Here is a 72,089-nt window from a genome sequence, read left to right as displayed (position 1 = left end):
TTTCTCTCCCTGCTTCTGATCCCATTTCTTCTCTTCTTGCCCTCACATTGAAATGATATAAAAATGTTGATCAAGTCTACAGTCAAGATTGACATTATTGTGACTATGGAAAATGTTAATGACCAATCACATGTACACACACACACACACACACACACACACACACAGGACCAATGGTTTATTTTCAGAAAGAGTCAAATGGCAAAAGCTGAGGACATTAGTCAAAATCCAGGGAAAAGTCAGGTCAAGAGTTGAAAAAAGTTTAAGTAAAATTTGTACTTCTAGAAATAGGCCATAAATGTAGGAGATTTATAAATCTGCTTTCAAAAAACCCAAGATCCTTAGACCTTCCAGATACTGATATCAATCCCAGGATTTTGAAAATTCCTTATGAATATGTTCAATCCATACTTTCAGTGATTCAAACCTTCTAAGCTTTTAAATCATCACTATTGAATGTGAATGGACAATAAGACATTTGCAAGAAAGCATCCAACATGAAGAAACCAAAACACAGCCTATGGAAACAGATAAAAGAAGAGGAAGAGGAGAAGGAGGAGGAGAAGGAAGAAAAATGATCCACTATAGTCCTATAGTCAATAAGCTAGACTAAATAGAATTGGAGAGCTAAGAAAAAAACATGGCAGATATAAGAAAAAGAGGGGTTAGGAAAGGTAAAGGAGGAACAATTAGAAAAAAAACTAGAAAATTGTTTGTTAAATTACAAAAAGCAACACAAAGATTAGTAGATAAAAACTAAGAAACATTTTAGAAAGTAGGGCAAAGAAAACAGAAAGAGCTATGAGGAAATAGGTAAGAAACTTGGAGTATTGACACAGGAAGCCAAACAATAAATTAATAGACTATTTTAAAAAATGGAGAGTAAGTAATTTTCAAGCCCAGAGGACATTTCCCAGAGCCCCCTGATGGAAAGAACAGCCCACTGTGTCCAGCACAGTGAATGGCAAAAGGCAAACACACAGGCTCTTCATCATGAAATTTCAGATCAGGGAGTAAAAGAAAAAAAATCCTATAGATTTTCTTAGGGGTGGGAGAAGGTGTCACTGCCAGAGAACATGGAATGGAATTTTATCAGACTTCTTGACAACAAATTTGGAAAGCAATGGAAAAATGATTTCAAAATTGTGAAGCAAAAGGATTTTCAGACTGGCATTTTATACCCAGCAAAATTATCAGCTAAGTCCAAAGGTAGATTAAAGACACTTTTAAAAAAGCACATATAATTATTACTATGAAAAACTTATTGTGAATCTAGGAACATGCACCCCAGTGAATTGAGGGAGTAAACGAAGAAAGAGTTTCCTAGGACACAGTGGATTCAACACAAGAACACAAGGATTCTATGATGAGAACCACTCTGCAGGCCTGGAGGCAATGTCCAGAGGGAAACATTTGAAAAGAGGAGCCTAGGGAAAAAATAGTTTATAGGTTATTTTATTTATTTGACCATTTGGAAAATAATATGGATGGAAGTATTAGAAACATAATGAAGCATGAAGAAATTAAGTATAATTTCTTCCGCTCAATGCAGGATCTTTTTCCTGGGGCTCTCTCTCTTCTTGGCTCAGGATGGTAATACTCCTGGGGAGTATGTGTTGAATGCTCTCTGTAGTGGTGGTCCCTTTCCCCCCTCTCCCCAGCCAGCCAGCCCCAATCGTCCCAATGGGGACTTGGCCAAATGGTCCCGATTGGCCCAATCACTGGCCAGGCCGAGGGACCCCATCCGTGCACAAATTCGTGTACCGGGCCTCTAGTATTAAAATAAACATGAGTATTTTACAGAGTAGATAGGGAAAGGGAACATTTTTGAACCTTGACATCTATGATTGACAAAAAGAAAATATTTTCTACTGCTTTCCTTTCTGTATACAGATAAGGAAGCCCTGCCTAAAATGTTTGCTTTCTTGTTAGTTTGACTGTTTATGGCTGCCACTAATTTGATCATTATCTATCATTCTATCCATTCCTCCATCTCTCTCTCTCTCTCTCTCTCTCTCTCTCTCCTTCTCTCTAAAATCAAATTTTTAAATGAATTGGGAAGTTCTCTCATCTCTAAAATAATGTTAATAACCAAGAACTATAATACATCATAATTAAATTTTATTTTTGTAAATATTCTGGGGGAGGTTAGAGTTAACATTTTACCCTTTTTTTTTTCATTTGCTTACTTATTATGTGCTTATACTTAATTTCTTAGGCAGAATACATTGGCTGGTAGTGGGAGGTTGTCTGTGGGAGTGCACTCACCACCAGGGTGCAGCTCCTGCATTGAGCGTCTGCCCCCCTGGTGGTCAGTGCGCCAGCCAGTCATCTGGTCGTAACGGTTGCTTAGGCTTTTATATATATACTAGGGGCCCCATGCATGAAAATTCATGCAAGAGTAGGCCTTCCTTCCCCTGGCTGCCAGCACCGGCTTCCTTCTGGCACCTGGGCATCTTGCTTTGCTCTGGCCTGGCCGGCAGGCACCCAGGACCCCGGAAGCTTTGCTCCTGCCCTGCCAGCAGGCACTCGGGAATCAGGCAGCTTCCCTCTGGCCACAGCTTTGTCCAGAATGACATCTGAAAGGACTTCCAGTCTAATTAGCATATTACCGTTTTATTATTAATATATATATATATATATATATATATATATATATATATATATATATATATAATTTTTCCTGGGGCTCTCTCTCTCCTTGGCTCAGGATGGTAATACTCCTGGGGAGTATGTGTTGAATGCTCTCTGTAGTGGTAGTCTTACCCCCTCCCCAAGCTTTTCTTAGGCAGAATACATTGCAAGGGATTAGTTTTCTGATTGCTAAACTGCTATCAAATTTCAACCTCATCCCCTTGAGATGATTCCCATCCTCATTAGTGGGGGTCTGGGTGCCTGAAAATTCTTGAGTGACACATTCACACACTCTCTTTTGCTTTATGTTCATAAATGGCTAATTACAATCATACCATGTATTTTACCAGTTTAATTCTCAGAGGGTAAGCTCTTTTCCAGGATCTTGTTTTTCCTTGTATTGCCAATATCAAGAAAATGTTCTCTGATCAAAAGGAGATAGAGGAGACTTACCCCTAGGCTGCCCCAAAGACATGGCTCTAGAACTTCCTGAAAATCAGAACCTTGCTAGAGATGTTTCTGCCAGGTTCTCTATGGCTTTTCATTCTTATAATGAACTGGTAAGGGGGAGAAGTGAAAGGAAAACCGTGCTCACAGGATCCTGAGGTAAGACCAATAGCAGTTAGTAAAACCTTTGCCCCAACTGCCCATCAATTTTTCTCTTCATCATGATATAACCAGGGAAAGTTGTAAGATCAACTGCCACAAATGATGAATTAAGACACACTTATAAGCAGAGGATGCCTTATTGCTGTTATCAGATTTAAACCTCCGGAGGGAAAAGGGGGAAAATGGGAAAAAAAATTTTTCCCCTAGAAGGAACCTAGATCACTAGCGAAGAGTTTCCCACTGCCCCTCCTCCCATGTTAGACCAACCAGTACTCTTAGATAGAATACAGGGGTACCAACTGCCTCAGGAGAATTTGAAATAGGTAAGATTGTTTTCTAACTTAGATCAGTGTGGGAAATGCAATGTCATATTAGAAATAAAATGTTTCCTGGGTTAAGCAATTGATATAGGCAAAGAAATAATACTTATCAGAAAAGAAGTTGAAGAGAGGCCATGCCTAAGTTGCTTTTGCAGGAGAGAAATTCCACCGCCAGCTGCCTGCCCCAGAGACACCTGGGGCATCAGCCAGTAGCATCTTTATACACATATTCCCACTTTTACTCCATCCTTCTCAATTAAATGTTTCATAATCCTGCTCTCCATGTGCATTTGCCTACAGAGAGAGAATGGCTCGATCCTCCAACATCCCTATCATATCTGCCTAACAGTAATTTTCTCATTGGAAATGAACAAATTAACAACAAAGTGACTGTCAACTCAGTTGATTGGCATCTGAAACTTGGTGTGATAACAAATCAGTTGTCTGCCTTGTTAGACTAAGGAACCCCAGTGTGGGACCAGTTGGAATCCTATGGCACTTATAAATAGTCCTAAAATATATCTGAACTTGTTTCAGATAATGATATGCATTTGTTATTTTTATTGCTTAGAAACTTAATTTTAGGGAAGAAACGTTATTGAACTGTGACTATTAAGAGAGGTAGAACACTATGATGATTAAGAACATGGAATTTGCATTCAGGCAACATAGCTTTGAACCCTGGACCTCTTACCTTCCTTCACAACATCCAGGGTCTCTCTGGGTCTCTCTGTGTTCGAGTTGTTTCATCTGTGAGCATAACAAAAGTATTTATGTGATAGAGTAGTTGTGAGGCTTAAATGCCCATAAAATACTTTTCACAATGCCTGGTACTTCGTAAAGGCTTAATAAATCTTAGCTGTCATCATCATAATCATTATTATCAAATGTTTTTTTCCCTCTCTTTTCTAAAGATCAAAGCCATATGTCACTGCCAGGCAGAGTTTAGATCAGCCCAAGAGAATCAGTGTGAATAATTGAGTTGAAAGAATTTCAACTCAGGCATTGTTCTAGTATAAAGTAAAATAAACAAAAAGAAAAAAAATGCATATAAGTAGAAAGATCTAATTTGATTTTAGGTAATAATAAATAAAATGCAGATAATGCCTGGACTAGAGTGATGATGGTCAATGTTAAATAAGTGGCTCTATCAATTTTAGATAGATAGAGCATTATTAGATGGAGGGAAAGACTCAGAGAGAAAGTGACATCTGAGCTGAGACCCAACTGACATATCTGGAGGGAAAATTCAAGAAGAGGGTACAGCAAGGATAGCCTAGAGGGGGGAAAAACTGGCATTTTCTAAAACTGGAAAGAGGGCCAGTGAGGATTAAACAATAACGGAGAAGGTGGGGTTGGGAGGCAGGGCTTATAGGTGCCTATAGAGAGTAGGATTTCATGCCAAAGGCAAAGGAACTGTGGCAGGGTTTGAGGCAGTGTGGTCACAGGCTGGAGTGTGGGGAATGGGTTGTCATGGGGTAATACATTGCCAGGAAGCTGGGAGGCTGGAGGCTAATGACCTGGGCCAGGGAAGAGAGCACAGTGGCTCCGGCTGGTGCAGAAACAGTGGGAATGGAGAGAAACGGATGGATCTGGGATGCATTTAGAGGTAAAGCTTGATAGGACTTCCTGAAAAAATGGATGTGGGGATTAAGGACTGGAAAAAAATCAAAGGTGGTTGTCTTATTTTTCACATGAGCAACAACCTGAATTATTGTTTCATTGAGGGTGGGTGGACTGAAAGTGGATAAAATGAAGTTATTTTTAAATATGTGGAGACTATTAGATATCAATGGCCTTTGTTCAATTTTAGATATTTAGTGACCTTGGCAGGGAATGTTTGCACTTTCTATAAAGTTTTAAAAACTAAGAAGAGCATAGTTTGAAGAGTTCTATCATCCTAGAACCCTATGCTGAGAAATGCTATTCTTGTTCAATCTGGAGCCAGCCCTAGTTCGTTCCTTCCTTTCTTCCTCCCTCCCTCCCTCCCTCCCTCCCTCCCTCCCTCCCTCCCTCCCTCCCTCCCTCCCTCCTTCCCTCCCTCCCTCCCTCCCTCCCTCCCTCCCTTCCTTCCTTCCTTCCTTCCTTCCTTCCTTCCTTCCTTCCTTCCTTCCTTCCTTCCTTCCTTCCTTCCTTCCTTCCTTCAACTTAATTCCTCTCTCTCTCTATTTCTTGTGAGTTATAATTCTATTCTGAGCTTATCATCAGTCCCAAGATTGTTGCCATAATTAGAAGAGTCTTAGTAGAAAGCCCTAAACCTACAAATGCCTTTTAGATAAAACAAGAATCTTGTTTCCATAAAAATGTGGCCTCTTAAATAAAGCATAAGAGGAGGAAATGGATAAAGTGCCAGCTGGGAATAGACTTTCCTAAACACCATCTTCAGGGATCCTTTGCCCATATAGGTTTATGGGGACTACCATGGAGACAGACCAGGTGCTCTTGTCCAGCAAGTAAGTAGGCCTTGTCAGATATGAAATAATTATTTAAATTATATATTATTGGGACCCTGTCTGAATCCATGTTTTCCAGCCCGAGGGATTGGTAGTGGCCAGGGAAGCCTTTAGTGATTGCTGAGAAACCAATACCGGAAATCCAAACAAACCTGCACACAATGGCCCATAAAATTCTCATTAGTCTCCCGTGATCTCTCTGAATCAGCATTCTAGGCACTGTCAGAGATCCTGTGAATTACACAGGCATAAATTACTCATTTATAACATCTGTCGGAAGGCAGCTACAGAGACAGTTACGTTTTTTTTCCTCCAGCCCCTGATCTGCAGCAGCTTGCTTTCATATTTTGTTTTTATTTTTCTGAGCATCCCTGAAGACATCACACCTGTTGTTGACTAGCTCAGAAGTATCTCAGAGTATTTTCCAATTAATCTAGACTGCCTCTCTGACCCAGCTGTGGGGAAACTGGAAATCAACCTTTTGCCAGGAATTATGCTAGACCAGTGGTTGGCAAACTGCGGCCCCTTGAGTGTGGCTCTTCCACAAAATACCACGTGCAGGCGCGCACATACAGTGCGATTGAAACTTCGTGGCCACACTCAAGGGGCCACAAAGCCGCATATGGCTTGCGAGCCGCAGTTTGACGACCACTGTGCTAGACAATGGGAATGAAGGGGTGAAAGAGATGGTCTCTGTTCAAGATGCTCACAGAGAACTAGGGGAGTCAGTGGAGACAAAAGTGTCTTAGGGATCTGCACAGGGTGCTGATGGGAATGGAGGAAGCCTCTAACTCAGTGGATACCTATGGAAAGAAGAGGGGAGGGAGTGCTTCCAAGGTGACCCCTGAGAACACGCACACATTGCTGGTGGGGATGTAAATGATGCTGCCACTTTGGAAAACAGTCTGATAGCTCTTCAAAAGGTTAAATATAGTTACCCTATGACCCGACAATTCTATTTGTTAGCTATCTGCATAAGAGAAATGAAACATAGGTCCACACAAAAACTTGCACATGAATGTTTATAGCAGTGTTATTCATATAGCTCCAAAGTGGAAGCAACCCAAAGGTCCATCAAATGATGAACGGACAAGTCAATTGGGGTATCAGACAATGGAATACTACTTGACATTAAAAAGAAAGGAAGTATCGATGCATGCTACAGTGCAGATGAATCTTGAAAATATTATGCTAGCTGAAAGAAGCCGGCCACAAAGGATCAACTATTGTATGATCCTATTTATAGGAAATGTCCAGAATAGACAAATCTGTAGTGACAGAAAGTAGATTATTGTTTGCCTAGGGCTGGGGAAAATGGGAGGATGGAAGAGTTATGGCTAAGGAGTTCAGGATTTTTTTTGGGGGGAGGGGTGGTACTCTAAAATTGATTGTAATGATGCATGCCCAACTTTATAAATATACTAAAAGTCCTTGAATTACACCCTTAAATGGGCGAATTGTATGGCTTATTAAATAAATCTCAATGAAGTTGTTAAAGAAACTGACACCTGAGTGCCACTGAGGAAGACATATTTGGGGGAGAGGATATTTTAAGGAGTTACAATAATGAGCAAATACAGCCCATCAGCAAGTCCTCTTGACTTTACTTCCAAAATGTATTTTAGATCATTTTAGTCCTTTCTATGTAGCGCACTGCCACCACCCTCACCCCAAGTCTCCCTCATCTCCCATCTGGACTGTTGCAGTAGACTTCTAACTACTTCCACTCTGACCACTGTGCTGGAGAGTGTGATGGCAACATAAGACCATTCTCCGCCTCTGCAAGGGCTGTCAGTGTGGGAACCTCATTTTCCAGAATCCCTGCTGGCAGGGCTCCAGGTTGGATTTGCCTGGTAAGACATGGTATTCTTGCAGGCCTCAGGAGGTTGAGGGGAAGTGAAGCCACACCCGCTCCTGTGGCTTAGGTAGGTTCCCAGTTGTCCTGTGAATTGCCCATTCTGGTGTCATAGCAGTTCACTGAGATTCCTGGGGACAATCCCTTGGGCTTCCTGCACCTGCAATTTCCCAAATGCTGTTGGAGCTTAGCTGACCTCATTCCTTAGACCTTCCAACAATCCTTTCATGTCTCCTTCCCCATATTAAATGCATTCCTGCTTGAATTACATAGCATGGTTTCTGTTGGCTTTATTCAGGTCCTTATGCTCTATTCTGTACACAAGGACTAGTGTCACATTTAAAAAAGAAATCATTCCGAAACCTTTTACTTCCCTGCTCAAAATTCTCTAACAGTGACTCCCCATGAACATGGTCTCAAATCCAGATTCGGTATAAGACTCTTCGTGATCTCACTCTGCTTCCTCTCCCTACTCATCTGTTTGTTCCCTCTTTTTTGCTGATGCCCCTTCCACTTCGGCCCCTTTCCTGCTCCTCCAGGATGTCCAGCTCTTCTCACCAGAGAGGCTTTGCACATGCTGTTCCCTCTGCCGGGAACACTCCACCCCAGGTTTCTGCAGGGTTTATTCCTTCTCACCAGGTCTCAGCTCAGCTCTCCCTCAGATAACCTTTTCTGGACCACCATATGCAGTCCTCTTGCATCCTCCATCACACTCTATTCCAACCCCGAGTTTTAATGTCTTTGGAGCTCTTATCACCTGCGGAGGTTATCTTGTTCAAGTATGTCCTGTTTTGCTTAGTATCTGTCTCCTCCCCCAAATGCAAGCTCCATGCAAGCAGGGGCTTTGGTTCACTGTTTTAGGCACCTGACATGGCGGCGTGTTTGTTTCTAGCCTGATTCTGACATTGAGTAACTCAATTAGGGCAAGGACTTGGTCTTTGTCACCTCTTCTCTCCTGGTCACTGCTTGCCTGTGCTTGGCACAGAGTGGGCAATAATTGTTTATGGGATGGTGGTTTGATGGACTGTAGTGACGATGATGACTTAGACCCACCCATCCTTGACTCTGTGTGGGTCTAAGTAAGAAATTTAAGTAAACAGCCCTTTCTCCATCTCCCCAAACCAGCCAGGATGATGTAGCTTCCTCCAGGACTGTGGGGGAAAGAGGAGATGCTGTGTTTTATTGTCATACTTCCAGGTTCAAGGTTTCTCAAAACTTTGTTTCTCTGTCTTTATTGGATAGTTGAGGGTCTGAGTATGGTTGAGTGTTATCTCTGTATCCAATTCACCCCAGGATTGGACCAGAAGTTGTGTCTAAGAGAGAAGACAGCACTGATTGGGATGGGAGGAGAATGAGAGGGTGGATTTTGATTAGAAATAAAGAGAAAAAAAAAAACCTCAGGAAAATGCTTTCTTTAAAGATTTACAACATGTTCACTCAATAAACCTTTATTTATTACCCAAAGCTAGTTTTTTTTTTAAAGATTACTTTGGCATAGAGCCTTTTAGTAAAGCCAGCTGAACAGAATTAAAAACTTTTGGGCAAAGGGAAGCCTTAGAAATTAGTTGTCCTACTTGGTCCATGTGTGAATTAAAAAAAAATTGGGGTGGTGGTGAAGGGTGATACATGGAAGAATTGGCCACTTTTGTGATTGGCTGCCCTGGGCTTGTGACTGCTGACGGATGGACAGTCATCATTTGCATCATGGTGCCTGCTTCTGATCAGCTCTTCTTGGGAAATACTTTTTCCCCTCCTAACATCTGACTGCACATTTGTCAGAGGGTTGATCAAAGGCTCTTTTTTCTTTTAATAATTGTGATGCATCCATTCCAGAACATCTCTTCTATAATTAATCGCAGTAAGATCTGGTTACCTGTGGAGAGCTGAGACATTGAAAAAGAACTAGGAAAACCACAGGATGGTACAGCCATCCTAACAACAGTGCTTCCCACCCTCTCTGCCCCTCACCCGTCTGCACCTGCTATGCAGAGAGCCCGCCTGCATCTGGGTCCCTGTGCCCCTCAATACTCCTCTTGCTGCTTTATTTATTTAGGAGAAAAATATTGGATTGCAGGAAGCAGATGTATCCTTTTTATAGGAGGGGGAGGGGTATTTTGTTTAGGTTTCCCATGTCAAACCAAAAAGGATTGGGTGCGATTGGATGCAGATTGTTGTTGCTGTCGTCTTCACAGTTTGTGCGTTAACAACCCACTCCTCTCTGCTGCTGTGTCCAGAGGCTGGGACCCCTTCTCTCCAGATGTGCTCACAAGTGCCTGGCTCAGGACCTGGCAGATAGTCAGTGTTCAACAAAGAGATACTGAAACTTTCCGTCTTTGCCTGGAGGAGCCATCTCTCTGTGTTCATTGTGAAGGGTTTGTGATAAAGTTCTCTTTGGGAGATGGTGCCAGTAGCACCATCATTTAAAAGTGGAAAATTTGGGTGGTTTTCTTTGTCATCTCAAAGTCTTCTTCTTCAATGTCAACAGAAACATCATATGAGTTTTGCATCATGGATCGACGTATAGAAACTCTGATAATTGAATTCTGTTTCTGTAGACAATACTCTGGAAGGACACCTAAGAATTGGTAATAGTAGTTACTGCTGGGGAAATAAATTGGGAAAGTGAGAGTGGAGATGGGAAGTAGACCACGTGGCACTTTGTAGCCATCATGTATTGTTGGAATATTTTTCCATGTGAATGTAGTGCCCATCCTATATAAGAAAGAGCTAATATGCTAATTAGACTGGACGGCGAAACGACCTTCTGGACGACCTTCTGGAATGATCAGTGGGTGGTTCTGCAGGTCCATGAGGCAGCTGAGGCCATGAGGCAGCCGGGCTGCGAGGGCAGAGGCAGCAAGGGCTATGAGGGCCGAGCCCCTTGCACGAATTTAGTGCATCGGGCCTCTAGTGTGAAAAATAATTAAAATGTAAAAGAAAGACCCTAATGTTCATACATAGGTACCCATATCCACTCTTTCTTTCCCTTATCCTTTGGACCTATCCCCTCCTTCCCCCCACCCTCCTAATGTGGAGTTTAGGATGCTAGACTCAGTGGGTCTACCTAAAACCTTGAGATGTGAGAATGGCTCAGAGAGAGTAATTCAGGGAAACTGGCTTGCTTTTGGACAACCCTGCAAAATGAGAGAGAAATCCTGGAAGACATATATTTAGTCTTATTTGGGGATGTCCCCAAAAAGATGGAAAATTTGTTTTTTTAGACCTTAAATGAGTAAACTTATTACCTTTTTCTAGAGAGCGTTTAGCCTTCAAGAACCAAGACCTGTCTAACTCTTGGTGTAAGAATGGGAAATGTTTCTCTCATTCCTTTTAGAAAAATCCATGAATAGGAAGAACAACACTACTTTCTCAATGTTTACACAGTCATTGTCTTTTTCAGATAAAGAAGCCAAGGCCTTAGAGAAGTTAAGTAGCTTTGGCAAAGTAGGTCCTACAGGTTGTATCTGGGAAGATCAGGGCTTATATCTGGGTGGGCTGACTCCAAACCCATGGACTGTGCTCCTCAAGACGTTGCTGTGTGTTTATCTCACTGTGCAGAAATGGATTACCTGTGGGCTTCTGAGGCAGTTTTTGGGTGACAGGTCTGACTTTCTCACTTCCTGTGTGACTTTGGATAGATTGCATAGCCTCACCATCCCTGGCCCTTGGCCATACTTACTTTCTTTCTGCTCAGGCCCTTTGCATTTTGAAAAGCCTTTTCCACCACATTTTCATGGCTGACTTGTCATCATCAAACATGCTACTTAAATGCCACCTCTTCCCAGAGCACTCCAGTTGAAATAGCAGCCCCTCTCCTAACAAATCACTCTGGAACATTCCCATCATAGTGCTTATTTGCACCTAAAATCAGACTCTTTAAGTGCTTTATTTTTTTTAATTTTCCCTGCTAGAATGTCGGTTCCTTGTGGTGCACTGTCTTGTAGTCACCACTAACTTAGCATATAGACCAGTCAGTGCTTGGTCTATAATGGATGCCCAATAAACACCTATGAACTTCCTGGCTTGATGGCCCTGGTTTATTTTCATGTACAACATTGGGATGATGTTAACTTTCAATGACACCGTTACAAATCAAGGGAACATGCGGACCTAGTCATAATTGGTGCTCAATTACTACTAGCTGCACTGCTGACCACTGGCTGCTTCTCTTTTCACCTCCTAAGGCAGTGGTTCTCAACCTGTGGGTCGCGACCCCTTTGGCGGTTGAACGACCCTTTCACAGGGGCACCTAAGACCATCCTGCATATCAGATATTTACATTATGATTCATAACAGTAGCAACATTACAGTTATGAAGTAGCAATGAAAATAATTTTATGGTTGGGTCACAACATGAGGAACTGTATTTAAAGGGCCAGAAGGTTGAGAACCACTGTCCTAAGGGTTTAAAAACATGTTTCAACCAATGCAATGTGATCTCTAAAGCATTGCCTTGCCTGTCCTTAGCCTTGGAGAAAATGAATCGTATTTTATAGTTAAGCGTGTTGGAGCATTACCACAAAGGATACTTGATCCATCAAGTTTAGCCTTATCCATCGTTTTTGTCTTTCCACCTCTCCCTCCCTGGGAAGATGCTCACATTTACCATGTGGGTTCTAATTGCTGCTGTATTTCTATCTGCCTTTATGATAGATCTTTAGCTGATGAATCAGCTTGTATGGCAATGGGTTGTTGTCCCGCTTGGGTTCCGATCAAAGGTGTGGGTGCTCTGTAAATCATCACAGCTTTGGGAGAATTCTCTTTCCACAAAGCTGTGCTCTGTTGAGGGGACTCCAGACACCCTGCCCATGTTTTCTTCTCCAGGCGAAGTGGCCGCATTTTCAACTGCCATAGGATTAGGGCCAGAGTGGATTTGTGCTTTTGTGGCTGGTTCCTTTGCATCCTTGAACTGCCATAAATCAGAACACAGCCAATATAGCACAGAGGTTGGGAAGCCAGGGCTTCCTGGGGTCTAAGTTTGGCCTTTTTATGATGAATTATAATAATAAAAGAATTGAAAAAGGGTCTTTGAACAAATTTTAGCAATGAAAATAGTCACACTTTATTAGGTGCTCAGCCCTCCCTCCCTCATTCATGTCATAATGAGGAATCTGTGGGCCGAGGTCATTTGTACAATCTCTGGCAGTGCCACAGATAGAACCCAGCAACCTCCCATAATAATGATGATGATGGTGAATGCTAACATTCATGAGACTTACCAGTGCCCTGGGCTATTAATCACTTTACATACAGATGCATTTAATCTTCCAGGAATAATGAGCTAAGGAAGCAGGTCAAAGACCTATTTGGTGGGGATGCATGCAGACGGAAGAGACTGAATCCTGGTTTTATAATCCAGAAAGGTGTGTGGGGAAAGCATTTATCTAGTACTTACACCAGGTTCAGCCCTTTCATGTAAGGTATTGCTTCCACCAAACTTGCTACTTAAGGTGCCTCTTACCTACATGTTTATAGGTGAAAACTGAAGAATATTTAGTAGCATGTCCAAGATTAAACAAGGTTGCTACATGGCAGAACCAGAATTTAAACCAAATTTTTCTGACTTCAAACTCTGTTCCTGGGTAGATATGGTCTGAAAAGAATCTACCTGGCCTGTAGACAATAGGATAGGGGTGTCTTCTTTCCCACTGGATGCTGGGAGTGGGGGGTCCTTATAATATCTCGAGAAAAAGAATTTTCTGAGACTTGCATGGGGGAATGAGTGATTTTTATTTGCATGGGATTACATCCCTGGGTTTCCAAAGTCTCATTTCCCTTAGTCCACACATAGAAGAAGTATAGCTGGGGTTTCAGTAGAGCTAGAAGCAAAGCCAGTGTCCAGAGTTTCTGTTCCATGTTGCAGCCAGGTCCAGTTCAGCATCAGGCTAGCTGCGGTCCATTCGTCCATTGTGTGTGTCAGCGAACCAGTGGAGCACCCTCTGAGCTATAAGAATCCCAAGAGCAAACAAGAGCAGTAAGAGTGCAAGAGCAAAAGAGCAAGAGCATGTGTTTCTTTGTTTAGGGGATGAAATATTCCAGATCTTCATGCCCTTGCAGTGTAGCCATGCCCATTCTGGTCAATGATCTGTTTCCAGGTGTGACTGATGTACGGGTACCTGCTCAATGTCATCCTAACTTTACTGGGCATGCATCTATCCTCCTCCCTTCCACCCAGCCAGCTGCAGGGAATAGACTGATGGCTACCTGGGGAGTGTAAAAGCTTTAGTTTCCTGGTGAAGCTGCCCAAATGACATGTCTCTAATTCTTGGCCTTCCCTTTGCCCCTTTCCTGTTATTAATAACTATGTTAATTACAATGGTATCAGGATGAGAAGTCCACCTACTAGGAGACTTTTTCCTTTGAGCCTCGGAATTTTCTTCTATTACGAATACATCCTCAAACCAATCTCCACGCAGCCAAGTCTGAGTAGAACTAGACAACTTTTGCAAAGCACCATGAAAGCCGGAAAGATTGAACTGTTCAAAGCCTTTACTTTGTCATTATTTCAGTCCCTAAACTTATCATCTTTACAGTCTTTTGAATTAATGAGAGGCAAATACTCGCTGGCACTGACAGAGAGGTACACTGGCTATTATATAAACTGTTCTGTGCAGCCCCATCTGATTGTTAGAGAGGCTCAAATTCATACTTTTCATCATCGTAACCCACAATCGTAACCCAACATCCATTCAAGTTAAAGCCCTGTAACTCTTTTTTGAGGAGTAGAAAAAAAAACTTGCTGCTTTTTTACCATTGATTTATTGTTACATGACAATATTGGGTATATTAAATTTTAATATTGGCTCTGTCTTTTTCACCATAAGTCTTGTGCTGAGGAGCTCAGAAATTATTTCACTTTAAAAGGGACATTTATTGCACTATATAGGCAGGTAGGTAATTCCTTCCTCTGAGAAACTCATGGATTATTTCTCTTCTGCGGCATGGGAACTTTTGATTTGCACTTCTCCTGTTGTGTCTTTTGGGTGCACAGGAAGGGTGATTTACTGTCTCCATTGGCATAAATAATGTTCTGTTTGTTTCTGTATTATTTTCTAACACCCACTATGGATAGTGTCTCGCAGCTTACTAGGCAGAGAATTCAGCGTTTTACTGTAAATGTCAGGGAGAGAGAGAGTAAAAAAAAAAGCCTTGGATTTCAGCCTAATGTTCAAATGGGTCCTCAATCACGTTGGAAAGGGATAATCCAGTTATGGTGGGCTAAGCTACGGATACTCTGCCACTTATTATTCATTTCTTGGAACCATTAAAAGTCTTTAGGGAGCATGGCACAACTCTGATCCTTATAATGAGATAATTCTCAGGATAATTTATGCTTTTACCAAAGATGGTCTCATCTCTTCTGCTATGGCTACTTCTCACCCACCCATTTTTTTCCATCCTTTTCTGCTCTGACCTTTTACCACCAGTTTTTAAAAATATATGCCACTCTATGGAAATACCATGTGTGCATTCTGACATATTACTTTCTGGCCATTTATACAAAAACAGATAGGACAGAAACTATTTGTCACTGATCCACTGTTGGTTTGTTTTTCTTTCTTAATTATAAGAGCTGATTTTATTTGGTGTGGCAGTATGCTTGCCTGAGATATAAATATTCCAGCCTCCATTATAATTTGACTAGAGGCCCAATGCATGGAATTCCTGCATGGGTAGGATCCCCAGGCCTGGCCGGCGATCAGGGCCAATCTGTGGGGTGACCAGCAGGGTGATTGGGGGGGGGGGAGAGCCCTTCTGGCACCCACCTTGGCCGGCCTGGCACCGCCCACTCACCAGCCCCAGCCCCTGCCGCCACTGCTGGTTGCCTCCCTTAAGGGGAAGCAATCCGTGGGGCAATTGAGGGGCCCCCACTGGTACCTGCCTTGGTTTGCCTTGGGCAGCTCCTGCGTTGAGCATCTCCCCCTGGTGGTCAGTGCGTGTCATAGTGACTGGTCGTTCTCCTGGTTGTTCCGCAGTTTGGTCAATTTGCATATTAGGCTTTAATTATATAGAACTAGAGGCCCAGTGCACAAAAATTTGTGCACTCGTGGGGGAGGGGGGGTGTGCCTCAGCCCGGCCTGTGCCCTCTCGCAGTCTGGGACCCCTCGGGAGATAATGACCTGCTGGCTTAGGCCTGCTCCCAGGTAGCAGAGGGCAGGCCCAATCCCTAGGTGCAGCCCCTGGTCGGGCTCAGAGCAGGGCTGATTGGGGAGTTGAGGCACCGCCCCCTGTCATGCACAGAGCAGGGTGGATCGGGAGGTTGCGATGCCACCCTCAGTCATGCTCAGGGTAGGGCCAATTGGGGGGTTGGGGCACCGCCCCCTGTCACACTCAAGGCAGGGTCGATGGGGAGGTTGCGGCGCCACCCCCTGTCACGCACAGAGCAGGGCCCATCAGGGGGGTTGGGGCTCCGTACCCTGTCACACACAGAGCAGGGCCGATCAGGGGGTTGGGGAGCTCCCCCCTGTCACGCACAGAGTAGGGCCAATAGGGGAGTTGGGGCACTGCCCCCATCACACTCAGGGCAGGGCCGATGGGGAGGTTATGACTCTACCCCGTCACACACAGAGCAGGGCCTGTGGTGGGGGGGGGGGTTGGGGCCCCGCACCCTGTCACACACAGAGCCTCAGGGCAATCAGGGGGTTGGGGAGCTCCCCCCTATCAGGCACAGAGCAGGACTGATCAGGGGGTTGGGGAGCCTTCCCCTGTCATGAACAGAGCAGGGCGAATAGGGAGGTTGTGGCCCCGCCCCCTGTCACATACAGAGCCGCAGGGTCATCAGGGGGTTTGGGTGTGGCCCCCTGTCACGCTGATCCCAGTGCCGGGAGGCCTCGCGGCTCTGCTGATCCCGGTGCTGGGAGGCATATTACCCTTTTACTATATAGGATAGAGGCCTGGTGCACGTGTGGGGGCCGGCTGGTTTGCCCTGAAGGGTCCCTGGATCAGGGTGGGGGTCCCTGGCCAGCCTGGATGAGGGGATGATGTCTGTTTGCAGCTGGTTACAAACCCTTCAGGGTGGGGGTCCCCACTGGAGTGCCTTGCCAGTCTGGGTGAGGGGCTGAGGGCTGTTTTCAGGCTGGCGGGTGACTGAAGCTCCCAACAGCTCCTTTTTTTCTTTTCTTTTTTTTATTCTGGGCCAGCTTTAGCTCTGAGGCTTGCCTCCAGCTCTTAGGCCTCCACTGCTGAAAGCAGGTATCTGGTTTGTTTGGGTTCTATAATCGAAACACTGTTTCAACTCCAGCTCTGAGATCCCGGCTGGCTGAAAGCAGGTTTCTGGGGTTTTGTTTAGCTTCTATATTTGTAACAATGTTTCAAACTGCAAGCTCAGAGGCTGGCAGTGGCAGGCGGGAAACGTTGGAGTCCTCCATCACTGAAGCAAGCAAACCTCCTGTTCGCTTCAAGCTGCCTGGCTGCCGGCGCCATCTTGGCTGGCAGTTAATTTGCATATCGCCCTGATTAGCCAATGGGAAGGGTAACGGATGTACGGCTAATTACCATGTTTCTCTTTTATTAGATAGGATGTGGCCATTATGGCTAATGACATGGAAATCATAGTTCTTGGGTAGCTCCTTTGAGAATTAAAATTATGAAACATAGTTTTAGTGTGGACCCGTTTTTGCCTTTCCCTTCTAAATTCTATGTCCTGTTGAGTTGTGGACAGATGGCTGGCTTTCTAGTAGCCATGTTGATAAAGGAGGCAACCTCCAGTTCTTGTAGTGAGGATGGTGGATGGAATGATAAAAGAATCCTGGGTGTTTGATGACTTAGTTGAGCCACTATGACAAACATGCACGGCTGACCTTGGGACTTTTATAAATGAGAGAACACATTTCTACTTTAAACAAGTACAGTCATATTCTACTATGAACATCTGGGGAAGCCAGTCGCCATATTGTGAGGATACTCAAGTAGCCCTACAAGGAGGTCCACGTGATGAGAAACTGAGGCCTCCTACCAATAGCCGGCATTGACCTGTCAGCTGTGTGAGTGGATCATCTTGGACATGGATCCTACCAGCCCAGTCAATCAAACCTTCAGATGACTGAGACCTCGGCTGGCAGCTTGCTGATGACCTCATGAGATACTCAAGCCAACTAAGCTGCTCCTGAATTCCTGACTCTTAGAAATGGTGTGAGATAATACATATTTATTTATTTTTTTAAGCTGCCACGGCAATATATAAACAATGCAGACTTTAGTATTAGGTATGCATTTTTATATATATTTTTATTTTATTTTTTAATTTACATTTTTTATTATTGACACTATTGCAGATGGCCCCCCTTCCCATGTTTTGCTTTCCTCCACCAAACCCCTACTGCCCCCTTCCTTGGCCCTCACCACACTCTTGCCTATATCCATGGGCTATGCATATATGTTCTTTAGCTAATTCCTTCACCTTCCTTTATCCATATATGTATATATTTTAAAACAGATGTGTTGGGTGAGTAATGCAAAACCTTGATATTATGAAACTCTATAAATGAAAACATCCACAAAGGCATTTAAGTGCCTCTCCACTTTAAGGTATCATAGTTAAATGTGGTTGTAGACTTAATGGCCTTTTAGCCACTCTTATGAATACAGCAGATAATTACTTTTGTGAATTTCACATTCTACTAAACAAGCATTTTCTTGACTATATGTCAAGTCAGAATTAGACCGACGTGCCCATGTTCTCCTCTCCTTCTCCCTCACTATTATGACACCCCTTCCCAGCTCCAGAGGGCTGGAGTGATCCGTTGGACTCAAGATGGAAGAGAACGGAAGATTCCCAGAGCACGTCCTTCTCCTTCTTAATGTTTCACCAGGGAAAACCAGCCTTTGGAAAAAAGTGCATACCTTCCCAATTTCAACTTAACTTGGGGGAGTGAAACTGCCTTCCCAATTTAAAGTGGGGTTTGCTTGGTTACTGCCTGAGTTCTACAGTGATGGGCCCCCAGACCTTTTCCTAATTTTCATAAATACTTAAGGTTAAGTTCCAGATCCCTTGCTTAGCTTTGTAGTGGCCAGCACCTTCCTCAAAGGTCATAAACTCAACCTCAGCCCATGCTGAAACTTGTAATCTTCCTCTATCACACTCTTCACTGACCCCTGCATTGTAAGAGGCAGCCAGCAGAGCAGCAGACACAGGTGTGTATCTCTAGCTTCCTTGAGCCAGAGCACTTCTTAGTGGGGGTGTTAAATTTCAAGACTTGAAATTTGTTGGTTCTTTGATTATGAGGAACTACCGCTGTTTGCCCCGCCAAGGTGCCAGGTGCATAAAGCTGAGCTGCAGGAGAGGAACTGTATGTTTAGTCTTGACCAAACAGGAAAGCCATGCTGACTGCAGGGTGAAGGAGCCGCAGCACATTTCTGGGACAGGCCTGCACTTGTCATAACATCGGGAGTGAAGACTGCTGTATCCACAGGGCAATTCATTATCTCTCATTTCAAACCTGTCCTTTTAGACCAAGATTCCAATTCCTGACCACATTTGGTTGATAAATACCAGAGACTTCAGTAGAGTAATGGCAAATTGTCCAGCTGAATTTACTCATACTCCTATGATTAATCCATCTTTCTGCCTAAAGCTATCATTATCACTCACATGTTGCCTTTTAATGTGAAATTTTGTTGTAATCTTTCTTCTCTTCTGCTCCCTCCTCTTTCCTTTTTCTGTGCATATACTTGCAGATTAGAAGTTGAGGCTCCTCAATTCTTACCAATATTTGGTTAGAATATCCCTCCCTCCCTCCCTCCCTCCCTCCCTCCCTCCCTCCCTCCCTCCCTCCCTCCCATCTTTCCTTCCTTCTTGTTTTATTCTTTTTAAGGGCTGTTGAATTGTGTGGCATGCAAGCTTCAAAAGACGTAGAAGGAGTCATTTTTCATTTAATCTTATACCAGAAACATTTAGAGCAGCGGTTCTCAACCTGTGGGTTGAGACCCTTTGGGGATTGAATGACCCTTTCACAGGGGCCACCTAAGACCATTGAAAAACACATATGTAATTACATATTATTTTTGTGATTGATCACTATGCTTTAATTATGTTCAATTTGTAACAATGAAAGTACATCCTGCACATCAGATATTTACATTACAATTCATAACAGTAGCAACATTACAGTTATGAAGTAGCAACGAAAATAATTTTATGGTTGGGGTCACCATAACATGAGGAATTGTATTAAAGGGTCACGGCAGTAGGAAGGTTGAGAACCACTGGATCAATCAGAGACCCTCCTGCTGAAAGGAGGGAGGAGTGCACCCGTGGGCTTTGTTATCCTTGAAGTTCAGTAATCTGGTGGCAGGTCTGATTGGAAAGGCTTTTTCTTTGGTTGGGGGTAGGGTGGGTGGAGAACAAAGAGAAAAACTTTGTTAAGATACTCTCCTACTCTTGAAAGCAAACAACATTAAAGGGAATCGTTTACGAGATATTCCGTTCATTGCCACTAAAGGGTAACTGCTTATTTATTTCCTTTTGCAAACAGGAAGCACATTTCCTGTCTCATCCTATGCCCAAGGTAGCAATCTCCAAGCAGCATGAAGTAAATGGCAGGGAGCAATTCCGATGCAATTTACTCCCAAGCTCAGCTTGTGTATCTGTATCAACTTCACGGAAGCCACTATCAAGCAAATATATAAACACACATTTATGTATATAAATAAAGATATGCACATATATTTTCTAATCCCTCTATCTCACCTCACTTTCCAGTCATTGTCAGAGGAAATGAGCCTTAACACATTGATGTGTTTGACTGAGATGAAGGTATTCACTATGTTTGGAAAGCAAATGAGACACGTACTTTGAGTCATTGGGTTGCTCTGGGATCCATCTCTTCTGTCTCCATGAGAGTTGTAATAATAATAACAACTGCCTTTTGGGCAGTTCCAACTGTGTACCAGGCTCATGGGGGCTTGCATTTGTCAACTGACTTCCTCTTCTTATCGAACTCCTGAAGGGGGGTGGGTGTGGGGTGTGACTCTCCCAGCAGTCAGCTTGTGGGAGAGTTGAGGTGGTTGCACCGCTGCAGCTAAAAATACTGAGGATTAAGAGTGATTAATAGCTCTGTGTCCCTTTCCCCACTAATTTGCTCATTTTCTTCACACACATCCCTTCAGCCGCCATTTGGACATCTGGGTTTTCAAGCCTTTATCCAGGTGCACTGGCATATCAATGTTTGACTTGGGGAGAGAGACATTAGACCCACTCCTCCGCCCCCAGCCCTGCCTTGGAGAAGAGCTCCACCATCCAACCACCATCGAGCATCTGCCTGCAGCCCTCCCTTCACATCACACCCTGGATTCAGATGGTCATCAACTCCTGTAGGTTTTGACTCTTTATTTTTATAATCCTCATCTGAGGATATTTTTCCATTGATTTTTAGAGAGAGTGGAAGAGAGAGAGAAATATTGATGTGAGAGAAACACATTGATTGGTTGCCTCCTACACAAGCCCCGACCAGGGCCTGGGTGGGGGAGGAGCCTGCAACCAAGGTACATGCCCTTGATGGGAATCGAACCTTCAGTCAGCAGGCCAATGCTCTATCCACTGAGCCAAACCAGCGAGGGCGGTTTTGCCTCTTTATTACCTCGCCAATTCTGTTTGCTCCCTCGCCATCCCCACTGCTCTTGTCTCCTCTAGGCTTCCATCATCTCTCCTCCCTCAGTCCACTACTGGCTTAACTTGAAACTCTTGACTCCATTAGTTTTTAAAATGATAAGATCTTGAAGGTAAAAACAAACCAAGCCAGGCTACTTTCTCTTTTGCACACTCTGCACTAGTCATTCCTGAGTTACGGACCGAGCACTCTGTGGAGCAATGCTAAGGAAATATTGTAAGAGGTCCTTGGGCTGTAGCCTGTGGCCTGGGTAAGTAATAAGTGTCTTACGTAGGCTGTTTGGGCTGCCATAACACAGCGCCATAGATGGGGTGGCTTATGAACAACAGAAATGTGTTCTCAAGAGTTCTGGAGGCTGGAAGTCCAACATTACAGTGCCAGCGTGGTCAGGTCCTGGTGGGCTCCCTTTCTGGGTTGCAGTCTGCACACCTCTCTTGTGTCCTCACGTGGCAGAAAAGGCTAGGGAGCTATGTGGGGTCTCTTTATAAGACTACTAGAGGCCCAGTTCACGAATTCATGCACGGGTGGGGTCCCTCAGCCTGGCCAGCAATAGAGGCTGATCAGGGCCAATCAGAGCCAGCCAACTGCGGGGAGGGACCGCGGGAGGTTGGCTGGCCATGGGAGGTTGGCTGTGGGAGTGCACTGACCATCAGGGGGCAGTTCCTGCATTGAGCATATGCCCCCTGGTGGTCAGTGCGCATCATAGCTACTGGCAGGTCGTTTGGTTGCTTAGGCTTTTATAGATATAGATTAATGCCATTTATGAGGCTTCTACCCTCATGACCTAATTACCCCCAGAGGCCCCATCTTTTAATACCATCGCATTTGGGGATATGGTGAATTTTGAGAGACACAAGTTTGTTTTAAAGAGCTGCTGAATTCCTAATTGAATTTTTCATTGCATGCATTAAAAATAAAGACATGCTAAAAACAGATCTTTTATCCAATAGAGTCCATGATAGATTTTTCATCTCTAAATAGATCTTAAACTTGAGAAGGGGTCTTGGAGTAGCATCAGTAGAACTTTGGTGTGAGGTTCAGACTGATGATTCGACTGGCACCTGCTACAGCCCAGTGGTGTTCAATAAATGCACGTGCTGGTTTAGACCATGGCGTGTTCATGTGTTTGAAGAGGGCCAGGCAAATGCTGCCCTACCTAAACAGTAATCCGATCCCTGAAGTAGGTCAAGGGGTGTAGAAGCAAGCTACCTGGCTTCTGCTACCCTCAGGTGCAGAGACCTACTCTAACATGGCCCCATTCAGGCTCCGTTGTAGTCTTAGGTGTTCCAGGGTGTGAAGTGTGCTCAGTTAATAGAGCAAACACAGGGGATTTTTAAATGGCAGTTTTTGCCAATTTGTATTCGTGTGAAGGGCTGTATCAGTGCTGCTCCCATCTCAGCTTGTTCTGTTTATTCAGCATGAATGTCTGGAACATATAATTGTTCTGCCGGCTTTTATCAGATACGCTGTCCCAAGGTACCAGGGGGGATGTCTTCATTACTAACATAGTGAGAGGAAAGCAGGCTGCTTGTGGAAACTGTCTGCAGATTTCTAGACACTACCTTGGGTTTTGTAGCGGCTGCTAATTAGCACCCAGCTAACAGTGGCAGGTTATCAAAGCAGGAAATGATCCCCATGACCACGGTCGAGTGTATGCCAGCAGCTAGAGTGCCTGCCCAGCTCAGTTTGCCAGCTGAAGAGGAGAGATTTGGGGAGGGAATGTAATGTGGAGCTCCCTACCTGTGGGTTTCTGGTGGCCTGAGAACCCAGCAGGCTCGTGTTTACCTCTGGGGAGGGACCCCGTGTCTGTCTGTCCTTCCCCATACATTACACGGCAGGATAGGATGACACTTTTGTTCACTAACAAAACTGTGAAGGTGCACTGGACAGACCTTCTCAGAGGAGGGAGGGAAGAACGTTTTGTGCCTGGTTGGTCCTTAACATTTGGATTACTGAGGTTAAAAAATTATCCATAATGCAAAATATATTATTATAAATATTCAAATAATTCCCAAGTGCAGAAATAAGTAAAATTTCCCCTTCTTGTCCCTACTTGGTTCCAGTTTCCCTCCTATATACACAACAAACCACACATACCAGTTTGCTGTGTATCTAGAGCCCATCTGTTCACATATATAGTATTTTTTTGCTTAATGTAAGCAAATGAATGCCCCTATTTATAGAGCTTTTTCACTTACTGTGTCTGGAAAATCTTCTCATGTCATGGAATGTAATGTCAAAACTTGACCTAACATTCTTTGTAACTGCTGCATAGTATTTCAATTATGGAGGTACGCATTATAATTTATTTGGTAATTCTTTAATTCATAACATGTCTTAAGCCTTTGAGAAAAAGCCTTAGCAGGATGTTAGCTCTTTATGTTTCCCTTTTTTCTAGTGTCTGGTTTATCAACTTTCCCTTGATATGAGAAGCTGAATCATAGTTTCCTCAAATCTCTGGAATCTGTGAGTGTTGGTTACCTGATATAGCAAAAGGGCCTTTGTGACTAAGGACTTGAGATGGGGAGGTTGTGCTGATTGAGTTGGGTGAGCTTGTAATAATCACAATGGCCATTATAAGCATGAAGCTGGAGGACTCAGAGTGAGCAGTGTGAGCACTGTGATGAGGGAAGCCGAGATTATAATGATGCTGCCACAAGCCAGGGGATGCCAGCAGCCTCTGGGAGCTGGAAGTGACAGGGAACAGGTTCTCTCCTGGAGCCTCCAGAAGGAAGCAGCCATCTTGGTTTGAGCCCATGGGACTCACTTTGGACTTTTGCTTTTGTGGGCCACTGCGTTTGTGGTAATCCATCCCAGCAGCAGTAGGAAACGTAACTGGGCACACTTCCTACCCTTGCGACAAAATGCTTTCGGAAAACTAAAAATTCTCGACTGTCATACAGATTATAAAAGTAAACACAAGCTGGAGATGTTATTTAACTCATGAAAAAACCCGGGAGATATTTTAACTTGTTCAAAAAAAAAAAAAAAGTCAAGCAGCGCAAATGTATACAGAGTAAGGAATGTTGAAATGAACGTGCAAATGGGGCCCAGACTTTTCTTTTCTTTATTTTTTCACTGAGGGAGTAAGGAACGTGATTTGAACTCTAGGAGACAGGATGGAATTTGCATGTCTAACAGTCACCGGGTGCAGCAAGTGGTGGTGAAATCTGCCAGAGGACTCAGAGAAGAGCTGGTTTGGAGGGAGAGCTTCTAGAGGGTGTGGCTCTGTGGGAGCTGGTCCCCAGGCCAATAGCTTCCCTGGAGAGTGCTGGGGGGCTGAAGCTGGTCCACAGGAAGTGGCCCATCAAAAGCAGAGAAACTTCCTGGAGAATGAGTACCCTGGGCCTCCTACATGCTGGTCAGCAGTTGCACATTTACCCAAATATAAATAATGAAAGATGAAGTAAAATGATCAGGCAATTGCTTACACTTTGGGACACTTTATTTTTCTACAACTTGCTTTTCTCACTTAACGATAGATATACTGTGGGCATCTGTCATAGTTAGTGGGCATGGATCTCTCTTATCCTCTTAGTAGCTGCAAGGTATTCCACTGTACAGGTGCCCTATGGCAATTGACTAGTTGCTTACTTAAGCACATTTAGGTTGTTTCAGGGTTTTCACTATAATAAAAACAGTAATATGTCAATTGTACCTCAAAAAAGTTGCAATATCAAAAGAATTTTGATCTTATTTAAAAGCAATGTGTATGCATAGAGAAAATTCTGGAAGGATGTGCACCAAAATATTTACTCTGGTTGTTTTTTGGAGGGAGGGGGTTTTGGAGAATGTTCTCTTTGGCTTTATTCCTGGCTGCACCGTTTAAATTTTTCTTTTTACAAGTATGTCACATTTTTTATAATTGGGAAATATGCAAAAAAGATATTTTGATGTTGAAAACAAGTGCAACTTAATTAAAATTGTAAACTGCCTTGAGGTTCTATTTAAATACTTGTGTATTTATATGACAAATATGCTTTCGGCATTTTGGGAAGAAGGTTGTCACTGGAACCCCAGTGTTTTTTCCCTGAGTCTACCTGGTTGGCCCAAAGAAAAGCATGAACAGGAGTTTGCAGGATAGAAAGAAAAAAAGCTTAATATTGAATTGGCCAAAACAGAGATGGGGAGCTTATGTTGTAAAGATTTGACTCTCTGGTGGCATGTGGGTTACAGATTACTAGAATACAGGACAAAATCACAAGACACCATGGGTTAGGGAATTTGGGGTCCTGATGGGAGCTGATTGGTCAGAGGGGGGTAAGGGTAGTAAATCATTCCTTCAGGTCTTGAGGACGGTTCTGGGGTGTTTTCCTGTGTCCCTCTGTCTGGTCTCATGGGAAAGTAACCAGGCGGTTATCCAACTTAAGGGCTCAGGAAGCATTCCTTATGTTAAGATACTATTTTTAGCCTGACAGATGTCTCTCTGACGTCTTCAGGTCTAAGCTACTACTCTCTTCTGCTGCCTCTGGGGTTGCTGATTATCAAGGGGAAAGGCTAAGTCTTTGAGGGGTACAGAAGGAGAGAAAGGGATATTATTTCTAGAGCTAAGGTTTAAAGCTAAATTAAAAAAAGATTTTTATTGATTTTTTAGAGAAAGAGGAAGGGAGTGGGAGAGAGAGAGAGAGAAACATTGATGTGAGAGCAAAACATTAATCGGCGGCCTCCCCTTCTGCACCCCTCCCCACCAGGGATGGAGCCTGCAACCTGGGCATAGGCTCTGATCGGAGTGACACCTAACCAACTGAGCCACACCAGCCAGGGCTAAAGCTAAATTTAATCAAAGTCATAGGGGCCCTTGGTTTCCGAGCAATAGTTTATGTGTTGTTACAGGGTACAGGCAGAGCAGTGCAGGTGTGTTTTACGTGGCTTTTTGCCTCATCTTGTGTCCAGATGGCCGGGGAAGTCTCTATTTCTATTTAAGCACCTTTCTAGATATTTGGGAGGATGGGATCTGGGGGGTGGGGATGGGAGAGGGAAGGCTGAGATGACTCACAGGTTCTCAACTGCGAGGCACACAGATGGAGTGACCATGTTCATTTGCGTGCCCATCCCGACCTGAGGTTGCGGCCTCCACCTCTGCTTCCGAGCCCACAGCCTGTGGGAGACGGAGCCAGTGCTTCTCTGATCAGATGTCCAGGGCCTTCATGGGAAAGGGGGAGGCGGCCATTCGGTCTGAAATGAGTATTGGATTTGAAAGGATTTAATAATCGAACAAGAACTCTCTGAATCCTAGAGCTACAATCCTTCCCTGATAAGCTGCGATACAAATTCTGAATCAGGCAGAGTCTCCGCGACCAGTTTTGTCTTGATGAAGCGTTTGCACGTTCCGTTCTCCAATGTGGGCAGGTGTGTTTAGGTGCCCCGGCCTGGCCTGTGCCAGGGCCAATCGTCTTTGCTGGGAATGCGTGCCAGCTGCAGCCTCTCTGGGATTTGAAGGTTGCAGGCAAGGTAACAAGTTATTATTTCCTTTGACAGAGGATCTGTGACACGCAGGGGAGGGGTGAACGCCCTTTTCCCAGCCAGCAGGGAGAACGGACATTTGGAGGGAGGGCCCCGGTGGGAAGATATTAAATACTTACACAACAGGCATTTTCATGGATAAAAAAAATAACAGCTACAGCAAACAGAGGTGAATAATAACCATCATTTTCAAATAGCAAGAGTTGGCCTTCAGGCCTCTGCTGTCTCCAGGACGCTTGAAATTGTCCTGAAAGTGGGGCTTCAGAGATGGGGTCTTTGCCTCTTGTGGCTACAAATCGTGGATGAGCCTGCCCATGGAAGGGACCTTTATCTTGCCCACCACCTTCTTGTTTCTGTAAACATTACAAAAAAGAAAAAGGATGAAAAGCACTTGAAAAGAGAACCATTTCCCTTTCTGACATTCCTTTATTTTGCCCAGTCTTTCTTTCCAACGGGTCATAGTGAAAGCGGATTTCATCAGAAGCATGAAGAATGCATAGCAACTGATGTGAATGAAATGCTGATTTCAGAGCCCAGATTTGGGAAGTCAGACGATTTCCAAGATTTCCCCTTTCTTAACAGGGATATTGCCGAATGTCTTTGCAGAAGCATTGGGAATACAGCATAATTCATGTTTGTGCGTCAGACCAGATTTGGCCTTAGAAGCATGATTTAAGGGCCACCCTTCCATTACTCATGGCAGATAATGAGTTAACTCAGGATGGAGAGGTGCGGGGCTTTAATGAAACCATCCTGGGTGTTTATTTGGAAGTGAGCTGTTGGTGCCCCCTGGCTGCACAGCCTAATTCCCTCTGAGCAAAGCAGATTTCGAGCTGGCACGGGAGCCTTTGAAGGAGGCCAAGGGGAAGCAGGGCTTGGGATCCTGCTCTGCTCGCTCCTCCAAGAGTCCCTGAGAGTAGAGACAGCTTGGGGGCCACTTTCCAACCACAGAGAGGCAAACGCTCCACCCAGCCCTCCTGTCCCAAATCCTACAGGACCTGGGTTCCCGTCAGACCGCAGGTGGGAAAGTCACTTCTGCTCTCTCCGTATTTCCCATTTTCTCTGGCTGCATCGGCTTCGGCTCTCTGCTCCTCGTTCTTGTGCTGTGGGCTAAGTAGCTGCCCAAAGAAATGTCTAATTGTGATCCATCACAACCCCAACTAACAGCCATGTGACCTTTTAAATGACAAAGCTCTTTGGGATTTATTTTTTCAGGTTTGAGACTTAGCAGCCCTGTGAGAAACAGCAGGGCAGCTGTTGTTATCGGTATTCCATCAACATAGAGATAGAGGTTCATCAGAGAGGGTGTGTGGCTAGCTCAAAGCCGCACAGCCAGTGAGAGGCAAAGCAGGAAAGCAACCCAAGTTGGTCTGATTTCAATTCCACTGTCTCTCTGCCTGGTACAGTGATGCTGTTTTACATTTCAATCATCCTGTGTCCTTTACATACACCTTCACCTCACAGAACCCTATAACCAGTGGTCAGGAAGGAAACTCACTCAGAAAAGGAGAAGCTGGATGGCCAAGGTGACAGAGCTGGTCGGCCACCAAATCGGACTTAAACCACTTCTGACTCAGCCCAATGCTCTGTCTCCTTTAACTGACTTTTCATCAAGGAATTAAATGTATCCCAAACTTCGTGAGGGCATTTCTTAGAGTCAAATGGTGACAGGAAGGAGGGGCTTTCTGTATGACACAACCATAATGATGCATAACATTTACCGAGCTCTTAGTATGTGGCAGACATTGGTGTGTGTGTGTGTGTGTGTGTGTGTGTGTGTGTGTGTGTGATTCCTCATCTAACCTAATCCTCACCATAAACCGTGCAAGGTGTACTGTAATTATCCCCATTTTATAGTTGAGAATCTGACGATGCTGAGGTTCAGGGAGGTTGAATACCTGCCCAAGGACACACAGCACTAGAGACAATATTTGACTGTAGGTTTGTCTGCTTCTAATACTTTACTTATCAGTACATATTCAGGATTTTCTCTAGGTTTGAGAGGAAACTGTTCTGGTTTTTTTTGTGACACAGCTCTCTGTGGCTGATCCATTCTTGATCATGCAACCCGGTTAGGTAACTACGACAGGCTCAGCCCTGATCAGAATCCGCAAACAGCTTCTCTCTGCTCATGAGATGAAGGGTGGAAAGGAGCCAGGCTTATTGAATGTCAGGTTTGTGGCCGACATCGGCACAACGAACCCCATAACAGTCCTGTGAGGGGAGATTTTATTAATGTCATCGCAGCGACCGAAAAAAGTGGAAGCTTAGAGATTTTCTGTCATCTGCCCAGTCACGAAGCCAGCGAATGATGAGTCCAAGATTTGAACACTGTGTCATCCCAGTGCCCACAGAAGGTCTCTAACTTGACCCAGACCCACCTCCCACCATTTATTGGCGCCTGAGAGACATAGCCGGCCCTCAGAAGGCATTTGGGACATGACCAAATAAAACAAGCCCTCTGTGAGTCTGGGTTTCTGCTGAAGGTCTTGGGAGGGGAGGGGTCTCAGCCTTTTCCCCTGTCTCTGGTGACATCTTCATATATTCCACCTCCAGGATCCACAACTGAACCTCTCCCCCATTTCAGTGGAGAATTCTGCTCAATATACTTTTACACGCGGACCTGTCTCTTTCTAAGAGCAGTTCTGTGGCAGCCGCGAGGAGGATGCCCGTGTCTTCATGTTGTTGCTTCTCCGTGGTGTTATCAGTGGTACCCGGCCGAGTTCTCTGCAGCGGAGGCGAGAGGATGCTGGTCTCACTTCCAAGTTTGCTGCCTAATGTTTTCAGAACAAACAGGGAGAGGAATGATAAATATTTCAAAGCTGGGATGCAAGTTCTACAGCATCACAGCCTTATAAATGTATGAACGCCACGGCAAATCTCCTCTATGAGTGCATTAAGGTGATTCGTCAGAACGGAAAATTCATCCTTGTCAGCAGGACGGATCACCGGCGGGCGCACCCTCACACCTGCTCTCAGTACTTCCAAAATTACCGCAGACATTTATTTCTAATAAGTCACGGTGAAATAGGTGAAGTAGTTTACCTGTGCTTTGAGATAGAAAAGTCATTTTTTAAAAAAAACACACACATATTATTTTTTTGAGGGTTTATAATAGATAAATCGCCTAGGAAAGGGAATGTACTATAAAACGGTACAAGAGACAGTTTGCCCTGGGGACTCAACACAACTTGCTAACAGGCCATTGCTGGGCATCTTTTTCTATTAGTCTGCTTGCAGCTGGTGTCCAAGGAATGGAAAAGGATAGCACCATTTGCAGCTCTCAGCGCCAGGGCCAATTAAGGTCACAGTTTCTAAAATGTGTGAGAGGAGGCTGTGGCCAGGTAGCCATCTCATGCCCAGGAAGGGAGGTGTGTGTGTGAGTGTGTGTGTTTGCGTGTGTGTGTGACTCCCTTCCCTTATTGTCAACACCCCTTCCTTATGGCATCTTCCTATGAGTTGTTCCTCTCTTCAGTTTTGGCACCTTGCTCAGAGTCACACCTGCCTAATGGGCTGTGTATACTGTCCTGTGTTCTGGCCTGGCTTGCTAAGGTCAAAAGAATGGGAGACACTCCCTCTTCGCCCCCCACCACCCAAAGTTTGATAGAGCTCAGGAGGGGACAGGAGCAGGACATGGGCGCTCTGCATTGGTGGTAGGACCAGTGGCCGTGTCCTCTTTATATCCCTAGAAGTAGCCACTCACACAGCAATTTCTTCTTCAGGCACATAGGGAATAAGAATGGGGTATGCAATACTGTTTGCCATAGTGAAAGAATATAGACAAACTAAATGGCCAAACCTATCTAACTGACTGAATAAAATATGGTTTACTCATACAGTGGAATACTCTACAGCAGTTGAAAAAAATGAAGGTCTATACTAGTATACACTGAATTTGAAACAATTTCCAAGAACTGTTGTAAAGTGAAAATAACAAGCTGCAGAACAATGCATACTGCTGGTTGACTTTTGTATAAAGAAAGAAAGAAACAAACACATTTCTCTATCTATTTATCCATCCCTCTTGGGGCCCCACTCATTCCCCTGGTACTCACTGCCATGTTGAAGGCCACTGGCCATGAGCACCTGTCCACCTGTGGCTGAGGGCTGTCATCTGACCGCTGGGGGCTGCTCAGCTGGTGCAGGGTCAGCTACGAGGTCGGTGCCTCATTGCCTCAGAAGCAGGTCTGGACCAATGATGGACAGGGAGTCATCATAGTCTCCTTAGCTCTTCAACTGGGTGACTCTGGGGTGTGTGCTCTACACACCCCACCCCCAGATCCTCTGGCAGGATTGAGCTCCAGCTCCCCCCTGTGGCGACTCAACTCCAGGACACCCTTTATTGGCCTCCTCCCCTCCTCCCCTCCTTTCTTCCTCTGCCTCCCTTCCTCTCTCTCTCTCTCTCCCTTAACAGTTTCCTGGGATCACCTCTCAGATAAACTGCAAAATGACACCATATCCTGAAAGAAGGATCCTCAGGAAAGTGATCTTGAGTGATTCATGCTGGAAACCATGGCGGAGATATTGCTCACGTTATAAATATTAATATGAGAGGTCCATAGCCCACTCTAGGAGACTCCGAGCTACCTCCTGGAAGTCCAGGCGTGGGTGGTTGCATTAAGAACAGACTGGACCTTTGTAGGGAAGATGCTCCAAATGCTGGGTTCTTATTTCAGCTCGTGGTGGCTGAATCTTTCATGGCAGAGCTCTCCTGCTCTGTCAGTCTGGCCTCAGTGAATGCTCTCTACATGCAGCTGTTGGGATGTGGGCTTCTCTTCCTCTGGGAGATATTCAGGTGGGCTAGAACAAATGCCCAACGGGTTTTCCAAATACACCTTTCCATGGTGATTTCCTTCCCCGGGGAAGGGTTGAGCTGCAATGCCATTTCTGGTTCCCATTGTTGTTCCTCTTTCAGCTAAGGGACTCAGCCCCAGGTTACCTGGTGGCCTGGGTCTTGTGCCGGAGTCAACCTCTGACACACATGCTGTGTTCTGTGAATGCCAAAGACTGTGATTTCCTGCAGAGAGCCAGCTGTGGATTCCGGGGACAGGCTACCAAAGCTCACTTGCTGTGTGTGCAGGGAAGAGCAGTGGGACTCCCGCTGAATGAAGCCCAGGTGGCCCTGAGAAAGGCCCTGGCAGGATGCCTGAGTGGTATCTGTGAGAGGGCAGCTAAGGATACCTGTGAATTCTCCAGCCTCTATGTACTTGCCACTTGCAAGAATGGCCACAGGCTTGTCTGCTAAGCCCCTTGCCGGATCTATCTAAGCAGGACATTTCTTCAGAGAGCTTTATCCAGTGGCAACACTTTCTTGGGAAAGTGAAAAAGTGGAATACCTGGAGCCAGATATTTGATAAGTTCCTGCAGAAAACTGGATAGTGTGGCTCAGAAGCTGGCTGACCCTGATCCTCACCCTAACCCAACCCTTAGCCTTATACTAATCTTAATCCCAAACCTTACCCTTACCCTTACTCTTACCCTTACCCTAACCTTAACCCTAACCCTAACCCTAACCCTAACCCTTACCCTTATCCTTACCCTAACCCTAACCCAACCCTTACCCTTATCCTTACCCTAACCCTAACCCAACCCTTACCCTTATCCTTACCCTAACCCTAACCCTAACCCAAACCCCTACCCTAACCCTAACCCTAAACTTGCTGCCTGTGGGGAAGGGGCTCTCTTTCTCTATGTCTCACTCTTCAGATTTCAGTCTTTGCACCAGAAGGTCATTTTTGACTGAAAATGAGCCTTATCCCCTTGTCCAAGTCTATTCTCAAAAAAGCATAGCTGCATAGTCCTGCTGCATTTCAATGGCTCAAATGTGTGTGGACTCAGCCATTGCCTCATGAGGTGGGGCATGTGGAGATGTGGCAGCTTCTGAGAGAGAATCAGACTTGCTCTGCTGCTCAGGGACCTCAGATGCCTTGTCCCTCCTTCTGCCTGACTCCTGCCTGTGTTTGTGTGTGTGGATGAGTCTTTGTGCAAAACAATGAAGGCTGGGAGGAAACTCTTGCTGACAGGGATGAATTGCCTCTGCTCCCACCTTCCTGCTGGGCCCTCTCCTGCTGTTGAGAGGCACAGGAAGCAGAGCACAGTGTTCTAGCTCAGGGGCCTGGGCTCATTTGTTAATTCGAATCCAGTAGCTTAAAAACATGCTCCCGTAGGGGACATATGGGTGGCTCACAAGGACACTGCAGCTTTGTGTCTTCGTACTGCTGGCCTGTGCTCTCACACTTTCATGTTCTCCTGCTCTTTGTAGTTCTCTGCTTCTTGCTTTTCTACATCTTTGATATGTAAGTTTTGTTGCATGGACTAGCAGAAGCTGGGGTAGTATTTGCAGATGGACGGAGACCACACTGGGCTGCATGTTCCATGGAAATACAGATACCCCCAAGGGACAAAATGAACCAGAAGTCAAAAGGATCTGTGTGGAGAGCCAACCTGTAGGGAGCACAGATTTTCTGTTTTGACATCTTACCACATGACCTTGTCATACTCCACATTATGTGGGGGAGGCAGGAGTGTCTAGCATAAAGGGCATGGGCCCTACCAGTTATGCTGCATGTGACTTCAGGGAAGCATTCAACCTCAGTTTCTTTATCGGTAAAATGAGATAATAATAACTCTAATTGGGTTGTTGTGAGGATTAAATGAGGTGATAGTACTTAGAACAATGCTTGACATGGAGGCACTCAATAATAAGTGTTGGCTAATATTAGCCTTTCTTTTGATTCCTATTTGTCACATTCTGTCTTTCAATTAATTCTGATGTCAACTCCATAAGGGGGGTGCAGTGTGTGCTCCACTTTTCTGCCAGGTTGTCTAATGAGCACCTTAAATCTAAATTGTTCAAAACCTAACTCAGAATCCTCCCTCTGTTAGTCCCTGTCTCAGATGGTTTGACTTTGGGTGGTGGGCACACAGTGCAATGTACAGATCTTGTATCATAGAAACGTATACTTGAAACCAATGTGATCCTATGAACCAATATGACCTGATAAATTTAACTAAAAAATTTTTAAAAGGAAAAGGATAACTATATTTTTCTAGCGCCCCCCCAAATTTTTTCTTTGCATGCTATTTACTTGTCTTCCTCTCAGACCTCCCACATCCAATCCATTAGCAAAATCCTGTTGGTTTGACCTACAAAGTACATCCAGAACCCAGCCACCTCTCCCTCCACCCCTCCCCCTGGTCCTGCACCATTGAATGGTTTCCTAACTGTTTTCCCTGCTTCTACCTTGTTGTCCCCTCCCCCAAGTCTATTCTCAAACAAGTGTAGTTGGTTCACACGCTCTCATGATTTCCCATGTCAGAGTAAAACAGATCTGCCTTTCCATGGCCTAACAATTCTGTACGTGTGCTCCCAAACTCACAGAAACACACACACACACTTTTACCTCTTTATCACACACAATTTTACCTCTTTGATCAGTTTATCAGTCTGATCCTGGCTCACTCCTCTTCAGCCACCACAGTGACAGGCTCCTTCTCAAACATGTCAGGGACTCAGCACCACAGTCAGTCCCCTTGCCTGGAATGCTCTCCCCCACATCTTGTCAGGGGTAACTCCCTCACCTCTAAGAGGCCTTTGTTCAAATGTCTCCTTCCCAGTGAAACCCCTTCTCTGGCCACTCTATATAATAACCCTCGCTCACTCTGTCTGCCTCTGCTTTACTTCTGTGCATAACACTCATCATCATGCAACATGTTTGATCAGTTTACCTTCTCTTTCTGTGACTTAGACATGAGCTCAAGGAGTGTGTGTGTTGGGGGGAGGAAGAGGGAAGAGGAATTCCATCTGTTCTGTTCACTGCCATATCCTCCAGTATCTAGAACAGAGTCTGACACTCAATTGGTGTTTGTTAAAGAAATAGCTTAATTGATTCATATTTTATAAGGGAGAAAACTGGGTCTCAGACAGCTAATGCAATTATATCCCTGGGTATTACTGGGCATCACTGGGAATTACAGGACATCAATGGGCATTATAAGATATTACTAGACAAGTAGATGGCAAATTTAAATCTTCTCTGCATAACTGCAAGTCCTGGTATCTCACATTCTGCCATCTATCACTGTGTGACACAGTCATGTGCGTAATGATGTTTCTATCAACCATGGATGGTGCATACAATGGTGGTCCAATAAGATTATAATGCAGATTTACTGTACCTTTCCTATGTTTACATATGATTAGGTACACCAATACTCACCATTGTGTTACAATTGCCTACAGTATTCAGTACAGTAATATGCTGTACATGTTTATAGCCTAGAAATAATAGGCTGTACCATATAGCCTAGGTGTGTAGGAGGCTACACCATCTAGGTTTGTGTACATGCACTCTAGCATGTTTGCACAACAGTGAAGTTACCTAATAATGCACTTCTCAGCCCATATCCCAGTCAGTAAGTGGCACATAACTATATATATTTCCTATTGCCTCTATAGTGAAGAAGTGAGCGCTAAAGCCTGTATTGTGTCTCCCCAAAATTTATATATTTAATTCCTAACCGTCAAAGTCTAATCCCCCATTGTGACTGTATTTGAAAATAGGATTGTAGGGGAGGAAAAACAATTTTCCTCTACCTTTCTGAATTCCAGACACCCGTAATAAAAGACAGCTTAGCAAAGAAAAACACAGAGAAGTTTGTTAACATGTATAACTCGTGTACACATGTAAAACTGAGGGAGAAATGAATAACTCACTGAGGTGGCTTAGAATTCAAGCTTAAATATCATTTTTTCAGCTAAAGACAAAAGAAAGAAGAATGTGGGGAGACCAGTTATGGGGAAGCTAGTAGAAAACCAGGGTAAACAAGAATAATATTGCATTGCAGGTTTAAGACAGTGCCTTCTCTGTGGATAAGGTGTAAAGTTTTTCTGAGGATTATCCTACCTGGTAAAGGTGGGGGGGGGGGGGGAGAACACCTTTACAAATACAGGAAGGAAAGATAGCTCTCCCTGAACTTGCTTCTTCTCAGTTGTCTTCAGCTCAAATGCTCCTTGTGCCAAAGTGGCCTTAGGGTTGGGAACTAATCTAATATGACCAGTCTCCTCATAAGAAGAGGGAGATATACCAGGGAGGTGTAAGCACAGAAGGAAGACTATGTGAGGACACAGACAGGAGACAGGCATTGCCAAGCCAAGGAGAGAAGCTTTAGGAGAAATCCAACCTGCCGACCGCTTGATCCTGGACTTCCAGTGTCCAGAACTGAGAAAACACACGTCTGTTGTGTCAGCTACCCAATCTGAGGCACTTTGTACTGGAAGCCCTAGCAGACTAAGACAGGGAGGTAGTCAGTCTGGGTGTCTACTATGTGCTTAAAAAAAAAGAGGGGGAAATGATCTCGAGGAAAAATTAGCTCTGGAATTCCATGATCAAAGCGAATCCAATGCTGGGAGCTTGGGCCAATGTGAACCGTGTGTGCTAATGCATAACAAATGCATATTTGTGGAATCCATGTGCCAGGGAAATAGCAAGGCTTGGAAGGTGTCCTCCATGCAAGTGGTACCCCAGGGCATCCCATATGTCTTCTTTAGAGCATGATTTGGGAAATTCCCAACACGTGATGAAAATCCAGGCTCTCTCCCACATGTCCCTGTGTCCTGTGTCTGTGATTCATGACACCCGTCCTTTCAAATGCAAGGTGGCAGGATGTGGGCTCCCTTCCAGGGTCCTATAACACAGTCAATATGCTATTTTTTCTGGAAAAGAGTATTTATTGTTTTAACAGCTGCACTTCTACTTTCTTGGATTTAAGAAAAAATTACCTGCACCCATGAATGGATTGGAAAGGGTAGCTTTGAATTTCCCAATTTAAAATATCCTGCAGGTTTTACAAAACTGCACCCAAACCACAGCATTTTTCCATTCTGACTTCCTCCTGATCCCAGGCAGCGTTGGGGAAAATCAGCAGCGGGTTTTAGCATCCCAGTCTGGCTGGGGTTTTGGTCAAAATTGTGCGCTTTTATGGCAATACTCAAGGAGCACCAGCTTCTCTGGAAGCCTGCTTATCCAAGCAGAGCTGAGATTCAGAACTCTGCAAGTCTCCTTTAATTTTTTTTAAGGTATTTGTCTTCAAAGAAAGATTTGCTTTCGAAGGGCTGCTGATGATATTGCAGTGCTCAGCTCCCTGGGTTATTTGTTTTTGAGATTGTATATAAGCTACTAACATTATTATGACACAATTACCAGCAAGTAATCATCCAATTGCCATAAACACGTCCCTCTCAAAATATTGCAAATTAATATTCATGCTTTCCTCGAATCCACCATTCTCAGCTAATGTGTGCCTACATAGTTCATCAAAATGTACATTTTTTTTCCCAGTGAAAGGAAGAATTATAGTTCAGTTCTTCATCTTGAGGTCTGGGAAGATATTTCCGTAGCATTAGTTGTTTTGAAAGACGATTTGACTTGCGCATTACTTGCTTTGAAAGACAATTTCTCTGTTACTGATGCAGCCACCGGCAATGAATGATGAGCTTCCAAGTAAAGCATCTGCCCTCCGTGAGAGCTTTTAGTATTGAAAAAACTGTTGTAGTCATTCAGTCCTGGCAGCTGAGAAATCATGCCAGCTACCTGATCGTGAGTAATTGTCATATGTAATGAGAATTGTATATGTAATTCTAAGAGCTGGTGGTTAGTCACTGGTAAGGGGTGATCCTGGAATCTCATGACGAATAAATAACTGCAAATTCTTCCCCCCAAATCTTATAAATCTACCTAAAGAAACGAAGCTCCCAAACACGCTGTGATTTAGAAACCTGAAGTTCACACAGGCGAGTGGAAAAGGAAATCTGTACCAAAACAGTAATCCTGGGATAAGTTATATTTTAAAAATTTAATGTAAGTGAACTTAATTTCATGGTGGATGAAACATCGGATGATACACTGTTTTCTATTTACTTAACAGGTTACATCCAAAGTGATAAAAAAGAAATCTTAGAGTAACCAAGCCTGAATTCACTCAGATTAGGGAAGTGATTTAAAAGCCCTCAGATAGATTTCTGTGTACCAGATGCATATTGATAAATGTTTATACACAGTGCTGGGCTGGTAAATGGTTCACAATTGCTTCTCCCAAAACAGTCAGAAAAAAGCCCTGATTTATAGAGTTTATCTCACCTTCTGTGCCGCGAGTACTCTCACAATGGCTGGTTTCCGAAGAGAGAGTTGGGAAGCCATGTGCAAAATTGGCCCTTGCGAGACAGATCCAGATGCGTTCAGCACACCGCAGGTCGTACAAAGAAACTCACGACAGTGCTCTCAGTGGATCACATGACTTTGACGTGAACAAGTCTGAAATGAAATGTAACAGTTGTTTTATATTGAGGGCCAATGGACTAAAGACGAGGGTTGGAAAAAGAATGCTAGCTCAAACACTGCTACGAAGAAACCTGTGGGTGCTGTCCTGCCCTGTTTGGGGGTAGCTAGACTTTGTGGGAACCACATGGGATCTGGGTTTTGCCTCTTCATGGTGGTGGGTCTTGAATAAAACAGTTATTCCCTCTCAGCTTTAGTTTCATCACTTGTAAATGGGGATGCCAAAGGTGACCTTGGCAGGTAGGTTATGCTGAGTATAAGTTATACTAGTGAAGCAGTTACTGTTTAAAAAGCAGGTGCACATGGTAGGTGTTCAAAGTTATTTGGACCCGCTTTTTCATTTTTTTATTTCAGATAGTTGGGTTGCATTGTACCTTGGGTTCCTTTTCAATCTTTAAATCTCTGAAAAATTATATAGATTCAATTCGATAAAAATATCAAGTCTCAGGCATTTAAGAAGTGTATAATAAAGATGTATTTAATGGATGGATGTAAACATACCCGCAATTCATATTATTTCTTGTGTTGCTTTTTTTTCAAACTATAACTCTTTGAGAGACAACTTTGGCTCTATTTTTGTAAAAAGTTATTTTTCATATCCAATAAATTACCAAGTACTGATGATTTTTATCTCTTAAGTACTTAAGAAAAAAATGGAAGTCCTGGCCCAGTGTGGCTCAGTTAGTTGGGCATCATCCTCTGCACTGAAAGTTTGCGGGTTTGATTCCCAGTCAGGGGCATGCCCGGGTTGTGGAGTTAATCCCCAGTACGAGACGTGTAGGAGGCAGCTGATGGATGTTTCGCTCTCATCTCTCTCTCTCTCCCCCTTCCTTTCTCTCTAAAAACATATTTAAAATCTAAATCTCTTTATCGATCTATGTTCTGTTAGGTTAGTCTGTCATCATCTCCTAGTTAGTTCTCTGCTTCCCATCTTGAACACCATCCCTGACAAGATTGTCTTGAACCCCATATTCCAAGTTTTTTAAGGACAAATACTTTCTTTTATTTATTTTTGTCTCACAGTCTAATATAGCTCCTGGCACAAAACAGATGCTCAATAAGTGTTTATCTGATTGCATGGCGAATGAGCCAACTTTTGGGAAAGTAATTGACATAACATAGTTATCTGTGTTGGAAATTACCTTCTGAAGGGACATCATCTGTTTCCTTGCGTGTCCTCTTCATATGCCATCAATTTTGGTGACTTCAAAATCCATGCCATAGACCTGGATTTCTACACTATAGGCCTCTTGTTTCAGGGCTACATACTCGGTCTAGACACTTCCTGATGCCGTTCTCAGGGGTGAAGTAGGGTGTAGTGTGGTCACCTCTGCTCCCAGGCCCTGGCTGTTCTTGTCCCATCTGTGCCTTTTACTCCATCAACCCACCTAGGGATGTCCTTTCTCTCCCTTGGACCCTTTTCCACTCAGGCGAGCCACTTTCCAACCAGAGGTTACTGAGAGTAATTAAGATTTAGTTCCCTGATTTAGTGCAGATTGGCTAAGCTTTCCAGGGTCAAGGTGGAATGCACTGAGACTTTACGTGACCCAGCTAGCAGGAGTGAATTTTAATGGCCCTGAATTTAAGCCAGAATGCAGAGATAGAATTCAAATTAGGTGCTTCAATGATACCTTTTGGGATGTCTAAATAATGCTGTAAAGAAGGTGGAAATTCTAGTAGAAGTGGAATAAGAAATTAGCATAATTGAAAGGTTGACGGCACATTTGACCATGGCTCACTTCTCCCACATTCTGAACATACAGAATAGTTACCACTGGAATTGTTTATGGTTGATTTTACACTCCCCTCCGCCCCCCGCCCCAAAACACAATATCTACACACATTTTTCCTGTCATTACCAAAATCCACGCAGTACAAGATTTTGACCTCTTTTTAAACAAATCCTCCATAGCGTTTTATACTAGACTCATGGATGTGAACTTGATCTTTAGGGACAACCATGCTTTGAATGTGGGTTCTACTTAGAGGTGTGTCATTTTGAGTAAATCACTAAACTTCCCCCAGCCTCCGTTTCCTTGTCTAATCTCCACCTCAATGTTAGGTGTGAGGTCTTGGTGAGATAGCACAGGTATACCCTTCATCACAGGGTCTTGTATACAACGGATGCCCCCAAGATATTAGCTCCTTCCATCTTCTTAGTGAGAAGAGGGCATTCCATGTTCATTGCTTGAGTCTTGTCTTCATTTTGCCCCTATTCTTCTAAACTCCAGCCCTCCGGTAAAATCTCCCTTCCTGTCCCTTTACAGACCTTACCTCTTTCATAGCGGTTAGACTGTTCTGTGCAGAATTGTCATGGATTGCACACGTGTGTCCATGTCTGTGTCTGTCTATGTGTCTGTGCTTCCCTCCCTTCTCTTCCCAGCCAGAATGCAAAAGTTGTATTTTATTTATTTCAGTGTTGTTCTAAAGATTTGGAAAAAAAAACCCCAATCAGTTTCTTATACAAAGTATGTGACAAAATGATATTTGATTGACTTTAAACTCCAAGAGTGGACCAGCAGGTGATGAGTTAATATTTCAACTACTGGATTTCTTTAAATAGAAAAACCACCTATTCTAAATAATTTTCACCTGATTAAATAAAGGACTATATCAAATATGCACAGAAGTCTCTTCCTATTCATTTATTCTGTTTCTAGGAATTTTACTACATAAACTCAGAGAATATTCTGTTTTCATTTAGGTATTCATTTGGTGACTCTGTGCCTGCCTCCTTCCGATTAAGGCAAATGGCACACCCCTGATTTTCTCTGTCATCAATGTCTAACCCATTTATGCTTATTGTGTTTGGAAACAAATTACAATAAGCCATGATGAAAACCATTAAGAGAGTCCATAATAACATTATGCTAGAATGTATTTGAAATTAATAAGAAATATTGCTAATATAGAGCAGCACCGTCACCGGGAGCTATGGGGAAAGATCCAGCTGACTTCCTTCCCTTCAACTTGACACTTCTTGATCAGACCCGACATCGAAGGATCTCAGATCCAATATATCGGAGGAAGGATTTGGCACCCTCCTCTGAAATGGGCAGGAGTGAGCATCTGAAATACCTGACTATGATTATTCAAGGCACGGCAGGAACAGGGTTTTCTGTATGCAAGCCAAATGAAATTATTAAAGCTAACCTTCTCACTCAGCACTTAATAGGTAATCAATTTTCACTACCAACAGTGCAGGGTAAAAAAAAATCAAGGAGAGAATAACAATGCTGCTTTCTTACATTGTGAAGGGCTTTGGGGTGTGCAGAATGACTTCACATGTATTATGTCATTTAGTTTTCATAGGAACACAACATTGGCCAGGACACCCAGGCATGCATGCATGCTGTAAGACTTACTAACAAACATCTGGGGGGCATGTACTCCTTGCCAGCCTAGGTGGGAAGTCCAGGGGCCAGAATGGTGAAGAAGGCAGGAAAGGTCTTACTGTCCTATTTTCAGCAATGAAGAAGCAGGTATACTCGGGGGTCATGTGAGTTATTCAAGGTCACATGAGGACATACCACACGTTGAACCCAGTGCAATGGTCTGAACTTCAATCCACAAATTTGAGTGCGTGGGAAATGGAGCTCACTTTCTACCATTCTTTGTGGATATCAAGCTCCTGCCTCCCTGAGCTCATGAGCCACTTAACATGAGACCTGTTGTCCACTCCTCCTATCTGATGAAGGAGACAAATGCTGAGGCATCTGGAAAGCAGCCTAGAAGGCCACTGACCCTGTCAGGTGTCAAGGAGAAATTCCCTAAAACTCCAAGCACAGCTCTCTCAGACGATTCAAGACTAGGGAAATGCTACCATTAGCGAAGGAATTCAAAGCGGTTAATGGAACGGGAGCCCGGCCTCATGGTTTGAAATGAAAATAATAAAACGTGCATTGGTTTTTCCAAGCAGTTATTAACTGGGAGAGATGAGAAGTGCCAGCGACTCAGAGCAAAAGGGCGAAATGAAATAAGCAAAGAGAAACTTCCTATGGGAAAATGCCTGGAAACCGTTCTCACGGGCAAACACTTGTGGCCTTTGGAATGGTTTCTTTGGCGGGGAGGGGGGGGGGGGGGGGGGGGGGGAGGAAGGCCAGTTGTATAAGAGTTTTATTTAGAGAAGTCCTTAACATGGTATGACGTGCACATCCACAGATTTTACAACCCGTAGGAGCATTGGGATCATATTAATACTAATATCCTGATTGTAATGGCTCTCATTCTGTTCACTGTTTGGGGACACCTGAGCCCAAATGCACCCCCCCTTTATTTCTACCCACAATAAGAAAGTGAAGCTTCCATTCCTGTTGACTTAGGTTGCAAACCACCTGGAGAGGTCAACCCTGGCCAGTGGCGGAGTCTAAATCTGACTTCTGGTGAGTCACTCAAAACGGTTATGATTGTACCTGGGTGGAGCCTGCATGGACCAGTGGACAGGGTGGATGAGATGGGGAAGGTACTGTGGGGCCGAATGAGGAGTCTGTTTCGGTGACTTCCAAGGGGATAGTGCCTCCACTTCTAGCCTATTCCCAAGGGCATCTTCCTTAGAAAAAGGGCTGGTGCAGGTCCTCCCTTTCCCGCCCTGTCCCTCTCCCCAAGCACCAGCAGATGGCAGCAGAGCTCACTGTCTCCAGGGCTGCGGCTCCTCCAGTCCTATCTGCCAGGCAGGGCGCAAATGTTCACCAGCGAACACGGAGCAGAGTCCTTTGCAAAAACATATTGATTTCATTCAAGAAGATGAATTCATACACTGTACAACTGTATTCATCAGTTCATTTGGGGGGGAATGTGATCTAGGAGTTGAGCAAAAATAAAATTCCTAGTAGCAGGCATCATCTGTTATCTCTTCCATATGCGCAGACTGTAATGTTCACAAGAGGGTGAATTGCTACTGAATCTGACAGCTGCCTTTCCCAGTATCCTTGCTTAACCTGTAATCACTGTGTGGAGCTGGTCCAGGGCTCCTCCTGAGGCCCCCTCCCCCCTCCCTTCCCTGCCCCCATGTAAACCACACAGTCCAAACCTCTGGCCTGGAATGCTTGCAAGGGTTCTGCCCAGATTTATCAGTTCATTCTTTTCATTTTGGCCCTCAGCCTTGTCTCATACTCTGATCCTGAAGCTAAAGAAACCCATTCTTTAGTTAGATTCTACCTAGAGACCAAAAGGGGTGCGTGTCTGTGTGTGTGTGTGCGCGTGCGTGCTTGGGGATATGAGGAAGTAATAACCTCCTCTTCTTTCTAATCCCTGGGTGGGAGGAGGGAAATCACCCTGAATAGATTTTTTGTTTCTTCTCTACTCTTCCATCCCCATAACGATTGTCCAAAAAGGTGTTCAAATTATGTAGAGCTGCTTTTTTATATAAAGCCCTTATGACAAGGTAATAGGACATGTAAATAGAACATGTCAAATAGTATTTTTAAACTGGTTTCAGTTAAATTGCAACAGAACACCTGACTAAATTGACCTAAAAATGGGCAATTATGGGGAAGGGAGGCATCTGTCGGCTCTTTAAATTCAGCAGCTCAGAGATATCTGGGCTCTGGCCAGCTTTTTTTCTACACTCTGTCTTCCCTCTCATGGTGATAAGCCATAATTCTAAAATTCACTAATTTACACTGTGATATCTAAAGAGATACCTAAAAGAGACATTTTCTCTCATGCCTTTCTATTTATCAGGAGGAGAGAATCTCTTCTAAAAGTCCTAGACTTCCAGCCAGGCCCCATTGGCCAGGACTTGGTCATGTGACCACCCCTAAATCAATCACTAGTATATAGGAATAGTTTTCCATCAATTATAATTTTTACCTTGAGATTGGGTACACCTTCCTTGAGCATACTGCTGTGAATATTGAAACAGTATTGGATTTCTTTTGGCAAGAAGGGAGGGGGACATGTTTGCTGGACAGAAAGCATGATATGCTAGCACCACACAAAAGTGCATGGTCATAGGATTAGAGCTGTATTCAAGAGTCTCCCTAAAGAATAGTATGAAAGGGAAGTCCTCCCAGTGGGCAGCACTGAGCCAGGCCTGTGGCTATTCACTTTGTCTGATGGAGAGTGGCCAGTGGTTTACAACTACAGCGATTCCTGGGCTGTGGGTGATGGCTTGGCCAGTGGTCAAGGACTTGGAACAAACAAGATTGGAACATTGGCAACAAGGAGGTCTGGGGAAAGATATGTAGATAGACCCCTCAGAATGGACACAGAGCATGGATGTAGTATTTGTGCCCATGTGAATGCCAGCCAAACAACAGCTATTGAAGAAGAGGTTTCCAACAATCAGGTGGCGACACAACATGAGTGCCCGACCTGCCAACAGCAGAGATTAAACCTGAGCTCCAGATATGGCTCCATTCTAAGAATATTGTCATGAAGGGGCAGTAATTTGCCCTCCCTGCACTGCTTCTGCCAGCATTCCCATGTGTGGGATTTTGAAATGCCTCATTTACCATGATGCTATTCCACACAGCATCTCTTCTGACCAGAAACTCACTTTCGAATGAAAAAAGTACAGCCCTAAGCTCATACCCATGGAAGTCATGATCTCCTACATCCTTTGTCACTCCAAAGAAGTTGACCTAATATGGCAATATAATGGCTAGTTGAATACTTGGTTGTAACACTGGTGAATGAAAACACACTGCAAGACTGAGGTGATGTCCTTCAGGATGCAGAATATGCTCTGAACCCATATGGAATATATACTATGTAGTGTCCTTTCTTTTATAGGTGGAATATATGGATCTGGGAGCCAAAGGGAAGATGTGGTCATGGCTTCTATCACTGTGGTCCAGTAACAAAGTTTTGCTTCTATTTTTGCAACTTGGGCTCTGCTGCTTGAGTGTCTTGGTTCCTAAAAAGAAGACCTCTTTCTCTAGATAGATAAACAAGAGTTCCATTGAACTGGAAACTGAGGCTGCCACCTGGCCTTTTGGGCTATTTATGCTACCCTACTGAGCCAACAGGCAAAGAAGGGATTACTACCCTGCACTTGTTGTGATGATGATTCTGATTACCAAGTGAAATTAGGGTTGCTGCTATCCAGTGGAACACCAAGAGTAAACTGTAATGTGACTTATGGGCTTTGGATGATTATGATATGTTAATTTAGGTTCCCTAATTGTTACAAATCCATCCACCACTCTGATGGCAGTGTTGATAATGGGGAAGCTATGCATGTGTGGGGGTGGAGGAAGATGGGAAATCTTTGCACCATCCTCAAAATTTTGCTGTGAACCTAAAACTGCTCTAAAAATTAGTCTTTAATAGTTAATGGAAAACTATAGTAACCTAAGACAGAGACAGAGATTTCATGAATAAAGACTTGAATCACCTTGACAGATAAAGCACCATAACTAGCTAAGGTGCTGACTGAGGGCAAAGGGAATAAGAAATTGACAGTGAGAGAAGTAAGTTACAAAACCCAGGACCATGTGACCAATTGCAGAAACAGGAACTGTGGTACTTATGCTATGTTCTTAGCTATTTGATACTTACTTGCTTTGATATATTTGTATTTATTAGTATTCATTATAAGTATTTATTCTCCCCCCTTTCTCATTGCCCAACTATAAAATAGAAATCTCTTAATTATAATTAACCCATATTTTTTACTTTAAGCTATAAGATATCAAAGAGGATTGTGACTAAATTAGGAAAGGAGTAAACATTTCTAGAGATGGATAAATAGACATATAGGATGTATGTCTCCTCTTTGGGGGATGGGTGAGTTCATCTTCAGTTTTACAAGGAATAGTTGCAAGGCAGAAGCATGATGTTGTTGTTGTCTTTATTCAGGAGTTAAATGTGGCTAACAGTGGTGCATAAAATTGCTGAGAAAACAAAGGGGTGGACTGTGCTTGATTATTTGTTATCTTTGAGATAGTAATTTCATTTACTTGGATATATACCCAGAAGTAGGATTGTTGGTTTGTACAGTAGTTTTATTTTTTAAATTTTGAGGAAATTCCATACTATTTTCCATAATGACTGTACCAATCTACATTCCCATCAACAGTGTGTGTTTTCTTTTCTCCACATCCTTGCCAGCATTTGTTATCTCTTGATAATAGCCATTCTAACAGGTGGAAAGCGATAATTCATTGTAGTTTTTATTTTCATTTCCCTAATAATTAATGATATTAGGCACCTTTTCATATAACTGTTGGCCATTTGTATATTCTTTTTGAAAAAAAATGTCTATTTAGGTTCTTTGCCCATTTTAAAATCATATTATTTGTTTTACTATTGATGAGTTCCTTATATATTTTGGATATTAACTCCTTATCAGGCATATGGTTTGCAAATATTTTCTCCCATTTAATGTATTGCCTTTTTATTTTGTTGATGTTTCTCTTGCTGTGCATAATATTTTTTGTTTGATGTAATTCCACTTGCTTATTTTTGTTGCTTGTGCTTTTGGTGTCATATCCAAAAAATCATTGCCAAACCACTGAAAAGGAGACTTTTCCCTTCGTTTTTATTTTCTAGGAGTTTTGCAATTTCAGATCTTACATTTAAGTCTTTAATCCATTTTGAGTTCATTTCTGTGAGTGGTGTAAGATAGGAGTCCGATTTCATTCTTCTGAATCTGAACATTTAGTGTTTATATTTCCATTGAAGGCTGAAGAGGCTCCAGGAGACATAGGAGTGAGCTTGGCTCTGACCTAAACTCACCAACATTATCTCAATGGCTTCTGCCCAAGGGCCATATTCGCCATCATTTTCCAAAATGCATCACAGACGGAGGCTGTGTTAGAATATATTTGCCACCAGCCTCTTGTGTTTAGGTTTGCATTTAACTAATCTTGAGACCACTATTCCACAAAGTGCCATGGAACTTTTCAGGTGGTTAATGTGGCAGTGATCTGAGTATATATACACAAAATTTATTAGTAACAAGTGGGCAGAGTTCCGTTCCGATACTCCTGTAAACCCATCTGAACTAGCCAGATCCTCTGGGGATGGAAAATAGGAGTCAAGGAATCTCATTAGCATTTTTTTTTTCTCATAAGATCTAGATTTGAAATTAAGAGAAATTTTAATCGGAATGAATGGAAACTGGCAATTACTGAATTCTTTCTCTGGGCCACACAGATTATATATGGATTTTTAAAATCAATCCCCACAATGACCTTTTGAGGTAGTTGGCCATTTTCCCACTTTTCCACAGGGGAAACTGTAGCAGAGGGTGCATATACAAATTTGACTATTATTATCCAGCTAGTCATTGGCACAACTGGGATTCAATGTCAGGTCTGTCCAGCACCCAAAACCTACATATGCCCCCTTCCTAACTCCCCATCCTTCTCTGCCTTTCTCCCTTTACCTCCATGCAGACTATTGTGTGACTCAAAGAGAAGAAATGAACTAGATATAGGAATAATGAAATTTGGGACTAACATTTATGGTTTCTGTCTGTCACCATCTCTATTGTTTAAGCAAAGCACTGTATTCCCAGGGTAAATCATTTTATTTTAAAAAATATTCTCCTGCCCTAGCTGGTTTGGCCCAGTGGATAGAGTGTAGGCCTGCGGACTGAAGGGTCCCGGGTTTGATTCCAGTCAAGGGCACATGCCCAGGTTGCGGGCTCGATCCCCAGTGTGGGGCGTGCAGGAGGCAGCCAATCAATGATTCTCTCTCATCATTGATGTTTCTATTTCTCTCTTCCTCTCCCTTCCTCTCTGAAATCAATAAAAATACATTTAAAAAATGCTGGACTCTCCAACTTAAAAAAGAAAAAAAATTCTCCTAAAAATAAAGAAAAACACAAATAAATAAAAAATTCAAAAGAATCAAAAAAATATTCTGTAATCATTTTTTGGAGTCAGCAATCCACACACTGATACTTCTTTAAACCAGAATTTCTGAAACTCAGTACTATTGGCAGTTTGGACAAAATAATTCTTTGTTGCAGGGGCTACCCTATGCACTGTAGGATATTTAGTGACATCCTTGGCCTCTACACACTACAGGCCAGTAGCAGCTCCCCCCCGCCCCCCGACATGGCAATCATAAAGTCTCCAGACATTACTCCCATGTGAAAGCCATTGATTTAAAGCAGAGATAAGTCAGGAGAAAAAAAAAAGAAGTGCAATCTATAAAGGATTTCTGTCAGGTTGCTAGTATCCAGTGCATATGTTTAAACAGATGGGGGAGCAGGGGAGCATTTTTACCATGAAATGCAGAAAAAATAGACTTATACTGACTTGTTGAGCATAAATAGGAAAAAATGTATGTGCACTTAGCAAAAATGTAAAGGTGTTATCCATATGGGGACCCTAGGTGGGTGAAAGAACTGCAGCTTTTTCAAGCTTGCATCACCATCTCCCAGAGAAACAGAGGTAGGTAAACAATCCTAGTTTATAATTGTTGAGCTATTTAAAACCCTCTGACAAGGTGATAATGCAGAAGTTAAAGTTAGTTGTGCATTTCCCTCTACTCTTAAGTATGCGATGTGATTCCTTGGCTCCACCAATGAGTTTTTAACTCTTTAATGCCAGGTCTACTGGGGACACAGGGAAATGTGAGTCTACGTGATTGGTGGCTTTTAGGGCATAGGGAAGTGTGAATCTATGTGGTTGATAGCATAGTGAGTGGAAAGAGCACTGGATTGGCTAGAGAGCTGAATTCTGGCTGTCAGGATGCTTATCAAGGTTCATGGCATGCGTCCTGGGGTTAGTCACCCTAACTACGTAAGTCCAATTAAGTAGAGCTGCCTGAAAAAAGGTGTGTTAGATTGATTGCATTAATGGCCCCAAGTCATTTCTCCCCATCTAGACCTGAAGTCATGTCATTTTATATCTCCCCACACCTTATTCTGGGCTCAGCCCTGTGTCTTGCTATGAGCAATGGGATATTAATGAACTTGATGCAAGCAAAGGGTGAAAGGTGCGTGCGTTTCTGTTTACTTTTGTTTTCTCCCATCACTGTGAAAAACATATATCCCACTCATCCTAGGAGCCAAATTGCTCTATCATTCCAGCAGAGGTCACCCTAGAGCTCCCAGATAAATGAGCAAGCTCAATCAAGGTCATCAGAGATGCTGAGCTCAACACCCCAAATGTGTGAGCAGTAGATACCAGTACCTGTTTGCCACTTGATTTTGTGGTTAGTTGTTCTGCAGCTTCATGTAACTAAGGGTAAGTAATACAGAAGGCATGCGGGATAATATACTGAGGAGAAATGGGTCTTTCCTGGAGGAACAGATTCTGATGGGCTTTTATGGGGGTGGAAGTTGAGTCTACCCCCACCGCCCATCCCCCACCCAAAGGCAAGGTCTAGAACAGTGATGGCGAACCTATGACATGCGTGTCAGAAGTGACACGCAAACTCATTTTTTTGGTTGATTTTTCTTTGTTTAATGGCATTTAAATATATAAAATAAATATCAAAAATATAAGTCTTTGTTTTACTATGTTTGCAAATATCAAAAAATTTCTATAAGTGACACGGCACCAGAGTTAAGTTAGGGTTTTTCAAAATGCTGACACGCCGAGCTCAAAAGGTTCGCCATCACTGCTCTAGAAGGAGAAGTTGAGAGAATTGAGTTGAATTCCTCTGCACTAAAAATAAGAGGGAATTCTGAGTTTCTTGGGTAAGTCTGAGAAAGGAGATGGAGGCTAGAGAAGAAGGGGAAGCAGAGATTTGGGGAGAGAGAAAGAAGAGAAAAGAAGGAATCCAGATGTAGTCTGACTTGGGGACCTCGGCTAGGAATAGTTGGTGGGCCCTGGGTTGAGGAGCAGTGAGGTAAGAGTCCTCTTTCAGTGGTTTGTTTGTCTGTGGAGTGATATCATCATCTTAAAATAAATCAAATGCCAAGTAAAAGTCAGCAACATACTCAGCTGACACTGTCCCTGAACCATGTCCACCCCAATCCATGATCCTTAAGTCACCACATGGATATTAAAAATAAAATCAGCTCATCTCACCCAGCTTACAGTTCTTCCTGACCACACCTTGTACTAGTCCCCTCCCTTCCTCATGGTGCTCCAACTACTTGGACCATTATATATATATATATATATATATATATATATATATATATATATATATATATTGACTTCAGAGAGGAAGGGAGAGGGAGAGATAGAAACATCAATGATGAGAGAGAATCATTGATCAGCTGCCTCCTGCATACTCCACAGTAGGGACTGAACCTGCAACCTGGGCATATGCCCCAATGGGGAATCAAACTGTGACCTCCTGGTTCATATGTCAATGCTCAATCACTGAACCATGTCAGCAGGCACTTGGGCCATTTTTAGTTCTCAAACTCGTCCCTCTTCTGTGTCCCCTCCCCAGACACCCCTAATACCTTCCCACCCTTCACCCTTCACTCACACACATACTTGGCTTGGGTGGTGCATTCATAGCCTTGAGATATCAACCTAAATGTCTGAATTTCTTTAACATCCCAGCCTAGGAGAGGTTCCTGGTGCTATATTGCCTTTTTTTTCTTTCTCGCTGTTCTTAATATAAAGACTAATTCTGTGATTGTTCGTACTGTGTCCTTGCTTTGTGGCTATCTCTGCCATTCATCTGTGTGCTCTGGGAGGACGGAGACCAAGGCTGTGTTTCTTATCCCTGAGTACTCGGTCCCAAGCACAGTGTCTGGCACCCAATAGGTAACTTGGCTTGTATATAGCGAGTGGATGAATGCACGAGCAGTTTTATGTTAGTGGTTCTTTGGCAATCACAGGAAAGAGTCTACAGGCATGATGTAAGGAACAGCCAGGACATCTATAGGAGGAGAAACCCAAAGAAGACCCATTGCTCTGAGTACAGAGACTCGGAGTGAGCATTTCCAGGCAGTCAACGGAATGTACGGAGAGCACTAGACAGAGTCCTCACACTGACACAGGAGCCTGCTATTTTTACCCAAAAGGCTGGGAGAATGGGGGATGTCCCAGTGGCAGACAGGGATTTCATAAATGTTTGCATTTGGAAAGTGAGGGGTTTGGGGCTCAGACCAGATGATAGTTAGCATTCTTCTAGTTAAGGATTCTGTGCCATCACTTCCATGGAGAGAGGGAAGACGGAGGAGTGGTAATGGATGAGAAATAGACCTTTATGGGTCGAGGGAAAGCAGGTGAGGGTCATGAACAGGATGGTGAGTGCCTCCTGGGTGGCTGGGCTACTCCTTGCTGGTCTTTCTCTCCCATAGGACTCCCTCTGATGGATAAACTGGCTCCTTTATTTGTCCACCATTCAGTGATTCCCTTTGTAAGTTAAGGAAAATTCGATGCATGCTAACTGGTGGGAATGCATTTGTAGCTTATATATATGATATTTAACTATGATGAATTGCCCAGGCTAATGAAAGGTTGAGCAAAATGCCCCCCTTAAATGCCAATTCCATTTTTTGTCTAAGCCCCCTTCTAATTCTTTTATGGGACTAAATGGAAGGAATCTTCATTATATATTCATTTTCTGAATCCATTTTGCTCATTAGGCTGAAATAAGGGATAGGTGAGGGTTTATTATGGAGTAAGCATATCTGATAAGCATTAAATTACTTCTGATGGTGTTATGTATTTAATAGTATTAGCAAATTAGCTGGGTCTTTGATCTAATGGCACTGTGTTGATGGGGACTGACGATTTAACTCTGTGCATTCAACAGACACTGACCTGGGAACCAGGCTGGTGACTGAAAAATCTATGCCTGTTCATCACTCCTGTCCTTGGAAATGATTCCCTCATTCATGGTGTCACTAATTGCCTCCCTATAGATTATCTTCAGCCCTGTCCCTCTGAATGTCATTCTTTGGGCTCCAATGCCACCTGCACAGTTGTACCTAACTGCCCCATGTTGCACACAATTGATCCAACTTCCCCTCCCTTATTACCTGTCCCCTTCCAGATCCCCTGATCTGTCACATGTCCTACCATCCTCCTCATGACTCAAAGTCCTCAAGATTCAAGATCATACTGTTTTTCAATTCCACATACATTTTTTGAAATAGCTCTTTCAGCGTTGTTGCTTTTCATTCTCGTGACTGCCCCTGACACTGCTTCTAAATGTTCTCAGTGAGGAGAATGTCAGACTCTGGGTTGGGCGCTGGGGACACAGGGTACAGATTCTTACTGCTCAGAATTAGAGAGTCTAGGCAAGAGTGATAAAAGTCAACTGATAATTATATCTTAATATGTATCATTTATAAGGCATAGAAAAGACCACCTGAGGGTTGGAATGGGTGGTAAGCAAAGGCATCAAAGATGAGAAGATATTGGACATGGCCTGGGATAATGAAGTACGTTTTGCTAGGTGTTAGTGTTGAGGCTAGCAGGATGGCGAGAGTGCAAACATTGATTATTTTGTTCCTTTAATGTTATGGCTGTGGCATTGTGAAGATAGGGGATGCCCTCTCACTTTCAGTTAGTACCGCTATAATTGCACTATGCCTTGAGAATTTGAATATAGGAGGTGCAATCCCAACTTTTCCCATCTTCAGGTCAAAGTGTCCTCTATCTTTTGGAAGATGGGTTTGTAAGTCAGATGCAACATGTATCAGTTAGGGTTCTGGCAGGCAAGAGTTCTGAAGAGATTTTCCAATGAAGAGAATATTTATCAGGGAGAAGGAAGCCAGAGGCTGTATATTTAGGAACTGTCAAGGGATACCAAGGCCCCCGGTGGTCAGACATATCGGGAAGTTCTTATCACCCAAGGGCTCAAGGGACAGTCAGAGGAAGCAGGGTCTAAGAACAGAACCTGGCACATTTAAAGCACTCAGTAAATGTTAGCTATTATTCTATCGTTTGAATCCGTTTTTTTTTCATTTCCTCAGGTGTCCTGTTTCCATGCTAGCTCATAAAGCCAGCCTGCAATCAGACAACGTGAGATATTTCATTAGGCAATGTAGAATATGTTCATATGTTATTTATTTCAGTCTTAGAACCCAATCAAGTACATCCTGCCTGACCCCCTCCCCCACCATTGTTTTTATTATGGCTCTGTGTTTATAACGATGTATTTATATTATTCATTAAACCTACACTTTCAGTTAACTTGGGAAATAGAATATCGATTTGAGCCATACTTTGGGGGGCTTATCTATTACTTTGAACAAAGAAAAACTAATGTGAGATTGGATTTTACTGCATGAGATGGAAAAACCTACTCCCCTGAATACAGACTGTGGTTGTAAGGCCAGGTTCCAGGGGTATCGTCAACATATCGGGTTCCTGCTTTCACTTCTAATGATCTCTGTCAACTCTGATGAAGACATGCTCATGTTCATTGAAGCAGAGTTTACCCTCTCCCATTCTTTTCTTTTCTTTTTTTTTTAAAACACACTGAGTATCCCTTCAGCCTGTCACTCTCCCAGAACTGATGTCTCTACCTTCAAGATTTGTTAGTGTTGGAAAATCAATGTGTCCCCAAGAAGTTTTGTCTTATTTTGGTTGTGGTTTTTGAGCTTTCTTTGTGTGAACTTTGACTCATTTCAAAACTACTTTTATGGGGGAAAAAGACTGCAGTTTCAAATACTGAATTCTCCAGCCCCACCTTGCCAGGCCCTCTTCTCTCAGTTTCCAGGCACAGAGCTGGATAGTCCTGAAAACAGCCTTCTTGGCTGGTGGCAGAAACTAGAAGTTGTCCCTAGTTTCCTATTCCTAGTATCCATTCTCTTACCTTTTACTAATAAGAATGAATGCTTATCTAACTAGAGTCATTTCCTAGTCTCCCTCAAGGCTGAGGTGGCCACATGGCTTAGTTCTGGTTTAAAGGACTGTGGGTAGAAGTGAAGCATGCAATTTTTTATGTGATACCCCCAAATAAAGACCATGCCCTCTCCATGTCTTCCCCTTTCTGGTGGCTTGAATGCAGCAGAAGCTAGAACAGCCATACTCTACCCCAAGGTGGGAACAACTCACTGAGGATGAGGAGCAACTAGACAGAAGAAGCCTGGGTCCCTGCCACACAGGACTACTGCTGCAGTCCCAGTCTGTGTATGCTCTGACTGTCTCCGAAAGAGGAAGACACTATATTCTTTAACCCACTGTTATTCCAGTGCTTGCTAGAGGTGGCTGAACAGGTATCCTCATTAACATGGAATTGGTGATTTAAGTGCTACACAATAAAACATAAAACAAGAAGAATTTACTATATAGTTAGCAGTGGGTGGGTGGCAAAGACAGAGATATTGAAGGTCAGAAAGTGGGTGCTACTTGGTGTGGCAAAGTAAAGCTTTTGGTAAAACTACCACCTGCAACCTCTCAGAAGGCAGGCCTCCTGCCAAAAGAGCCCATGACTCCAGCGGAACCAGTTGGAAAAACTCAGGATGGTGGTGCATGTTGGCTGAATCTTCCTGCTACTTGAAGGGCCATCTCAAATAGTCATCCACTCAAGTGGATGCAGAAATAGCAAGAGCAGCAGATGGCACAGTGCCCCAACCCTTGCTCAGGTGTCTCCGTAAATGCTCTTGGCCAGACAATGGAAGTCAACCCAGCTGCAAAATCAAGTTATGGTACTGTCTCCCCACCTGAGGCTTTTGTCTCAGATGTCCTTAAGGCAGTCACCTGGAAGAGGAGGGAAGAGAGGACTGGGCAGAGTGCAGAGGCCAATAAATCAGCACCTGTGTTTTTAATCACAAAACATTGGTCTAGATGAGACTTTGGTTGTGGTTACTTACACTTGGAAGCGTCTGGAAGCAAATACACCTTTAAGTCTTTGAGGAAAAAGTATTTCCAAAGAAAGTGCAAGCCTGGTATACACATATCAGTGATTATTCAGCCCACAAAGTAACCCAGACATTCTTACATGTACAACTAGGAATAGATGGCAAACTTGTGCAGCTCTCAAGAGAGAAATGCTCCCTAGGATCCATTTCACATGAGGCCACGGTGGATCATGGATACAGGTGTTTCTTCCAGAAAACCAGGACCTGCTGCAGAGCTGATGCAAGGCACTTGTTTCCCTGGCCAGAAAACGTGGGGATCGCTGTGGACAAGGAGCTCCTGTGTTTCTCATTCATCCTTTTATGAATGACAGTTTTCACTGTTGTCAACCATGTTGCCATGGGGACAGTGACTTGTAGAGAGCTCAGACTGGGAATATGCCTCCCAGACCTCTGGAGAGAGCTGTGTGAGAACCACAGTTACTACATGTGAGCCTCATGCAGGGACTGAGCACTACATTAGGTTTCTTTTCTTGGGAATGATGGGAAGGTGTTGCCTGCCAGGGAGGAAGGGCATGCTTAAATTTTTGGTTGGGAAAAAGGGAAGTTTATATCAGAGAAATCAGAGAATATTTATTTGCCACCTCGCTTAGTAATAGAATTCCTCAGACATACCCATGCCTGGCTTCCTAACTAAAGACTTCATTTCCTAATCTCCCACTGCTAGTGCAGCTGCTTGACTATGTTCTGCCCGATGACATGTGAGTGAGAGGTCTGAGTTCTAATTCTTTGTTGAGTCTTTAAAAGAAATAGACACATTCTCCCTTTCCACTTTTCCTCACCTCGGTTTCTCCTGCCTGGAATCTGACCATGAGGGAGGGAGCTGGAGCAGCCATCTCAGACCGCGAGTAAAAGGAATCTGCAGGTTGAAGATGCTCAAGTGCAAGATGTGAGGTACCGGAATCCCTGACACTGCGGAGCCCTGTGCAGCCATGGGCTTCTGTGTATGGACTTGGAGATGAGAGAGGAATAAGCCATCGCTATTATCTTGGCCTCTATTTCAGCAGCTGAAATGGTACACTACTCAGTACCACATGACACAGTTTCTTCTCCGAGGAGCTGGCATCTCCTTCCCAGAAGGGAACTGTGGGGACAGTAAGAGTGCGTCCCGAGGTTCTCCTGTGCTGCACACCAAGGACTACACCAGCTGTGCAGCGGCCCACTCACAGGCCCCGCTGAGGTGACTGGATGCCTGGGGGTTGTTAATTCTGGCCTCGCATGAAGTGGCCGGTAGGAATGCCTGGTGAGGATGCTGAAGCATCCTGCCCACAAACAGGCACCGTCTGTCTGAACTGCGGTGGTACCAAGAGCTGGCAAGCCTGGAATGCTCTAATTGAAAAGCGGGCTGTGACCTCCGACTCCTCCTCGGGAATCGCTGCAGATGCCACCGTGCACCTGCCAGATGAAGGGGCCGGCCCTGTGCTTGCCTGCTCTGCCTCTGAGCTGCCCGGGTCCCCAGGTTCCCGGCACAGCTTGAGCACAAGCAGCCAGCTACTCTATAGGCTCTTTTTCTGTTCACACGCTTTGCCAAGAAGCGAAATGCCTTTGGTCTCAAAGCCAGGGGAATTGTATTAAATTCTGCAGTCTCATCCTGTGGATTTAGAGCAAGACATATGATTCAAGGCAAGGCCTGGAAAGAGCAGAGTATTTGGTATAAAAGATTTACATTCTCATTCTAATTCTGCCAAGCTCTGTCGTTTCATGGTCAAAACTGAGCTCTCGAATGAATTAGTTTGGGGGTATAATTCCTGGCTCTTCACTGTGCAATGCCAGGCAAGTTACTTATGCTCTCTAAGCCTTAATGGTGTCATCTGTAAAATGGGGATTTCTGCAGTGAGAATTACCTGCTTAGCTCCTTATACAGTGCTTGGTTTAGAGTAAGCTCTCGCGAAGTGTTGGATATTATTGATACTTTTATTATTATAACTATACATCTTACCAGGTCTGTAACTAATCACAAAAGTCCTTCTGTTGCTAGAACTCTGAGAGAGTCAGAAACCCTTGGTGGGGAGAATAATGATAATGATTGATGATGGGGTGGGGTGCATTGCAGGAAAGGGCAGTGAAACAAACACATTTGACGTAATTACCTTGAGAGAAAAGTGGCAGAAAAGAAGCCTGCCCTCAGGCAATGAATATTTATTAAATACCCAGTCAGGGTGTTAGAACAGGTAGCTAGATATTAATAAAAGAGAAGGGAGCAAAACTGGGCTAAGCTTAATTAGGTCGCAAGCCATAGCTTCACACGCTCCAGGAGAGAGTAGCATTGCTCTGCCCAGAGATTAACACCCTCTGTCTTCCCCGAAGTGTCTTTCAGTGGAAGAACCCCATTTCTACCAGCTACAAGGGCTAGGCTTTGTTCTGGGTGGAAAGAAAACAGAGGGCAAGATGCCAGCGGGATGGGGCTTATCTTCTGGTAGAGAGAGCCACTTCATAAGTAAGTAAACTTTTGGGCAACCAACTCTCCCAGCTCACACAGCTCACCAGTTAGGTGGGGCAGAACCCAGATTTAGTTTCTGGAAGTCTGATCCCTGAGGCTTTCAGCTTCACTGTCACGTTTTACTTCTGTTCCTAGAAAACTCATTTGAATGAATGACCACAGGGATCTCCTGGTTACAGTTCACTAAGGAAACCAACAGCCCCAATCTCTTCCTCGTTCTATGTACTTGTCTGACGCTGTTTTCCTACTCCCAGCAGCACAGCGTCCTTAGAAGAAACTTAGATCACAGTTGAATCCCCAGCTTAGCCTTCCGTGAGCTGTGTGACCTTGGACAAGCTCTACAACTTCACAACTGCCAGTTTGCTCCTCGGTGGGAAGTGAGGACAATGGTGCTGACTTTGACCAGGTTGGGTGCATTCCTCTGCTGGCTCCCACCAAAGCTGCCAGGTACACATCAGTCTAAGTGCACTTCAAAAAGTGGGGTGTGATTCAAAATAGAGGCCCTTGGCTGGGGAAGTTCTGTTTGTGACATGTTCCCTGGGCTTTGGGGAAGGGCACGGGTTCAAAGGGAAGTCACTGGGGAGCAAGTGGCAGCGGGGTTCAGCTAAGAGGCTGGATGCAAAGGAAACCAGGGTAGCATTCAAGTAAAACCACTCCAGAAAGGGACAGGGATTAAAAAGCAATTACGTGGATGGAGGGTTAATAAAAACAGTCTTTTGAAATAAATGGGAAATCATTCAGACAGTGAGGGAGATCATGAGAACAGGGTGTGAGAGCGTAGCGGGTAGAGGTTGGGCAGAGCAAACTAATGGAAGCGCTGTCAACAGCTGAGTTTCTTCTCCACCTGATCTCAGTCTCACCCCTGGATGAGCAGGGCTGGGAGGGGACTCCTGATGATTATAACCAGCACCTTCAAGTTAAGCCTTGGGGTTCTTACCCAGATTTACAAGTTCACCGCATGGGCCTGGAACTTAATTTCTCTGGGTTCAGATGTGAACATCTAAGTCCATGCAGTCACGATGCCCCATGTGATTGAATGAAGGTTTGCCTTTATCTAATGCTCTGGTGTTTGGTTTTGCTTTAGTTCAAGCCTGCAAACTATTAAAATTCTATTTTATTCCATAAGATGTCTTAAATGGCTGTTCCTTAAGAACAAACAACGTAAGAGAGAGAGAGAGAGAGAGAGAGAGAGAAAATATAATCTCAAGGTAGATCTGGCTTCAATGCTTGGTTGTGTCACTGATCAGCTGTGTGATGTTGGGAGAGTCATGTAACCTCTGAGTGTCTCTATCGCTGACATGGGCAACACCATAGCTGTTTGGTAGGGTTGTGTGAGGATTCAAGATCACAGGTCAGTGTCCAGCTTATTATAGGCACCCAATAAATAGCAATTATTCTTAATTTTAATTGATTATATAAAACAAGGAAAAACGAGTAATGCTCTCTTTAGGAGCTCTATTTTATTCTTTTTAGCCTAAATTCCCTCATTTAATACCTTAAAAATGAGACTATTGGTAGTCATTGTGTGGGTCCAGCTAAGGGCAGAATTTGTTCACTTTCCCCCTCTACTATACTACTTTTTATTTTTAAGCAAATATCATTTCTTAGGAATCAATGGGAATATAGACATAAAACAAAAGGTACAATTAGACTCAAAATTTTTTTTTCACAAGTAACCTCAGATGAAAATTATCTTAAGACCTTGAGGTTTTTGTTATTTAGAGTATGACCAATTATATCAATAACAATTCAGTCCATTCTGCTTTGGTTTCCCTGTTTTCCCCTTCCACTTTCAACTAATGATATCACCAAAAAAAGTTTCAGATTTTAATATCTTATGAGGTCTTCAGAGACAGACACTAGTCGGTCCCAAGTCAGTACTCCCAGTTTTTAAATGAACTACTTTAGTGGTTGGAAATGGGTTTCCATAGAGACCGTAATGATCATCAGATTCGACCCCTTTCCCCACCTGACACTTACAGCACTCCCTACTGTGGGCTCACCACTGGGTTAAGTCCTCACATGCACATTTTGTTTAATCCAGGGACAACTCTGAGTGACCTGCCAGGCTGGCGAAGCTCCCAGCTTCCCCCAGGTCACTCAGCTAGTGAATGGCAGGGCAGGCTCCCAGGCAGCCTGGCCCAGATTCCCCTTCAGCATGGCACCAGGGAGAACACGGGTACACCTCAAAAGTGTCCCTCTCTAGGCCATGGTGGAGAGCCCATGGCTTGGCCAAATCACTGCTCTTCATTTTAAAGCAGGAGCCCTGCGCACCAAAATCAACACGAGGCCATACGGGGAGGTGGGAATGACAGGGGCTCCATTTCTATGCTGGAGTGCTCTTTTCCCCAAGGTGCTGATTGCTACGCACTCTATCTGCTCGGGATAATGATGGGCCCATCGGGCTATCTACTCCTACCACCGCCTGCCGATCGTTTCAGGCTAATCATGTCCTTGGCCCGTGTGTCCACATCTCTTAGCCTCCCCTCCCTTCCGCGGGAGAAAGAAGACCTGGGGAGAGAAAGCCTCTGGCCTGTAAGCGTTTGTGCAGGATGCGTGAGTGGAGTGAGGTGGTGAGATAAGGGGTATTCAGGCTCTTTCTTCTGCTTGTGTGAATAGCACATGATTGATTTCAGAAAAAGAAATGATTTTCCTGCAGACATATTTTTATCATTTGCTTGAATTCCTTCATGCCTTACTCACCATGTGCATAGAAGAGCCAGCTCTCCTTCAGAGAGGGACGGAAAGGAAAATGGCTCACATTTTAAACCTGAAAAAAATTATATGTATGTATAAAAGACACTGCCAGCTAGAATGTTCTGTGACCTATAAGGGTTGGAACCGGGTCAGAGGGATTATACTAAGGCTGACATTTAGAAATGATGAGATCCGTCAGCTGCTGTGTTTGCATGCTGCAAGCCAAAATACCACCTGGAGCTCCCCTTCCAGCGAAGCCCGAAGCCCCACTGAATAGCAGGCACTTTAACCCTGGGAGTGAGAGCCAGACCCAGAGGGTCATCTCGCTGACTTTTACAGGGTGAGATGACTTTATTTAAAGGGACATATTCAATTTAGTTAAGCTCTCAAATTTATATACTCCTACAAAAGAAGGCTTAGGAGAGGCTAATATAAATGGAAATGATTTCAGAGGGAGTGAGGGAGAGAAGGGAGGGTGGGGGATGGTGGACAGGGGAGGAGGAGTTTGGAGAGAAATAGGAATTCATTCATATGCAATGAGTTTCTTAGACACAACCCCCCCCCCCCCATATTTAGGTGGGAAAACATCTACATGGGATGGGTTAATTCTGGGAGATTTGATAATTTGGGCAATGTTCAGGACCACTTTGCTCCCGGATGTAAAAATGTGAGCACCTTGACCAGGCCATTCTCCCTTTGAACAGGCTGTTCTCAGACAAAAGTTGTCTTGTAGTGATTTGCAGGGGTTGAGACTGAGCAGTAGAGCAGAAAACCATTAGGCCTGCTTTCAGAAGGTGTTTTTGCACTTGTGAATACCAGGAAGCAAATTCTCCAGGGGAGCCGACCTGTCCCTGATTGGTGGGAGGCTGCCTAGTTTCCCCACTGGCTCCTTCCTCAAAGGTTCTGTGCTTCTCTTCACTGGTCCTTCTGAATGGACCATTCAGGACTGACCCACGCTCATGCCTCAGGAGGGGCAGAGACAGCAAGGATGGAAACTGTGAACTAGGCAGATTCACTAAATAATTGAAACACCAATGGTCAATAAAGGTGAGTGCAGCCTTATGCTTTGAAGGCTGACTGTGTTGATAAAGCAGGGGTGATTTCAAAACATTTTTGAGTATAAAATGTAGTGTCCAATTCAACTGTCTAACATGCTATTGAACCTGACCCCTGACTTTTTAAATTGGAAAGTGATTATTTTGAGTCTTTGATTTTATTCAAAATGTATGCACGTTTCATATCCTTCAATTCTTCCTTTCTGGCTTCGACTCCCTTCCTTATTTCTTCAGTCATTTAATGTTTTATATGCTTATTTTGCTTTCTCCCTCTGATTGCTCTGTTTGCTCAAGTTCTAGAGGACTAAGTCTCCCGTTCCTTGTCCTTTGCATCTGGTGACTGTCCCGTGTAGTGGACTCTTTCCTTGGTCTCTCCTGGATTCTGCCCTCGGCATCTTGTTCCTTTGCTGATTCTGATCTGTATCCTTCTGCTGTAATAAACCTTAACTGTGAGTATATCACCTTTTCTGAGTTCTGTGGTTACTTCTAGCGAACCATGGAAACCAAGGGTTGTCTTGGGATTCCCTGATGCAGAAAGTTCCTGCCCCACGTTTGCACACAGGTCTCCCTGAGGTTATAACCTCAAGGTTTAATCATAAATATTTAGTTGTGTGTATTGTGATCCCTTTCAGAGATGACTTTCTTCTCCAGCGCACTTGCAGTGTTATGCTTATGCTGGTTTGGAGGATAAGCTATGGGACCACAGGTTATCTGGCTCTACTCTCCCCTACCCCTTTTTTTGAGGCAGAGGCAGGTGTATTGGTAGATGCAATATGCACCTCTATTGGCCTATTTGTGGACCCTCCAATTTCTTTGTCTCCTCATTTTGGCAGCCTCCCTGTGTTTGTTTCTATGTATTAAGTAGAGGTGCTATATCTCCCTGGGTTAATAGAGTGGACTAATGTAGTAAGTGTCCTGTAGGGTCCAGTGACGTAGCCTCCCTGATCACCCAAGCTGGGCACTCCAGTTCTGTCCCTCAACCCTCCCTGTGGGCTATGCACATGGTCCTGTTGTAGTTGAGCCTTGCTTGCTGTTGGCACATCAATGGAATGGATTTACACCCAGACTGGTCCCCTGCAAGGACTGGCTGTGACCATCAAACACTGTGGTGGATCAGCTCTCCAAGAGCCTGCCCCAGAGAGCAGGACTTATTTCAGGGGGACACTGGTCACTGTGTTGCTGTATAGGTGGTTGGGTGGTGTTTTGATGTGGTCTGAAATTTTCCACCAGGTGTGCTGGCTCTAGGGCACCCTAGGAAGTTAAGACCAAGGTTAAATTATTGCCTGTATTCTGTCCACAGCCACCCAGCTTGAGTTACAAAGCAATCTGAAGCTGGCTGCTACTTGTGCTGGGTTGGAGGTGCCCAGGAGAGGCTAAGTTGTGAACCAAGGCTGACTGCTGCTAGTGCCAGGCTTGGGGCCACTTATGGAGCGGTATGGGGTACACGGAGGCCAGATGCTGCTAGTTTAAGAGATTTTAGAAAAGTCTGAAGCTTGAGACAAGACAGGCCATTTGTATGGAAAAAGCACAGGACACAGCTTGGATGGACAACCAAATTTGGTGGGGCAGGGTCTCAGGGAATCACCACAATGAGCCAAACAGTGATAGCCAGGTTGATGGAAACTCAGATATGGTACCTGCCTGCTGGCTCTGTGTGGGGAGGGCTCATCAAAGGAACAATGGCCTCTGCCAGCACTTTTGTCTGGAAGAGAGCTACCTCCTCCTCTCCCCAGCTTTCGCCCTCATGCCAGATACTTCAGTTCCTCCCCAAATGTCTCTGGTGCCTTTTGAGCTGGTATCCCAGGGCTGGAGCTCAGAAAGAGTGAGTCAGAGTAAGTTTGTGTGCAGGCCTTTTAAGAGGAACTGCCTAGAACTCCAGCAGCCTTCATCTCCCTCAGCTTTAATCCTCACTGGTTTTTACAGGTAGAAGTTATGGGGACTTCTCTTCCTAGCACTGGAATCCTGGACTTGGGGTACTGGTGTAGGGCTGAGACCCCTCACTCCTCAGCGGCACTTCCGTAGCTGAGATATGTCCATCAGACATGGGTGTGGGACCAGCTGGTTCCACGTATTTACCTCACCAGCTAATCTCCATGTGGCTTCTTCTTTAGTTCCTAGTTGTAGGACTTCCTTTCAGCTATATTTCAGGCAGTTCTGAATAATGGTTGTTCTGTAGTTTAGTTGTAATTTTGATATGGTTGTGGGAGGATGTGAGTATTGCGTTTATCTATGCTACCATCTTGACCAGAAGTCCTATTTCTAATTATTTAGAACAAGGTTATAGTAGATGTTTTTCTTCACAGTACTATGTTGGTAACTTAGAGATCCATGCTTCACAATAAATATTATTTCCTTCAAAGTTACAATTTGGCTTATCCAGTTTTTCTGTATGTTATATTGGCCAAGTCTGCTTTGAATCACTATTGAATTGCATTCTGTTTTGTTTAATGAGTTTCTTTTAGCTCATCAAATACTCTTCCAAAGAATTGAAAAGAAAAAGAATCCCCTACAATTCCTCCAGGATGAGAATTTGATGTTCATTTAACATTCCCCAAATCCATGTGTTCATGCTAAATCCATCCTTAATGCCAGCACCCTATTTTCTATGTTGAAGAAAACTGCCTGCCATTTTTCACAAGGACATTTGTGGGTGGAGGGCTCAGTTAACACCCCTTTGCTTATCACATCACTTGATTTATCTGGGGGTAGAGGGAGTGGGGGAGTAGGTTTGACAGGCAGTGATAGCTCAGCCAGTCAGCCCCAAATACCACTGCATGAGGATAAAACCCTTAGCCAAACAGATCTTCTAAATACCACTGAAAAGCAGGAATAAACCATGCAGACAGGAATAAGGCTCCCATCCAAGCATTACAGAACCTCTGTCACACTTGGGCAAACTCAAAACACACCCACGTATATGTATATATCATTTCCCGTTATTACTGGTAACCAGAGAGCTAAGGGTGTAAGTTTAGCATCACACAAACTCAAGTGCTGACAACTTATTTTTACAGGGCAGCCTTGAGAAATCCAACAGAGGTAAGCCAAAGAAGGGGGAAAATATAAAGGAGGTGAGGGCACATAGTTTAATCCTGGCTATTGGCACTCACTGGCTTTTAGAACTCACTTCCCTGGTGCTCTCCCTCCTTCCACCTCCACCATTTTCAACTGTAAGCTTTTCTGATAAAATGAGAAATCAAAACAGCATTGGATATGAGGACTGAAAGGGGTAGTATGATGATACTGTGTGTGTGTGTGTGTGTGTGTGTGTGTGTGTGTGTGTGTGTGTGTGTGTGATGATCTGGGGGGGCCCTGGGAGAGCAGCACTGTTCATTTCCACGAGGTCACCTCTTTCTGCTGAGGATGCAATTGGGCTGCATTGCTAATGTCCTAGAGCATGAACTTCCAGGCTTTCTGTCAAGTTCAATTCCATTTACTGGTTTAGGATTTTTCTCACCTACTTCAAAGCTAATAATTCTTTTTGACCTCACATGGCAGCTCAGCACTGTGGAAAAATCACTGAATTTGGAGTGAAAAATCTGGATCATGTCCTTGTTTTGTTTCTTATTGATCATGTGACTTAAAATTTGGGAAGCCTTACTTCCCTCATCTGTAAAATAGAAGGAATAATAGCCCCTTTCATAAAATCACTTCGAGAATTCAAGGCAACAGTGCACAGGAAATCACTTTTAAGGTGTGTAATACTTTACAAATGCAGGTGGCAATTATTATTATTTATGGCCTTTCCCTTATCTCATATTTCAAACTCCCATAAGGAGATACTATTAGCAGCGACTTCAGCTGAAACTTTTCTCAAACCTCCTACCTTTTCTTTCTCCAGTTTAATTTTCTTTTCTATATTACACCTAAAATGTTCTAGAAGCACATGGGAGAGCGTTACAGAAAGTGAGAAGGACAAATCCCTTAGAGAGGTGAAGTGGGGAGGGTGTTAATTCTCACAAATTGGACAAAAAATATGTTGGTTTATTCCAGTGGTTCTTAACCAGGAAGGATTTCAATTTCCCCTATCTAGGGCCCCTTTGGTGATGCCTGGACACATTTTTGATTGACAAGACTTAAGAGGTGCTACTGTAATGGGGTGACCCGCGGACACGACCACCAGGCACTCAGATCAAAATTTAGGAGTCTTTATTAAGCTGGCCAGCGACTACAGTTACAGCACCCTGCCGAAGCAGAGGCTGAACTGCAGTGCCGATTACAGGAGTTACATTTTATTATAAAATTCTGTGGAGGCCCAGAGAAAAATGTGTCTTTCAAATTCTGGGCCCCCAATATGGAGGAAACTCTATTCATACTTTTTCCAGTCCTTTGTCTCCCAAATTTGGAATGAGACTTCCAGGCCTTCTGAGAAAGAAGGCCTGCATGCTGGGAAGGGGCCATGAGACCATATCTCAAGGCCTGGCCTAATGTCAGTACCTTCCTATCTTGTGTTTTAGGACAGCGTGCCCCGCCTGGCCGAAGTGCCAGATATGCAGCCCAGAACACTACTGGCATCTGGAGCTACTGGTGGAGGCCAGGGTGCTGCTGAACATCCTGCAATGCACAGGATGGCCCCATAACAAAGAATAATCCAGCCCAAAATGTCAACAGTGCTGAGGAACCCTGCTTTATTTGGGGGAGACATCCCTTCTTAGATGGAAGGGAGATCGCCACAGCCATGTCTCTACTGCAGTTCCTGTTTTCCCATCATCTCTGCTATAAATACTCAGTGTTTTGAAAGATATCCTAAATCAATGAATTGACATGCCTTTTTCTCTCAACGATCTATCATGCTTAAAAGTATTATGGATAGCTAGGAAAAAATGACCACTTTAATACATCTGTGTATTTTGCAGTGTCCTTCAGAATTTCTTTTGTAGCCTACATGTCTCCAGATAAGGAAGCCATGAGAATAAATATGCTCTCTGCCTTTCCTTTTATTTTTCAAAATCTTTAACAATTTGAAATTTAAAATATTTAAACATTTGAAATTTAAGCTTTACAAAAATTTTACAAGATTATTCATATATCCTTAGTAAGATTCCTCAATTATTGTTAATATATTTTTTAATCCTCAGTTATGTTTTTATTGATTTTGTGTGCATGTGTGTGTGTGTGTGTGTGTGAGAGAGAGAGAGAGAGAGAGAGAGAGAGAGAGAGAAGAGAAAAAATAGATCGGTTACCTCTTGTATGTACCCTGACCAGGGATGGAAACTACAATCTAGGTATGTACCCTGACCAGGCATCAAACTTGCAAACTTTTGGTGTACGGGATGACCCTCCAATCAATTGAGCCACCTGTCCAGGGCTTAACATTTTTTCCATATTTGCTTTGTCAATCTCTTTCTTCCTCATTCTCTCTGAACACACACACACACACACACATGCACACACACACACACTTTTTTTTTTTTCTGGACCATTGGAGGGTAAGTTATAGACATGATGTCCCATGAATCTTAAATACTTTAGTGTATATTTATTAAAAATGAAGGCACCACTTCATAACCATAGCATGGAAATTAAATTCTGAAAATTAATATTGATACATTACAACTATCTTATCTATAGACCGTATTCAAATTCGACCAATTGTCCCAACACTGTCCTTTATTTAAACAAGGGCCTAATTTGGAATCACACATTGTATTTAGTTTTCATGCCTCTTTGTCTTCCTCAGGCTGGAAGAGTTCCTCAGTCTTTTATGGTCTTTCTGACCTCAGTTTTTAAGAGTACAGAATTTTGTATAGTGGCCCTCAATTGGGATTACCTGATATTTCCTCATAATTAAATTCAGGTTTGCATTTTTGGCAAAAAATATAACAGGAGGGATTCTGTGTCCTTCTCAGAGCTCCCTATCACCTGGCACATAATTTCACTTTCCCATTACTGGGGATGGTAATTTTGGTCACTTGGCGCAGATGGCTTCTGCTGGGTCTCTCCACTATAATGTTCCCTTCATGTTTAAAAAGTATTTTTCAGAGATGTACTTTGAGACTATATAGATATACTAGAGGCCCGATGCATGAAATTTGTGCATGGGTAGGGTCCCTAGGCCTGGCCGGTGATCAGGGCCGATCTGTGGGGTGACTGGTGGGGTGATGGGGGGCCCCCCACTGGAACCCGCTTTGGCCAGTCTGGTGCCACCTGCTTGCCAGCCCTGCCCAAGCTGGCTCACTAGTCAGCCGGCCCCCCGATCTCCCCACAGCCACCAATAGCCTCCTTCTGTAAGGCAACTGGCTGGGTGATCAGGCCCGCCCCCAGCCTCCCTCCCCCCCCCCCCCCCCCCCCCCACGTTGGCACCTGCCTTGGCTGGCCTGGGGCTTGCGGGCTGGGCAGCTACTGCATTGAGTGTCTGCCCCCTGGTGGTCAGTGCATGTCATGGTGACTAGTCTTCCACCAGTTGTTCTGCCATTTGGTCGATTTGAATATTAGGCTTTTATTACATAGGATTTTAATGTATTAAACATTTATTCACTAATTTTAGCATCCATTGGAGGATTCTTGCTTCAGGCAAGAAGTATTTATCAATTACTGTTATTATGGATGCCAAAGGATGTTTTGTCCAATCAATTTATATTTATTAGTTGGCTATAAGAGAGAGCTTTCTATTCTAATTTACTTACTCATTTATTTATTTTTACCTTTAAGGGTTTGTGAGTCTTATTTTATTTAATACTAGTAGCCCGGTGCACAAAAATTTGTGCACTTGGGGGTGAGGGTGAGGGGTGGGGCCAGCCCGACCTGCACCATCTGTCATGTTCCGGGATCCTGGCCACTCCTGGCCTAGGCACAGGCCTACAGGCTTGGGGCGGCCTGGCTCCCGAGGCCCCATTTTATCAAGAGAACAAAGTTGGCATTAGTTACAGCCCTCACCGAACCCAGTACACTGCATCTGTGCGTACAACTGCCTCGTTCATGTGCCTGCTTCGCCCTACTGGATTACTAACATCTTGAGGACATAGCTCTGTCTTATCCTGCTTCAACTTCAGTGCCTGGCCTGGTGCCAGGGACCTGAGAGGGTTTGCTGAGAGAGTGAGTGAATAATGAGTGAGTGAATGAGTGAATGAATGAGCAAGTAAGTGAATGAACAAGCAGCTAAGGGGCGGGAACTTCTGCCATGTTGCCATGGCAATGTGGCAGAAGTTCTGGCCCCGCTCCCAGCTGCCTGATGCAAACCCCGGGAAGTTCCTGCTCCACTCCCAGCAGTCCCGTGCCCCTCTCCTGGCTGCATAGTTCACACCCCACTCCCAATTGCCTGACGCAACCCCGGGAAGTTCCCGCCCTGCTCCCAGTGGCCCTGCGCCCCTCTCCCAGCTGCATAGTTTGAGCAGGGCAAAGGCGGCCTGGGTTCTCTGCCTTTGCCCTGACACCCGGCTCTTGCCTGCCGCCTGGGTTTCCGATCACCGTCAGCAGCAGGTGGCTTCTTCGGTCCTTCCCCTTTCGCTTCCCATCATTGTGCCTACGTATGCAAATTAACCGCCATCTTTATTGGAAGTTAATTTGCATATCACCCTGATTAGCCAATGGGAAGTGTAGTGGAGGTATGGTTAATTACCCTTTTTGTCTTTTATTAGATAGGATGTGATGTACAGTTATTTTAATTTCTTGTCTTTAATCTCAAAATGTCTTAGATTATCTATGGGAGCCCTTTCAAGCTGATTTCTGTGTTCCTCTGACACCATTTTTTGGAGCATGTTCTTACTTTCTAAACAACTAGATGTCTCAGGCTTATCTTGTACTTTCCCAGACCCAGCCCTGGAATCAGTCATTTCTCCAAGGAAGTGTGGTTCCTTTTATTATAATAATTATAGACTATGATCTGGGTATAGAGCATGGTTATTATCATTGCTTCTAGGCTCTAGCCACAGGTACAGTGGGTAATGCACACACATTACTTATTATCTATCTATCTATCTATCTATCTATCTATCTATCTATCATCATTACCATGAGTAGTTCACACAAATACCTTCAATTTGAATTCAATCCCAAATATCCCAAAATATTTATTCTGTTTTATTTCCTTTTCCATATTTGCAATTCTTTTCTCTGACAGTGAAAACCTGCTTCCCATTATTCTTAGTGTATTTATTTATTTGCTCAATCTCCCAACTATCCTCCCTGTTGCCTTTGTAAGTTGCCTACTCATGGGCCCCTCCTTCCTCAGTGGCAGTGACTTTTAAGAAGCAGTGAGGTTCTTTTAAGAAGTGTTAATTTTAAGAGACATTATAGATTTCTCTTCCTTATAGAAAAAGGAAGACTATGTTTATGCTGAGAGTGTGGGGACTATGGCCACAGCCAGAGACTAGATACATCATTTTAGTTGGTCCTGGCCCTAAAACACATACCCACTTTAAAATATTCCCTGTCTAAAGGAGACCAAAAAGACACAACACTTACATGTAATGTTTGACCTTGTATTGGGTTATGCATTAAAAACATTGCTATAAAGGGTGTTAGGATAGTCAGTGAAATTTAAATGTGAGCTATAATATATTAATATATATAATACCATTATATTAATGTAAAAGATCATGAATTGTACTGTGGGCTGTAAGTAAATGTCCCTGTTCTTAGGAAATCTTAGGAAATACACACAAAAGCATTTAGGAGTGAATGGGGATGATATATGCACCTTATTCTGAGAGGGTTCTCAGCTCTATCGTTTACCAGCTGAGGTCAGAAAGTTTAATCAACTTTTCTGTTCTCAATTTTCTCATATGTAAAATAGAGATGTTAATAATTCCTTACTGTTGTGGTCACCTTGTGAGTTAATGAAAATGTGTATAAAGTACATGACACAGTGCCAGACACTGAGTTGGTGCTCAATAGATATTTTCATGTATATCAGTGTGTGAATGCTATTGTCTAGTATTCATGAATAATCATAATAATAATGTATGTTTTTTGGAGCTATTGTTAACAGTTCTGGGACATATCTTTATAGTTATAAAATGTGCATTCCAACTTCCTGTTTGAAAGTTCCTGGCCTGGCTTGGGTTATGTCCACCTCTCTAGACTACAGATGATGGCCAATCAGGCTGGTGAAGGGCCGTGAGAATGAGAGCTTCTGTTTGGGATGGAAGAGGGGGACTTGTTATCCAAAAGAAGCAAGGAAATGAGCACAGAAAATGACAATGGCCCCCACAATTCTCAAAGCAATTTTAAGGAAGGGATAACCACTCCCATTGACACATAAGCAGAGGACATCCTTCGGGGGGTTGGGGGGGGGGTGAGGATAAATGACCTCCCACAGTCAGTCATATGGTTACTAAGTAGCAGAGTGAGGTCCAATTCTTTCTCAGAGTGATCTCACATACCATGCTGTCCATGGCTGTACTGTTCTTGAACTGACTCATATCATTGACAGTTTGGTTTTTATTACCTTTTATCGGTAGGGGTCACTGCCTGTTTACTACCTACTGAGCTAAGTGCCTCCTCTGTGCTTTGAGCCGAATCCCTTATTCTCGAGTCCTGTGGTTTGAGTGCATCCATTTTTCTCAACAAAATTGTATTGATGATCATCTATATGATTAATTAAATGTTAATGATAATTGTATACATATGAAGATAGAGTGTGTCTTTGTGATGGTATCCACTGGCTTTCTGGCTTTGTAGATGTCTGAGCTACAGGCTGCATAGGATTATGTAGCCAAAGAGAAGTATGCATACTCCCTCCTCCACACCCTATGAGTGCTGTTCTCTTTGCCTGGGGCACTCCTTTTTGTCCTCTGGTCAAATGGACCTTCAGCACAACTTCTTGGATATTCTTTATCAGAAATAAGACATTTATTAGGTGTCAGCTGCTATTTAGGTGACAAAGATTAATGCTATGTAGTGTCTACTTTGACGAGACCATACAGACTAATTAGTATTCTATGTCATCACAGTTAGACTTGGCTTTTTGTTGTCCTGGGCATGTCTTTACATCCCATTATGGATAGTGACAATATTTGCTTTTTCTTGTCATCTGACATGGAGTGTAGGATGATGTCCTAACTTTACTTTCAGTTAGTTGAGACATGAAAGTCTTTCAGTCCCCTAAGTGATTCATCCATACAGTCACTCATTTGTACCTGTAGCTCCTATTTATTGAGACTTTACAAAATTATCTCACTTTACAATAACATAGATTAGTAGTGCTCCACTGGGGACTACTTTTTCCCCAGGGGACATCTGAAAATGTCTGGAGGCATTTGCTTGTCATGACTGAGGAGATGCTACTGGCATCCAGTAGGTAGAGGCCAGGGATGCTGCTAACCCTTGCACAATGCTCAGAGCAGCCCCCACGACAAAGAACGATCTGGCCTACAATGTCAATAGCACCAAGGTTGAGAAACCCTGATGTGGATTTTACAGTTTATAGAATTGGGCACAGTACCATGTTTTAATCTCAAAGATCACCTTAAATCTCTCTAGAAGCTGATACTACAGACTCAGAAATACGCCCCACCTGGGAGCTGCGAAGCTTTGGCTGCTTGAGCTTCTCCTCACAACACCTCCCAGAGACAGAGAACATTCCTGTTTTACTGATGAGGAGCTCTGGCTTGAAGAGGTTAAGTGACTGTCAGAAAAAGTGTTCCCTTTTCCTCTTTCATGAAGTACAGCAAAGAGGTGATTGAGTTTTTACTGAAAGGCTTACTCTGGGCAGCCGGGTGTCAGCACTAGCATTTTTGGAGGAAATTCAAGTCCTCTCTCTATAGAGCTGTCAAGTTATGACTCGTCCTTAAATGTGGGCCAAAAGTCCCCCTATAGTTTTTCAATTATGTGAGAACAACAGTTAAGGAGTTATTGATCTCCAGGGCACCTGCTGGCACAGGGAGAGAAGCATTCGCCAAGAAACAAGACAACTGTGGTTACTGGTAATTTTTCCCACTTTCTTGAGGCTTTGTACAAATCTGGCTGCTTTGGAATCTATCCTCCATGCAACTTT

The sequence above is a fragment of the Myotis myotis genome, unplaced genomic scaffold, assembly GCF_014108235.1.
Source record: "Myotis myotis isolate mMyoMyo1 unplaced genomic scaffold, mMyoMyo1.p scaffold_m19_p_1, whole genome shotgun sequence".
In the NCBI taxonomy this organism is placed as follows: domain Eukaryota; kingdom Metazoa; phylum Chordata; class Mammalia; order Chiroptera; family Vespertilionidae; genus Myotis; species Myotis myotis.
The sequence above is the reverse complement of the archived record's forward strand: the minus strand, read 5'-3'. Positions refer to the sequence as shown.